This window comes from Ahaetulla prasina, chromosome 3 (genome assembly GCF_028640845.1).
Source record: "Ahaetulla prasina isolate Xishuangbanna chromosome 3, ASM2864084v1, whole genome shotgun sequence".
Classification (NCBI taxonomy): domain Eukaryota; kingdom Metazoa; phylum Chordata; class Lepidosauria; order Squamata; family Colubridae; genus Ahaetulla; species Ahaetulla prasina.
The window spans coordinates 218,968,203-219,040,291 of NC_080541.1; the positions used below are offsets into that span (position 1 = coordinate 218,968,203).

At 43.1% G+C, this 72,089-nt stretch overlaps 1 protein-coding gene across 1 annotated transcript; it reads right to left on the bottom strand.

Moving 5' to 3' along the window:
* Positions 1 to 4,422: 4,422 nt before the first annotated feature.
* Positions 4,423 to 54,159, bottom strand: GATA5 (GATA binding protein 5). Its single transcript, XM_058176712.1, has 7 exons — positions 53,650 to 54,159; positions 38,564 to 38,576; positions 23,971 to 24,140; positions 14,799 to 14,924; positions 10,772 to 10,854; positions 7,807 to 7,936; positions 4,423 to 4,575 (listed from the first exon to the last, which is right to left on the bottom strand). Exons 1-7 carry the CDS (start codon positions 54,157 to 54,159, stop codon positions 4,423 to 4,425), a joined length of 1,185 nt encoding a protein of 394 aa, XP_058032695.1.
* Positions 54,160 to 72,089: the final 17,930 nt, after the last annotated feature.

Here is a 72,089-nt window from a genome sequence, read left to right on the forward strand (position 1 = left end):
GAAACTAATCAAGGAGAGAAGCAACCTAGAACTAAGGAGAAATTTCCTGATAGTTAGATCAATTAACCAGTGGAACAACTTGCCTCCAGAAGTTGTGAATTCTCCAACACTGGAAGTTTTTAAGAAGAGATTGGACAACCATTTGTCTGGAATGGTATAGGGTTTCCTGCCTGAGCAGGGGGATGGACTAGAAGACCTCCAAGGTCCCTTCCAACTATTTTACTCTACCTCTACTCCATTCCATTCTATCCCCCAAGATGTTTGGAGAAGCTGGCACGTGCTCTTAACGTGTCTGGGAAGTGGCTCACCAGGCTAATGTAGCCTGTTATTAACACACAGCCACCTGCAATTACAATTACTGCAGGCTCGAGTCCCACCAGGCCCAAGGTTGACTCAGCCTTCCATCCTTTATAAGGTAGGTAAAATGAGGACCCAGAATGTTGGGGGGGCAATAAGTTGACTTTGTATATAGATATACAAATAGGGTGAGACTATTGCCTTACACAATGTAAGCCGCCCTGAGTCTTCGGAGAAGGGCGGGATATAAATTTAAAAAAAAAACACCAAAAAAAAACACGTGTCACCTACTTTCTGAGAAACTTGGTAAAACTTAATGCTTATTTAAATTCTGCCACTCAGGTGTAGTTGAAGGAGCAAACTGCCTATCCAAAAGAAGATGCTTGAACAGTATTGAGAGAAAAATTGGAAAACAAAACAAAACCCCACAGTATTTTCTTCTACTCCTAAGCATTGGATAACAAGTTTTTTTCTAACCATGACATCATCTGTGAGATCTTTGAACTTCCACAAGTACTCCTTGATTTACAACCATTTGTTTAGTGGCTGTTCAAAGTTACCACAGCCCTTGGAAAAAGTGACGTATGACCATTTTTCATACCTATGACAGCATCCCTATGGTCACGTGATCTAAATTCAGCCGCTTGGCAACGGTCTCCTATTTATGACGGTTGCAGTGTCCCGGGGGGTCACGTGATCGCCTTTTGTGACCTTCTGACAAGCAAAGCCCACGGGAAGGCCTGATTCACTTTACAACCTTATTACTAACTTAACGACTGCTGTGATTCGCTCAACAAGTGTGGCAAGAAAGGCCATAAAATGGGGTAAAACTCAACAAATTTAGCAACGGAAACGTTTGGCTCAATTGTGACCGTAAGTCGAGGATTAGCTGTGCTTCAGAATGAAATCTGACCATCTTATTAAGACGTGGCTTGCTTAACAGTGCTGAAGCGCTTATCGGTAGAGGGTTTCTCTTAGTGTTTGCCTTAAATTTGCTCCTTATGAAGGAGATCTATTAGTGGTGGCCCTGTTGATTCGACACAATGACACATTCGTGGTGGTCCTGTTGATTGACAGATTTCAGTCTTGGATGTGGGCTGCTGGGGGTTCGCAGGGGTTCAGGAGAACCTCTAGCTAAGATCCTGCGCAGTTTGGAGAACCCCCAAATCCCACTCTTGGCTGGCCTCACACACCCTGCCCCTCCCCTCCCAGGAGTCCCCAAGCGGCCCATTTTGGATGCAGGTAAGTGCAGGGCATGTGCGGAGGCTCAGTGAAAAAGGTCCAGAGAGCCTCCAGAGCCTGGGGAGACTGTTTTTGCCCTCCCAGAGACTCAAAGGAAAGCTTCCGGAGCACCCCACCACCACTGTGGTGCAGGAGGCAGAGTAGGCCACACCCACCATGGCCACGCCCACCCAGCAACCGGGGCAGAGAACCCCTTGCTAACATTTTTGAAGCCCACCCCTGGTCTGAAACCACAATACCTGTCTCCTCTAAATCTTCTCTTCTCCAGACTCAATAAATAGACCTCTTTCAATGCTTGTTTCCAAATTCTCTTTGTCTTTCTCAGCTTATAGTATCCCCAATTGGGCACAATTATTTTTAAACACAACCTGGCTGACAAAGCATAGCTGGGACCATTTATTTGTCAGGATTTCCCGATTTAAGATGCAATTTAAGAATCCATTACCACTAATCTCTACTGCAACCTCCTCACTTGAGGTTCTACCAGATGTCCCAATCAAATATATGCAGGGCAGTAGTGGGTTTCAAATCCTGGGGCTACCGGTTTGCTATTGGTAGCGCGCGGGTGCACTCGCTTGCTTTTCGAGCGTGTGGCACACACGCGCAGAATGTTTTTGATGATGTCTGGGCGGGTGGGTGGAGCCTCCTGCCACCGCCGCTCCGGGTTTGGGCAAACTGTGAGCAACTCACCACTGATGCAGAGGAGGGGTGACTACGGATAAAAACCATCTCAAGGTATTTCTCTAAGAAATCCTAGTGCTCATTTTCCAGGATTTTTTAACCCAAAACTAAGCCATTCGAATACTTAGATTAGCTTAATGTGTATATCAGCAAAGTACCTCTTAGGAAAAATAAGATTTGTGACATGACATGCTTAGTGAAATAATTCCTTATTTATTTATTTGGAGTGTAACTGCAGTTCTTCCCAGAATGTCTTCAAGCCTCTGGTGGCTCAACAGACTAAGTCTGTCTGTTATTAACACAGCTGCTTGCAATTACTGCAAGTTCAAGTCCCACCAGGCCCAAGGTTGACTCAGCCTTCCATCCTTATAAGGTAGGTAAAATGAGGACCCAGATTGTTGGGGGCAATAAAAGTTGACTTTGTATATAATATACAAATGGATGAAGACTATAGCTTAACACTGTGTAAGCTGCCCTGAGTCTTCGGAGAAGGGCGGGATATAAATTCAAATAAAACAACAACAACAACAACAACAAAAACACAACCCTTCAGGGATGGTTATGTTTAGAGAGTCAAAAGTTATAATTGTTTTATGAACACCGTAAACTTAAGAGCTAAACTTGCTCCCAGTTTCTACTGAATTTTACTACTGAAAATTAAGCCCAATTCCATTAGTGGTCAAAAAAGTACAATAGTAAATATCCTAACATCTCCCCACATTTATTTCCTGCCTTTGTTGTTGTTTATAAACAACACATGACAGTGAACAAACCTATTTCTCCTTCTTCCTCATGTTTTCCCCACAACGTTGTGAAGTAGGTTGAGCTGAGAGTGAGTGGCTGGGCCAAAGTCACCCGGCCAGCCTCCATGCTAAGAAAAGACTAGAACTCAATACCTCCTAGTGATTGCCCCAAAGTCACCCAGCTGACTTTCATACCTAAAATGGGACTAGAACTCACAGTCTCCTGGTGATTGGCCCAAAATCACCCAGCTAACTTTCATACCTTTGAAGATTGCTTCTATTAACTGGGGTTTTATTGCTGGGTTGCGTCTGACTAACAAGTTTCTTTAGTCGTCTCCATAGATTTTCAATTGAGTGAAGGTCTGGGCTATTCCCAGGCCATTCCAGCAGTGGAATAGGATTATCTTGAAACTCCCCAAAAAGGTGGTGTTATTAGACATAAAACCTCAAAAAATACACTTTTCCCAAAAGGTTTCCACAATTTTGGCCACTACTGTAGAATGATGGAATACCAAGACACTTCCCCTATCCAAATTTGCTCAGGGAAGAGCCATACTTGGGAACATCCATGTGCAATTTTTTTAAAAATGCCAGTTAATTCTGCACTCCTATCTGTACAACGTCTGTCTCACTGTCCTTGTCTAGTCACGAAAAACAACAACCAAAGTTGAATTAGCAGATCACTGGAAATCCCAGGCTGGATTGCTAAATTGAAAACCATCCACCTCGAAGGCAAGAACAGGTCAGGTTTTGAGTTCCCCAAAAATTATGTAAATTAACCTCAAACTCAAAATGAGAGGGGAAGGGGTGACGGCTTGAAACTTTTCAGGAACCTCCAAAACTCCACACATTTTCCCACCCTATTTTAATTCACGGCGCGGTGTGAGGGCGGCGGCTCCGTTTGGCTCTCTAATAAATGAAATGCCTTGATGTCAAGATGTCACCATCCTCTTTATTTAAGAATAAAATTGCACACAAGGAAGTCATTAAAAAAAAAAAGGAGAAGGAGGAGGAGGAGGAGGAGGAGAGGGGAAGGAAGAGACGAATCACCATGAACACAACATTGATTGTTATCGCTTTCGAATGGGTCTCGGGAGAAGAGAGAAAGAGGGACTCGTGGCTGAGGTCAGAGCTCCCCAAATCCCTTTTCTGGTTTTTTGTTTTTTTTTGATTGGCGAAAGAATATCAACTTTTTTAGAGAGTCAAAGAGCCCCCAAAAAAGAGAGAGTCAGCGGCAAAGGATGGCAGGCAGGGTGCCACTGGCAGCCTCGGTAGGTAGAGAAGGAAGGAAGGTAGGTAGGTAGGTAGGTATCTCCCAAGGAACAGAAAACCATATTGATTACAAGAAACCTTGCAGATCCAAAGGATTACAGTCCAGAAATCTTGTCAGCTGCCCAGTGATGTCCCGAAGGATGGTAAGAAGGGACTCCTTGGTTTTTCAAACGGAAGGCTGGTTTGCTTAGGCCAGGGCCAAGGCGCACCATGAGTCTTGACGGTGGGCAACGCTTAGACCTGATGGTTGGGACATGGCAGATGGAAAATTGTAGTCTTCTGGCTCATACTTGAACTGGGGATGAGGCTCTTCCATCCCGTTTTCAGAATGTCCGGGACCCTGCAGCAGTCAGCAATAATAATCAATGAGTTCATCACCACAAATAGGACATTCTTAAGAGACAATGGTTAGGTACTGTTCTGGCTATATTGCTACAGGGAGTCCTCGACTTATCGTCCTTGGTTTAGTGCCCGTTCGAAACAGTAAAAAACATGGGCTTACAACAGTGAAATGCAAAATTTTCCCCTACCAGTTCTGTGGGCGTGGCTTGGTGTTGGGGGGTCATGTGACTGGGTGGGTGTGGCCAAACTTTTTAAAGCATTTTTTAACTGCCTATTCGTCCGAACCGTTAGTAAAAAAATGCTTAAAAAAAAAAAAGGTTCCAACGATCAGGTGTGACAATCAGCTGTGCCATGCGATCGTCGGAACCTTTTTTTTTTTACTTTTTTAAAAACATTTTTTACTACTGGTCTGGGAGAACCGGCTCGAACCGGTAGCATTTCACCCCTGGTTTACAACCACCCTCGCAGTTACAACTGTTGTGTGCCCACAGTTACACGATCAAAATCCGGGTGCTTGCAGAGGGCATGCCTTTACAATGGTTGCAGCATGCTGGGGGTCCAGGGGTCCCCCATGTGTGACTTTCCTAGTCAATGGGGGAAACCAGATTCACTTAACGACCACCTCATTCACAACAATTGCAGGGATTCTCTTAACAACTGTGGCAAAAAAAAAAGTTGTACAATTGGACACAACTCAGTCCCCCTTGGTTACTTGCTTAGGCTTCTCAGTTTTGTAGCAATTTCCTTTTTTTAAAAAGGAAGTATATTTATCCAGATGTTTTTGTAACGTGTCTATTGAAAAAAAAAAATGACACAAACATTTGGTAGGAATCCAAGTACTCCCCAATTTACAACCATTCATTTATCCCAAAGGTGCTTTTTCAGGAGGCAACTGAACTTTCTTGTTTTTTCTTTGAAGACGTTTTGCTTCTCGTCCAGGAAGCTTCTTCAGCTCTGACTGGGTGGTGGGGAATGGAAGGATTTATATTCCTTGCAGACAGCAGGTCATTTGCATCCTTTTAGAAGATCGTATTTATTTATTTATTTATTAATCACATTTATATACCGCCCTATCTCCCGAAGGACTCAGGGCGGTTCACAGGCAAATAAAAAACATATAAATACAGATTAAAATAACAATTAAAAAACTTATTCTACAAGGCCGAATTATTAAAAACAATATAAATAATAAAACCCATTTAAAACCAATAAATTTAAAATCTAATCCAGTCCTGCGCAGATGAATAAGTGTGTTTTAAGCTCGTGACGGAAGGTTCGGAGGTCCGGAAGTTGATGAAGTCCTGGGGGTAGTTCGTTCCAGAGGGACGAACCTGGATGACTGGATGACTGAGAATCTCTACAGACTTTTTTAGCTGTACAATTTGGGATGAACACCCTTAGAATGGTGCTGGAGTAGGAATGTATTTCCAGAGGGGGGAAAAAATTGCAGACTACAGGAACCATTTGCACCACTCAGGTGACTCTGAGGACACAGATAAACCTCCAGATGCAAATGACCAGCTGCCTGCAAGAAGTATAAATTTATTTATTTATTTATTTAATTTATTTATTGAATTTATATTGCCACCTATTCGCTCATGGTGAATCAAGGCGGCTTACAGAATATAAAAAAAAAACACATTTAAAAAACAGTAAAACTCATAAAAAAATCAAATAAATTAATGGAATGGAATGGAATGGAATGGAATGGAATGGAATGGAATGGAATAGAATAGAATAGAATAGAATAGAATAGAATAGAATAGAATAGAATTGGATAAACCTCCAAGTAGCCTCAACAACTCATGAAAAGGATGCAAATGACCAGCTGCCTGCAAGGATTATAAATTTATTTATTTATTGAATTTATATTGCCGCCTATTCACTCATGGTGACTCAAGGCGGCTTATAGAATATAAAAAAACCACATTTAAAAAACAGTAAAACTCATAAAAAATCAAATAAATTAATGGAATGGAATGGAATGGAATGGAATAGAATAGAATGGAATGGAATGGAATGGAATGGAATGGAATGGAATGGAATGGAATGGAATGGAATGGAATGGAATGGAATGGAATAGAATAGAATAGAATAGAATAGAATAACAGAGTTGGACTAGAAGACCAACCCTCTGCCTAAGCAGCAAACCCTACACCAAAATCACCCCTGACCCCCACCTCCCGCCCCGGTGATAGCCAATCACACGAGCCATTTAATGGGTTCCATCCCGCTTTGGATTCCCCAGGCCCACGGGCAGAACCAGGTCTTCAGCGCCTTCCGAAAGAGAATTAGGGTGGGGGCCATTCTAATCTCTGGGGGAATGATGTTCCAGAGAGAGGGAGCCACCACGGAGAAGGCCCTTCTTCTGGGTCCCACCAGGTGTATCTTCCTCGGGGATGGGACCCACAGCATTCCCTGCCTCCCTGCTCTGATGGGTCAGGTAGATGTGACCGGCAAGAGACAGTGCCTCAGATAACCTGGTCCCTCCTTCAATAAATCTTTCCATTCCCCACTTATCCTATGAAGAAGTTTCTTGGATGAGAATCGAAACGTCTTCGGAAGACAAAAACAAGTCAGTCCAGCTGCCTCCTGAAAAAGCACCTTTGGGACAACCATGACCTGGACGACGGACAATCTTGACAAAATCAATTCATTTAGTGATTGTTTAAGATATACGGCACTGAAAATAGGGACTCACAATCATCGTAGTCACAGGATCAGGATTTGTGCGCTTGGCAACAGGCATATGTTTACAGTGGTTGCAGAGACCTGGGTTCACATGACCACTATTTGCGACCATTCCAGCTGGCTTCCGAAAAGTCAGTGTGTGTATGTGTGTGAGAGGGGGAGTCTGATTCACTTAATGACTGCGTGACTCCCTTAACAACCAAGGTGATTCACTTAATTCTCTGCGGCAAAAAAAGGCCGTCACTAGGGGAAAGTCAGATTCACTTAATGACTGCATGACTCTCTTAGTGACTGTGGTGATGTGCTTGATATCTCTGTGGCAAAAAAGGGCGCCAGTGGGGGTGGGGTAGTCAGATTCACCTAATGGCTGCATGACTTACTTAACGACCAGGGTGATTTACTTTCTGTGACAACAAAAAAGGTCGTAAGATGGGGCATTAACAGCTGCCTCGCTTAGCTATGGAAGTTCCAGCCCCAAACGTGATTGTAAGTCGAGGACTGAGTATATCAATGTGAGGTCGCTGCTGATTCTACTGACCTGGGAAGTTGACACTATTGCTTGTCCCGGATATTGCGGTGTAATGGCGGGTTCGGTTTTTAAAGTGGCGGTGCTCTCTGAGTTTGTAAGTGAGGAAGGAGAGTTGGTGGTGGAAGTTGTGGAACCTGAGAGTGATAGAAAAATATAGATTAGAATGTATCTATAATCATCTATCAGACAATCAATCAATCATTATCTATCTGTCTATTTATCTTATCATCATCTATCATCTATCTATCATCAATCATCATCAGCTATCGATCTTTCATTATCATCTATCTATATCATCATCATTATCATCCATATATACGTAAATACATATATACATATATACATAAATATGTACATATATATGTACATAAATACATACACACACACACACACACATATATGTCTTTGGTTGTTCGGGTTTTCTCCCGTGTAAAATTGAAAGTGTCTTGGCAATGTTTCGAGGAAGTCTCATTCGTCATCTTCAGGCTTCAGCTTCATGCTTCTGGGAGCAATGTGTGATCGCAGCTGTTTCTTCCTTTAACTGTTAAAAGGAAGAAACAGCTGCGATCACACATTGCTCCCAGAAGCACGAAGCTGAAGCCTGAAGATGACGAATGAGACTTCCTCGAAACGTCGCCAAGACACTTCCAATTTTACACAGGAGAAAACCCGAACAACCAAAGACCTACATACAAACACCCATGTCATCATCTACTATCATCAGCTATCTATCTTTCATTATCATCTATCTATATATCATATCTATCTATCTGTCTGTCTGTCTATCTGTCTATCTAATCTATCTAGTCTATCTTATCTATCTACCTTCTATCGTCAATCTATCATCAATCAATCATCATCATCATATCTATCATCATCATCTATGTATCTATGTATCTATCATCATCATATCTATCTATGATGCAGATCCAGCAATTACCATTCACAATCCTTTTGTACTGTCATTCATTAGTATTTCCATCTACTTCAAAAGTTTTCACTGCCCTATACTATACAAATAGTCCTTGACTTACAACCATTCGTTTAGTGACTGTTTGAAGTTATAACAGCACTGAACAAAGTGACTCAGTTTTCACACTTAAGGCCATTGCAGCATCCCTGGGGTCCCGTGATCAGAATTTTGACGCATGGTTAACTGGTCCATATTTATGACGGTTGTAATGTCCCGGGGTCACGTGATCCCCTTTTGTGACCTCCTGACGAGCAAAGTCAATGGGAAAGCCAGATTCACTGAACAACTTTAGTTATTAATTTAACAACTGCAGTGATTCACTTAACAACGGTTGCAAGAAAGGTCATAAATTGGAGCAAAACTAATGTAATAAGTGTCTCGTTTAGCAACAGAAATTTTGGGCTTGCTTGTGGTCATAAGTCGAAGACTACCTGAAGGCCCAATGCCATTCGATCTGGTTGCCTCCAGGTTAGGATTCTAACCTAACTTTCCATTAGCTGATTCTAATGCAGTTCCTGATCCATTTCTATTTTTTAGAAACAATTTCTTAGCTGTCCCGATTACCAAAGGAGCTCTCCGCAGGGTCACGACAAGAAGCATTAAATCCAATAGCAAGAGGGAAATTATCCTCAAGAGCATGCCAGCGACAACAATACGGCCAAAACCCCAGAGTTTTAAATCACTCTTATGGCACCGAGAAGACACTGTTAGCATTGTAGGGAGAAGCCCAAACGTTTTCAAAAATAAAAAAAAAGAAAAGAAAAAGAAATCTCGAATAACTTAATGTGAATTAGTACACTCAGTGGCCATGAAATACCAGGAATGTTTGTGAACTGCTGGATAAGAATTTCAAAATTGATGGGAGTTGAGCTGAAAATACGGGAAGAAGAGGGCAGAGGTAATAGAAATCTCCAAAACTGTCTGCCCTATATAACATTTTGTTGGGATTTTCTTATGCATTTATTTACAGTCTTGCTGCCAAAGCCCTCAAGAAGGTTTACAGTTCAAAATGACTAAAATCAATCTTTAACCATCATTCTTTGTTAGATCAGGGAAAATCTAGAGCAGGGGAGCGATCCATCTTGAATTGTAGAGCTTTAGGCTAAGAATTTGGATAGGGCAAGAGGTTGAGAATAAAACACAACTCCCTGTTGTCCAGAGCTGCAAAAACGACACGATCGCTTGCCTACACATAGTTTGTTGAAATAACTACTAGCTGGGCACATCTATAAAACCAGGAGGCAAACTAAAATCTGCAAGCCACAATGGATGCATTCACACAATACACTAAACCTGCATTTCCCAAGGGGATGCTTGTTATATGGACTGGGAAGGCATAGTATTCCAACATGTCTTGATGCTTCTAAGCTAGCGATGGCTAGGCTAAGCTAAAATCAACCAAACTATATTATCCGTTAGAATATCAGATATTATCCTACGCAAATTCAGCCAAAGAATAACTGTCTTCTTCCTTTCTGCTCTCTATCTGGAGAATTTAATAGCAATAGCACTTAGATTTATATACCGCTTCACGGTGCTTTACAGCCCTCTCTAAGCAGTTTACAGAGTCAGCAACTCCAACAATTTGGCTACTCATTTTACCGACCTTGGAAGGATGAAAGGCTGAGTCAACCTTGAGCCGATCAGAATCGAACTCCTGGCAGTGAGCAATGAATTAGCCTGCAATACCACATTCTAACCACTGTGCCATCACATACAAACTACAAGCCTTTTGGGACTTCAAGATGCCTTCTACTGCGGTGGACCCCAATCGGTTCCGTGGTGAGGTTTTTCCCCTGGACCCTGGAGGGATGGATGGGTTTGCATACTGCTTGCATCACACTATGCTTGTTTGCGTGGCCCAGTTTTTGGCATGCCGCAGCCCAGGGCCCATCCACAGATCAGGGGTTGGAGACCTCTGACCTGGATGACTGAAAATCTCCATAAACATTTATCTATGCACTAACGAACAGAATAATAATGAAATACTTACTATTTGCTGAGGATTTGCTTTTATTGACATTTTTAGGTTTCCGTTTTCTGGTCTGGATGCTTTCCTTTTTCATTGCCAGAGGTCTTGGCACCTTGATATTTAAAAAAAAAAGAAAAAAGAAAAAAAGAGCACAAACCGTCAATACTGGTTTAGGCCTGCATTTCTGCTCTTGGTGCCTACCATACATTCTTGCCCGCATGTGGACGTGATACTTGCACACAAATATGCATGACGTCCTTGTCCTTCACTGCAAACTGTTTTCCTCAATGGCTGTCCTTGGCTAGTAAAAGGAGCGAGGCACAATATTCGGAACACTTTCTGAATGATATATTATCTTTCCTACCAGGCTTCATCCTCTTCAGCAGGGGTGTCAAACTCAATTTTATTGAGGGCTACATCAAGGATGTGTTTGACCTCGGGGACGAGCATGATGTCACTCGTGTCAGGAGGGGCACCTGTGGTGGTCCGAGCGTTCTGCCAGCGAGAACAGACTCCCGAGCTCCATTTTTGGTTGCGGTGGCCTCCTGCAACCCCTCTGCCGGCAAAAACGGAGCTTGGAAGGGCTGCGCGCAGCCCTCGTGAGTTGTTTTTGCTGGCAGGTGCACAGAGGAATGATTGAGTCTGTCATCTGCACCTCTATAACTGTCTGGTTTGGTTCTGCAACCCAGCAGGACAGACGCAGACTTCAGGGGTTCATTAGAAGCGCAGAAAAAAACAATGGCTACCAACCTGCCTTCCATTGAGGACCTGTATAATGCAGGAGTCAAAAAGAGGGCTGTGAAAATATCTACAGACCCCTCACATCCTGGACATAAATTGTTTCAACTTCTACCCTCAAAACGACTCTATAGAGCACTGCACACCAGAACGACTAGACACAAGAACAGTTTTTTCCCCGAACGCCATCACTCTGCTAAACAAATAATTCCCTCAACACTGTCAAACTATTACTAAATCTGCACTACTTATTAATCTTCTCATCGTTCCCATCACCAATCTCTTTCCACTGTAACTTTGTTGCTTGTATCCTTACGGTTTATATTGATGTTGGAGTTGAAGTCCACAAGTCTTAAAGGGACCAAGGTTGGAGACCCCTGCCTTGGAGAATACATCGACCCCCTCCAATCTACGACAGCCTCTCAAATATTGGAACACTGCTATCCTATCACCCTTAAGTTCTTTATTTTCATTGAACTAGACCAGTGATGGCGAACCTTGTAGGCGCCGAATGCCCAAACTGTGCGTGCGTGAATGCCCAAACCGAAAGATGTGCATGTGCATCTGACTTTTGGAGGGAACTTTTGGAGGGAAAATTCTCGTTAATGACTGGCCGGTGCCTCAGCCAGAATAGTGAGAGCTTCTCCTCTGGTTTATTTGCTGGGGTTCACACCATACAATAAAGAGCTGTTGTTACAGGAAACCTGTCTCCTGTCTCCTCAATCGCCCAATCTAACACATGCATACGCAGCAGAGACCCCAAAGAACAGCTGGTCGACGGGAAGCAGGGCATCCTAACACCGGCAGCGCGGCAAGATCTTTCTCTTTCATGAGCTTCTGTTTCGTGGTTTGCAGGGAAACAGAAGCTCATGAAAGAAACGCCACTGTTGTGTCTTGCCCGCCCTCAGAGCAGCCGGGGCCTTCTTACCTGCTCCCGAACACTGAGGAATGTATGCCTCCCGGCCCAAGTCCTGGCTCCACGCCCACACAAACTGCAGAGGAAGGAGTATTTCCCGGCCCCAGCCCTGACTCCATGCCCAGGCAAACGGAGCAGCTAGACCCCTCCCCCTCCTCCACAGCATGTGAGCCTGAGGAGGGTTTATTCCCAACAGCTGCTGATTGGAGTGACCCTCGCATCAGAAGATTGGAGAGGCGGAGGCAACGGAAGGAAGGGAGGGGCAGGCCTTAATGAGTGCTGAGTCATGGAGCCACACCCCATGGCCTATATAAAGGATCTGCTTTCTGGCAGTCTCTGAGTCAGGCAAAGTCGAACTTATCTTGCTGAAGTCACTTTCTGGTCTCCTGCCTGCTCTGAGGACTTTGCTAGGACTTTGGGCAGAGCTGCAGAGGCAAGCCTGATTCGGATTTCCCTGACCCGGCTGTCAGCGGAGGAGTGGGACACGACAGCCACGGAGATCTGACCTGGGGTGACGATGCGCGTGCCAACAGAGAGGGCTCTGCGTGCCACCTGTGGCTTGCATGCCATAGGTTCGCCATCATGGAACTAGACATATCCAATCCCTGCAATCTTTCTTCATACGTTTTAGCCTTCAGTCCTCTAATCACCCTTGTTGCTCTTCTTTGCACTCTTTCTGGAATCTCAGCGTCTTTTTTTGTATCGCGGTGACCAAAATTGGATGCAGTGATCCAAATGTGGTCCCAGTAAAGCAGTAAATACTTCACGCAGTCTTGATATTAATATTCTTCTGTTATTGCAGCCTAGGACTGCATTAGCTTTAATAATAATAACAGAGTTGGAAGGGATCTTGGAGGTCTTCTAGTCCAACCCCCTGCTTAGGCAGGAAACCCTACACCACTTCAGACAAATGGTTATCTAATCTCTTCTTAAAAACTTCCAGTGTTGGAGCATTTACAACTTCTAGAGGCAACTTGTTCCACTGATAAATTGTTCTCACTGTCAGGAACTTTCTCCTTAGTTCTAAGTTGCTTCTCTCGTTGATTAGTTTCCACCCATTGCTTCTTGTCCTGCCCTCAGGTGCTTTGGAGAATAGCTTTTGACAGGACTGCACCATCTGATGACTACTGAGTGTAGTTATCAGATGGTGACTACACTCAGAGCTCTTGCCTCACAATCAGGAGGCTGTGAGTTCGATCCTAGGGAGAGGCAGATATTTCTCACTCTGGGCTCAATGAGAATATTATCTACTGAATATAATTCCTCATTGGCGACCGGAAGAGCATCCAGCCAGTAATCACTCAGCTCTATTCAATTGCCCAGACTCCACCCCACAAGAGATTATAAGGTCATTAAAAGAAGATGATGATGGTGACTACAAGCTTAAAAGATGCTTGCTCCTTGGGAGGAAAGTTATGGAAAACCTAAAAAGCAGAGACATCATCTTGCCAACAAAGATCTATATAGTCAAAGCTATTATTTCCCCAAAGTACCATATTTTTCAGAGTATAAAACGCATCCTTTTTCCCCCAAGAAAGAGGGTGAAAATCTGGGCGCATCTTATACTCTGAATGTAGCCCCTACCAAGCCTCTCAAATGGAGGCTTCAGAGGCTGAAAGAAGCTTCAGAAAGGAACCTCCCAAACAGAGCTTCAGAAAAAAAGCCCCCAAACAGAGCTTCAGAGAAAAAGCCCCCAAACAGAGCTTCAGGAAAAAAGCCCCCACCCAAACAGAGCTTCAGAGAAAAAGCCCCCAAACAGAGCTTCAGAAAAAAAGCCCCCAAACAGAGCTTCAGAGAAAAAGCCCCCAAACAGAACTTCAGAAAAAAAGCCCCCAAACAGAGCTTCAGGAAAAAAGCCCCCAAACAGAGCTTCAGGAAAAAAGCCCCCAAACAGAACTTCAGAAAAGAACCTCCCAAACAGAGCTTCAGAGACTTTTTTTCTGAAGCTGTTTCAGAGGCTTCCAGAGGCAGAAAAAAGTTTTTCTGAAACAGAGTTTCAGAAGTTTCAGAGGCAGAAAAAAAAGCAAGGCACAGAGCTCACAACCAAGGAACCTGTTGCTAAAATTCACCTCTGGGAACAACGGATTGGGGGTATTCCAGGAGGCCAATCCACCTGCCAATCATTTTTTCTTATTTTCCTCCCCAAAAACTAAGGTGTGTCTTATACTCTGGTGCGTCTTATACTCTAAAAAATACGGTAATAGGAAGATAGATCATAAGGAAGACTGAGGACAGAGGAGCCCGACCTACTGTGGTCCATGGGGGTTGTAAAGAGTCAGACGTGACTTAGCAACTGAACAACAACATCCGAGCAACTATTTCTGAAGGATAATTACCAACGACAATCAATACATCAAGGTATTCAAACGTAAGAAATACATCAAGCTATGCTCTCATCTTACCCCGTGGAGTTTCATGTATAATCCACATGCGTTGCACACCGGTTCCCCTTCTGCGTTCCGTCTCCAGAGGGTTGTGTTGGTTGTGTGACAGTTAGTGCAGCAAAGACCAGCTCGACGAGTTGAAGACTGCCAAGTAAAAGAGAAAGAAATAGTCTTAAGAACAGAAGCACAATTTTTGGAAGGAAAGGGGAGCTGGGGGCGGGGGGGAAGTATTATGAAGCATCAATTCAGAGGCGATCAAAATTAAAACCATTTCCCAAAACATGAAAAGCCTTAATTCCACATTAAAGACAACACAATTCATTGGAAGCAATAACCGTCTGCTGAGATCATGTCTTTTTTGCAGTGTGCATGGTGGTTTTTTGTTTTTAAAGGGTTATGACATATTCTGGTAATATCCCTTTAAATCCTCTTCCCCGAATTTAAGTGGACTTTTGCCAGGGGGAAATCTTTGACAAAGCACCAGAGGAGAAGCTGAGCAAAAGATTTAACACTGTGTGTTTTCTTTCTCTTTCTCTGTTTTCCCTTTTCTCTCTCTTTATATTTCTATATTTCTAAATCAGAGCATTTCTTACAGTCCAATACTCCCCTCATCCATCTGTCTGTCTGTCCCTGTCTCTCTCTCTCTCTCTCTCCATTATTATCTATCTATCCATCTATCTATCCATCCATCCATAATTATCTATCTAATCTATCTATCATCTATCTTTCTATCTATCCATCCATCCATCCATCCATCTATCCATCCATCTATCCCTCTAACCATCTTATCCATCTTCTATCTATCAATCTTCTATCCATCTCTCTCTCTCTATCCATCCATCTATCCATCTATCCATCCATCCATCCATCCATCCATCTATCTATCCATCCATCTATCTATCCATCCATTTATCTATCCATCCATCCATCTATCTATCTTAAGCCAAAGAAAGCTATGTAACCATTTAGATATTCACGGTATTGTGAAGCCATGGCTTAAAGAAGACCAAGCATGACTTCACAATACAGAACCCATGAATACCTAAATGGAAGTCTGTGACTTCCAGAAAACTGTGGGTCCATGCAACTGCTGGCTAAATGCCCTCCCACCCCCAGTCATTCTGAGATTGTGTACATATTCCAAAGAGCAAGGAAGTGCTGTGATCACAAAAAAAGGACAATGGCATGGATGTGCCCAATACGCCTCCCTGGATCACTTAGCAGCTGTTTTGAAAAGCAGAACAGACTTCTATAGAAATTGTTGTTTTTAATCCCTTGAACTGCCTAACAAACAGGTCAAATACATTCTAGTTCCTCCTCTGAGATCAAGAACATTACTGCCATTTCAAGGGATCATGGGGTTAACTGTCTTCATTCCATTTTGTAACTTTTTCCTCTAATTTTCTTTCTTTTTCTTCTTTAAGGAGTGTCTATGGAAAAGTATGTAGATCAAAAAAGGCAAGATGGCAACCAGGGTTGGGTAATCCAAACCCCACCTGTTTTTTCTTCTTTTTATGTGCTTTGATGTGTACCACCCCCCCCCCAAAAACCGGGTTTTGCACAATTCAAAAGTTGTGGCTGCTTTCAGAATTGTTTGAACCAGTGACTCATTAAAGCAGCTGTATTTTTTCTGCCTTGTGGTGCTAAATGAACCATGTGAGTTAACCAACTTTTTTTTCCCATGATAAACTCCAAGGCGGAGAAATACATACGTGATAAATCGAAGGACAAAATTTAAAAACTTAGCTCATATGTTTTCCCAGGATCAAAGCATTGGTAGAAACACTCTTGGCTCTTTTGCTTTTAAGGTGGTTAGAATTCTTTTAAAAAGAGAAGGCTCTTAAACTGCACAAACAAATTTGCATTCAGATCATTCCTCTGCTCCAAAGGGTAGGAAACAGATCCTTATTACACGTAGTGCTAAGCTTGCAACGAATAGAATAGAATAGAATAGAATAGAATAGAATAGAATAGAATAGAATAACAAAGTTGGAAGGGACCTTGAAGATCTTCAAGTTCAACCCCCTTCTTAGGCAGGAAACCCTACACCATTTCAGACAAATGGTTGTCCAATCTCTTCTTAAAAACTTCCACTGTTGGAGCATTCACAACTTCTGGTGGCAAGTTGTTCCACTGATCAATTGTTCTCACTGTCAAGAAATTCCTCTTTAGTTCTAGGTTGCTTCTATCATGTCACCCCTAGTACTTCTTTTCATTAAAACTAAACATACCCAATTCCAACAACCGTTCTTTATATGTTTTAGCCTCCAGTCCCCGAATCATCTTTGTTGCTGTTCTTTGCACTCTGAATGAATTTCCTGCATTCATATAGCGAGTGTTTGATGTTACCAAGGACATATTATCAGTCCCCACATTGATCACATGATCAAAATTTGGGTTCTTGGCAACTGGCATTTAAATACAACCCTAAGCTAGGAGGGGCAACTGTGAACTTCTAAACGTAGGTAAATGAGAGAGAAGACAAAAGGAAATAGAAACCCAGATGACACCAGTGTAAATAGAAAAGGGGGTTTGGGGGAGGGGAAGAAAGAATGTTATATAAATGTACAATTATGATGATAGATGTGTAATGGGTAAAATTGAAAAGAAACTGAAAAGAAAGCATATATTAATAGAAAATTGGGGCTGCTCGGATACTACGAGGGGAAATATTGGACAACAAAGGAGAAAGAAAGGAGAGAGGAGGAGAGAGTAAGTTAGGAGAGGAGAAGGAGAGAGAGGAATGGAAGAAAGGGAAAAGGAGAGGAAGAAAGGATAGGGGGCAAGAGGAGAAAAGGTGAGAAGGGGGAAAGAGGGGAGGAGTGGGGGAAAGGAAGGGGAAGTAGGGAGGAGGAAGGAGAGGAGGAAAAAAGAAAGTAGAAGAGGAGAAGAGAAGAGAAGGTAAGGAAGAGAAAGAAAGGAGGAGAAGGTGGTTTGTTGTAAAATGAGAGAAAAGAAAGGGTAGAAGAGCAACCCCAAATGTAATTAAAAATTAGTTTTTCTTTTTTTTTCTTTAGAAAATATATGTATATGTGTGATTAACCATGAATAAGAGGATGTACATTTACAATGTGTTTATAAGAAATAAAATAAAAAACTATTTAAAAAGAAAATAAACGTTTCTACAACGTGACCGCAACACCCATCAACCCTCGCTCTTGGTCACCCCTAAACGGTCTAGGACAATTCACCACAGTCAACTTGCCATGGCCAAAGGAAGGGACAGAATAAAATGTGTATGACAAAAATTGAAATATTTTATAAATAATTCAATTGAATTCTTATAAATTGTCCTGTGGCAAGTTGTTGTCCAGCGAGTTGGTTGTGGTGAATTGTCCGGCAGCGAGTTGGCCGTGGTGAGTTGGCCACAGTGGGTTGCCTCATTCCGACCCCAACAAGAGGATATTGGGAATTGTAGTTCAGCAACAGTTGGAAGGCTCCAGTTTCTCTCCCATTCTTTGCTAGCCTGACCTTTTCTTGACATGTTAACGGAGGGACAGTTTTTGGGTGGTGAAGGAGGATCTCCAGAACACAAAACTTCTCCAAATGGCTGCTCGCAAAACTAGATCACAGGCTCACTTCAGTTCTCACTTCAGGTGCTTCAAGAATACTTCGCAACCTTCGCGAGACAAAGTTTCTGCCTGTGAGGATCATAATCCAGCTGCTTTGGAAATTATGTACGCGCCGGAGAATTTCATATCTGTTTACTTTTACTATTAAAAACTTGGGACTACGCATGATGGATGAAGTGAAAGAAGCAGGAACTCGAATGCCCAGCTCGGCAAACTTCATAAGCGCTGATCAGCATTAGTGTAAAATGGATGGCGTGACAAGGCAGAGGAGACGTTTCAACATTTAGGTTTTGCAAAAACAGTTGTTAAAAGTAGAAAGTGCAGCCATACTGGAAGCTGCCTTTTTTTCTGAGTCTCTTTCTTGGCCTTCCAAAAGATTTGTGGTTAACTTCTTCTATCCCAGGGGTGTCAAACTCAAGGCCCAGGGGCTGGATCCGGCCCACGGGGTGCTTAGATCTGGCCCAGGGGGTTGTCCTAGAAGGGCCGCAGGGCTTCTGCCAGCAAAAACGGAGCTCAGGAGGGCTGCGTGCGGCCCTCCCGAGCTCCATTTTCACTGGCAGAGGGTTTGCAGGAGGCCATCACAGCCGAAAACGGGAGATCGGGAGCCCGTTTTTGCTGGCCGAGCTCTTGAACCACCACAGGCGCCCCCAACATGAGGGACGTCAAACTGGCCACACCATCCTGGCCCTCCCTCAAGGTCAAACACAACCCTGATGCTGCCCTCAATGAAATTTGAGTTTGACATCCTATGTTCTACCCCAGGTTCAAGGAACGATAAAGAGGCTTCTGACCTTCTTAAAAGGATCAGAATATTCCCCAGTGGCCTTTTGGTGGTTTTAAATGCACCTCACCCAATGCACAACATGTTGCCCTTAGCCGGTAGAGATAGTTCGTCTACCGACCGTTCAAAGTTATATTGGCACTGAAAAAAATGGCTAATGACTGTTTCTCACACTGATGGCCATTGCAGGATCCCCATGGGGACAACAATCAAAATTTGGGTGCTTGGCAACTGGCATGTAAATATGACCCTAGGAGTCTAGGAGAACTTCTGTGAACTTCTAAATGTTTCTACAACGTGACTGCAACACCCATCAACCCTCGGCCTTGGTCACCCCAACAGGGGCTATGCAGCCAACTCGCCACAGCCAACTTGCCACGGCCAACTCATCATCGCTTATGATCAATGCAGCATCCCCATGGTCGCACAGGGCCTCTGTGGCTCAGGCTGCTAATGCAGTCTGTTATTAACGGCAGCTGCCTGCAATTACTGCAGGTTCTAGTCCCACCAGGCCCAAGGTTGACTCAGCCTTCCATCCTTTATAAGGTAGGTAAAATGAGGACCCAGATTGTTGGGGGCAATAAGTTGACTTTTTATATAATTATACAAATAGGATGAAGACTATTGCTAACATAATGTAAGCCACCTTGAGTCTTCGGAGAAGGGCGGGATATAAATGCAAATAATAATAATAATAATAATGATCCAAATTTAACCACTTGGCAACTGATTCATATTTATGACAGCTGCAGTGTCTTGGGGTCACGAGATCCCCTTTCCGTCAAGCAGAGTCTATGGGGGTTCACTTAACAACCGTGTCACTAATGTAACAACCGCAGCAATTCACTTATTAGCTGTGGCCCATCTAGCCCTCAAATGGGGCAGAATTGACTTAAGAACCATCTCGTTCGGCAGTAAAATTCTGGACTCCATTGCGGCCGTAAGTCGAGGATTACCTGCGTGTTACACAGCCCTTCAAGGAAGAAGGCTCTTCTTCTAAAGCACACTTGAGTAACACGTCCCTTTTGTTTTGACATTTGGCAACACCAGTGAAATGAAAGAAGAAGAAAAAAAATCTTGTTTGGATAATGAAAAAGGGGAGGAGGGAAGCCCCCAAATCATTCCCATCATTTTCAGAACCGAGAGTGAATTTCTCCTCCCTTTTACTCCAACCGCCTTTGCAAAAAGGGTTGACCTTGCTCGAAGTTGCTGATTTCAATGCTGGCCCAATGCCGGTTTGTTTATACAAAAATCAGGCCAAGTCCTTAAGCAGAAAGCTAATCCGCGAACTACCTAAGCCCCAAATGCAGTTGATAAGCTCTCCTCTGCATAGTGAGTTTCACTCACTCTCTAAAGCCAGTGGACTTTTCTGGTGAAGACTTGCTCCAGAGTTGTTGTTGTTGTTGTTGTTGTTGTTGTCCCGTCCCCCCCCCGCCCCACAGTTCCTTTGGCGGTTTATTGCAAGAAAAGAAGAAAGGAAAATAAACCCAGAGAACAGAGATCCAAGCAGCGGATTCAAAACAAGAACATCCTAATCCCAAATAGGAACAGAAACGCAGCTCGCAGCTTGTGTTGTAAGGTTTTTCTTGATGAAATAAAATCCATTGCTTGCACAGCTCTGATGCGAAGTTCAGGGAGGAAACAGTGCTGAGATTTCTCCTTATTTAAAAAGGGGGTTTATCTGCTCAGCGTTTATCTACTAAAGCCCAGCTGCGGGGAGGCACATATCAGGTTTTATCCTCTAGCTCCGTACAATTCCTCCTCCCCTACTTCTACTACAAAACATACTTTCTCCCTCCTCCTCCTCCTCCTCCTGCTTTCAGTTCTTCGCACTTCAAAAGGCCAAAGAGGACATTATCAAGACTCTGGAAAGTTCAGTGTTTTTAAATTTCAGCTGTGGGGTTTCAAGGACGAGGGGATATTTTGGAAGCCCATGGTATGAGCTATTCTCCAAACAACTGAAAGGAAAAAATAAAAAAGAGGCTACGATCTTGAATGTTTGGTGAATAACCCTGGAAGATGTACACACGTACATACACACACACACACACACACACACACACACAGAGAGAGAGAGAGAGAGAGAGAGAGAGAGAGTCTGCTAGAATGAAGTGTGAAGCTCTGAATGGCAGATACACAGACTGTTTGCAACTTTGTCTTGGCCCTTGGTTCAGTGGTGAAATCCAATTTTTTTTACTACCAGTTCTGTGGGCGTGACTTGGTGGGCATGGCAGGGGAAGGATACTGCAAAATCTCCATTCCCTCCCTACTCCTGGGGAAAGGATATTGCAAAATCTCCGTTCCCACCCCTCTCTGGGGCCAGTCAGAGGTGGTATTTGCTGGTTCTCCGAACATCTCAAAATTTCTGCTACCGGTTCTCCAGAACCTGTCAGAACCTGCTGGATTTTACCCCTGCCTTGGTTCCCCCCCCCCGACCGAACTAGGGGTCAAGTGTGCTTTCTGAAAATGTGAAATCTGAAAAAAAATGACAACCAAGAAGCTGGCTTGTTGGTTTGATGGCCCCACTTTTGCAGAGCAAGAACAATTATTTGGGGGTACAAATGTTATAAAAGCATTTGGAATTCTCCTTCCTTTGATGCAGTGAATGTGAGACCTGTATATAGATATAGGTCCTTGGAATTATAACCATTCACTAACTGTTCAAAGTTATAACAACACTGGAAAAAGTGACCAGTTATCACACTTATGACCGTTGCAGCGTCCCCATGGTCACGTGATCAAAATTCAGAGGCTTGGCAAGTGGCCTGTATTTATGACGGTCGCAATGTCCTGGGGTCATGTCATCATCTTTTGTGACCTTCTGATAAACAACAACAATGGAGAATCCGGATTCACTTAACAACCTCAATGATTCATTGAACAACTGTGGCCATAGGGCAAAACTCATTTAACAGCTGTCTTGCTTAGCAAGGGAAATTTTAGCCTCCATCGTGGTTGCAAGTCCGAGGACTACCTGTATTTAAATACTAGTGGTTTCCCAATTGGCAAATTGAAGGTGAGTGGATTTTCAACTCCTAGAATTCTCAGCAATGTGACCATGCAGGCTGGGGAAATCTGGAAGTTGAAGTCCACGTCTTCTAGGTTCTATCATATCGCAAGATCTCAAATGGACAGCTAACATCAAAAACATCATTAAAAAAGGACAACAAAGAATGTTCTTTCTGCGCCAACTCAGTAAGCTCAAACTGCCCAAGGAGCTGCTGATCCAATTCTACAGAGGAATTATTGAGTCTGTCATTTGCACCTCTATAACTGACTGGTTCAGTTCTGCAACCCAACAAGAAAAACACAGACTTCAGAGGATAATTAGAACTGCAGAAAAAATAATTGCTACCAACCTGCCTTCCATTGAGGACCTGTATACTGCACGAATCAGGAAGAGGGCCGTGAAAATATTTGCAGATCCCTCGCATCCTGGACATAAACTGTTTCAACTCCTACCCTCAAAACGACGCTATAGAGCACTGCACACCAGAACAACTAGACACAAGAACAGTTTTTTTCCCGAACGCCATCACTCTGCTAAACAAATAATTCTATCAACACTGTCAGACTATTTACTGAATCTGCACTACTATTAATCGTTTCATAGTTCCCATCACCAATCTCTTTCCACTTATGACTGTATGACTTGACCATCAATTGTGTTGTAAATGTTGTACCTTGATGAACGTATCTTTTCTTTTATGTACACTGAGAGCATATGCACCAAGACAAATTCCTTGTGTGTCCAATCACACTTGGCCAATAAAAATTCTATTCTATTCTATTCTATTCTATTCTATTCTATTCTATTCTATTCTATTCTATTCTATTCTATTCTATTCTATTCTATTCTTAAGGGTTGAGGCCAAGGTTGAGAACCTCTGCTCTAAAGGCAACGTTAGATGCTTTTCATCTGATTGGGCAGGATCACCTGTCCCCTTACTATTTCAGAGTTCCGAGAACTCCAAGCCTGGAAGTCCCGTTTTTGCCTCACAGCCTGACATTGTCATGGCAGTGGAACACATGCTAAAAGATATCCCAAAGGTGCTTTTTTTTTCAAGAGGCAACTGGACTTTCTGGTTTTTCTTTGAAAAGACTTTTCACTTCTCATCCAAGAAGCTTCTTCAGCTCTGACTGGATGGTGGGAAATGGAAGGATTTAAAACCCCCATGTAGGCAGCTGGTCATTTGGATTCTTTTAGAGAGTCCTTGAGGCGACTTGGAGGTTTATCTGTGTCCTCAGGGTCACCTGAGTAGTACAAACAGATGTGGGGCCTTCTTGGAACTCCTTCCATCCCCCACCAGCCAGTTAGAGCTGAAGAAGCTTCTTGGATGAGAAGTGAAACGTCTTCAAAAAAAAATCGGAAAGTCCAGTTCCCTCTTGGAAAAGCACCTTTGGGACAACCATGACCTGGATGACTGAGAATCTCCACAAGACATGTTAGAGATACTATCACAATAGAATAGAATAGAATAGAATAGAATAGAATAGAAGAGAAGAGAAGAGAAGAGAAGAGAAGAGAAGAGAAGAGAAGAGAAGAGAAGAGAAGAGAAGAGAAGAGAAGAGAATTTTTTATTGGCCAAGTGTGATTGGACACACAAGGAATTTGTCTTGGTGCATATGCTCTCAGTGTGCATAAAAGAAAAGATACCTTCATCAAGATACAACACTTACAAAATGATAGTCATAGGGTACAAATTTAACACTTAATGATACAACACTTAATGATAGTCATAGGCTACAAATAAGCAATCAGGAAACAATCAAAAAGTCTGGAGCGTCCTTTAAACATTACTAGAAAAGCAACATCTCAACATGAGTCAAGTCTTACCAGTCGTTTCTGTGGCTTGATGAGAGGTCTGTTGATCCCGTTCATTTTGTGATAGAGGCCACAGGCATTGCACAGATAATGCCCTGTGCCATCTTTCCTCCATAACGGGGTGGACATGGCCCCACAGTTCACACACTCTCGGCCGTCCCCGGGAAATTCCTCCAAGAAATCTGAAAAGAGGCAGGCAGGGGGGAGAGAATGGTAAGAATTGAACTTTGGGTAGCATCATGTCAGCCCTTTCAGGAACACCCATCTAGGAAACCAAGATTAGAATAGAATAGAATTTTTTAATTGGCCAAGTGTGATTGGACACACAAGAAATTTGTCTTGGCACATATGCTCTCAGTATACATAAAACAAAAGATACCTCCATCAAAGTACAACACAATTATGAATGCAGTTAGAATGCTGACCGTGAGAACAATGGATCAATGGAACCACTTGCCTCCAGAAGTTGTAAATGCTCCAACACTGGAAGTTTTTAAGAAGAGAATGGATAACCATTTGTCTGAAGTGGTGTAGGGTTTCCTGCCTGAGCAGGGGGTTGGACTAGAAGATCTCCAAGGCCCCTTCCAACTCCGTTCTGCTCTGCCCTACCTCTATATTGTAAGGGTCAGCAAGAGAGGGGCGAAAGTCACTTAACCCCCAACTTGCTTAGCAATAGAAATTTTGGTCAAGTCAAAGACTAGTAAAGGTAAAGTTTCCCTCACACATACATGCTAGTTGTTGCCGACTCTAGTGGGTGGTGCTCATCTCCGTTTCAAAGCCGAAGAGCCAGCGCTGTCCGAAGACGTCTCCGTGGTCATGTGGCTGGCATGACTCAACGCCAAAGGCGCACGGAACGCTGTTATCTTCCCACCAAAGATGGTCCCTATTTTTTCTACTTGCACTTTTACGTGCTTTCGAAACTGCTAGGTTGGCAGAAGCTGGGACAAGTAACGGGAGCTCATCCCGTTACACGACAGCACTAGGGATTCGAACCGCTGAGCTGCCGACCTTTCGATCGACAAGCTCAACGTCCTAGTCCCTGAGCCACCGCGTCTATCTGGATCTAAATATACCAGTATTTCCCAACTTTGGCAAATGGAAGTTGAGTAGCCTTCAACTCCCAAAATTCTCAGCTATGTTTACTGTGGAATTCTGGGAACTGAAGTCCAGTCCCCTTCAATCTGCCAAGGTTGGGAAACATGGAAGTGTACTGATCACTAGGAATCAAATTTTGCCCTAAATTGTGACTGTTAAGTCAAGGATTACAGGTAACAGGAATATTAAGAAACGAGATCAACCTTTCTGTTGCATACGAAAAGAAAGCAGAGGCGAAAAGACGGCTGGTTATTAGAACATCTGCTCCCCACTGGAAGACTCTGCAGATGTGAAGATTTCTCCTCCCACCCTTTCTCTGTAAGAACTATACCAGCTGGAAAATTTTGAGAGCTGAACTCGTCCATCTAAAAGGAACACAAGTTCACCACAGGGCCTCTGGTGGCTCAGACTGCTAAGACAGTCTGTTATTAACAGCAGCTGCTTGCAATTACTGCAGGTTCAAGCCCCACCAAGCCCAAGGTTGACTCAGCCTTCCATCCTTTATAAGGTAGGTAAAATGAGGATCCAGACTGTTGGGGGGCAATAAGTTGACTTTGTATATAATATACAAATGGATGAAGACTATTGCTAACATAGTGTAAGGCGCCCTGAGTCTTCGGAGAAGGGCGGGATATAAATGCAAATAAAAATAATAATAATAAATAAGTAATAATAAAAAAGTTAAAAATATTGAAGATGCCTACCGGCCGTCCTGACAAAAATATTTAAAACTTGTACAGGTAGCCTTCGACTTAGGACAGTAACTGAGCCAGGCAATAGCACTTAGACTTATATAGCGCTTCACAGTGCTTTTCGGCCCCTCTCTAAGCAGTTTACAGAGTCAGCATATTTGCCCCTAACAATCTGGGTTCCTCGGAAGGATGGAAGGCTGAGTCAAACCTTGAGCCTGGTGGGATTTGAACTGCCAGATTGCAGGCAACCCTGGCAGTCAGCAGAAGGAGACTGCAGTACTGCACTCTAACCACTGCGCCACCGCGGCAATTACAGTTGTAAGTCATGGCGGTCATAAAGTGAAATCAGCATGCGACCAGACCCATTTTTACAACTTTTTTTAACGGCAATCAATAAGTTTATCGCAGCAGTCGTTAAGCGAACCCATTCTTCACTATGGGGCTGCTTTTTGTTGTAAACCAGAAGTAAAATGATAGCAAAACCATCATAAATCGCAGTCACATGACCCCGGGGCACTCCGAAAGGCAATAGATGCAGACGAGTGACAAAAATGAGATCAACGTGACTAGAGGGGCAGCCGTCGGAACGTTAAATTGTAAGTAGCTTTTCAGGGGTCTGTCATAACTTCAAACACTTGCTGAGTGACCGGTTGTAAGTCGAGAACTACCTGTATTTTCTTTTGTTATGACTAAAAATCAGTTGATGTCAACAGCCTGACTCTAGGACACTGCAACCCGTCATAAATGTGAGTCAGTTGCCAAGCATCCAAATGTAAATCATTAAGGATCTGAGGCAACCAAATGGATCTGAGGAGAAATACTATTTGATTAGCTGTCGAAACCTCGCTTTTAAAAGTGCTGCTAAACTGGAAGATTTTGGCAGGGAAGAACCCAGTAGAAAGCAAAAAAGGAAAAAATATTTTTTTTATCTGAAGGAGGGAGGATTTTTTGGTCACTGGCAAAGAAAGAAGACAAATAGGACTGACAGTACAGACTGAAATGTTTTTCTTCTTTGCACGCGAGAGTTAGGTTCTCGCTTTCGAACACGGAGACACAAAGCAAAAAGTTAATGATTACGAACTCTCCTTTGCAAATTCAGTCCTTGCAGGGCCTAAATTCTACATGCACACTTTACACACTCACTAAGGGCGCAGAAGAAAAGTTCGGAGGACAATAAAGGACAGCCTGAACTGCTTCCTTCCGAAGAGTCTGTGCTTGTGTTTTTTGTACCGAATTGGGTTATATGTGGACTACTTAAAAAAATTCTCCATCCGATTTGAGGGCAGAAGGAAAAGTGGGAATGATTTCTCCAAGCGAAGGAGGAAATATCCCACTTCTGTTCTCAGTATGCTACAGTAAATGTCGCTACTAAAAAAGTCCCTGTGGAGAAAAAAATATTTTGGGGATTGAATGGAAAACAGGGAGAGCCAGTGAGTTTGCACACCGCTAGATATATATATATATATATTTAAGGATTTTCATCTTTGACCAGAAGTGGGGGAATCATGGCCCCTTTATGACTTGTGGACTTCAACTCCGAGAGTTCTTAATTCTAATTCTGGGAGTCCCCAAGTCATAAAAGAGCTATTGTTCAACCACCTCTGATCTAGACTAAATGCTTCTCAATCTTGACCATTTGAAGATGTGTGGACTTCAACTCCCAGAATTCTCCAGTCAGCCACTGGAGAATTCTGGGAGTTGAATTCCACACATCTTCAAATGGTCAAGCTTCAGAAATATTGCTCTATAATAATCATGGCTAACCTTTTTGCCATCATGTGCCAGGAGGGGGGCGAGGAGGGGGTCGTGTGTGCACATATCTACACCCATAATTCTATGTACCCCGCCCCCGCATATGCACACGTGATGGCCTAATAGGCCCATTTTCCACTCTCATCTGGCTCCAGAGCCTCTCTATGAGTCTGGGGAGGGCGAAAATGGCCTTCCCCATTCCTCCGGAGGCCCTCCGGATGCCAGAAATGGCCGATTTGCCAACTTCCAGTTGGACAGGAAGTGATTTTTTTGCTGTCCCCAGCCTCCAGAGACTCCTAGAGAGGCTCTGGAGCCAGGTGAGAGAAAAACGGGCCTTCCCCGCCACCTACCAGGCCTTCCGGAGGCAGGAAACAGCCTGTTTCCCTACTTCTGGTGCGTCTAGAGGGCCCAAAAATCAGCTGGCTGGCGCACGCATGCGCTCTGGAGCTAAGCTCGCATGCCCACTGATATGGCTACATGTGCCATCAGGGCTCTATAATATGTATGGGCCACCTGTAATGAAATAAGGTCATAAAAGGGGGCACAACTCATTTTAACAACTCTTGTCGCTTAGAAACAGAAACCTGAATTGTGGTCGTAGGTCAAGGACCACCCACGTATAATGCAACATATGCCCAAGATGTTCCCAATATAAATAATTGACAGAACAGTTCGCTTAGTGACTGTTCAAAGTTACAACGGCACTGAAAAAAGTGACACGAGCATTTTTCACACAACCATTGTAGCATCCCCACGGTCACGTGACTTACATTCGGATGCTCGACAACTGACTCACATTTATGACAGTTGCAGTGTCCTGGGGTTTTGTGATCCCCTTTTGTGACCTTCTGAGAATGAAATCCACTGGGGTGGGGAAACCAGATTCACTTAACAGCCCTGTCACTAATTGAACTACTGCAGTGATTCACTTAACAACTGTGGCAAGAACAAGAACAAGTAAAATGGGTCAAAATTCACTTAACAACCTTGTTACTAATTGAACTACTGCAGTGATTCACTTAACAACTGTGGCAAGAACAAGAACAAGTAAAATGGGTCAAAATTCACTTAACAACCTTGTTACTAATTGAACTACTGCAGTGATTCACTTAACAACTGTGGCAAGAACAAGAAAAAGTAAAATGGATCAAAATTCACTTAACAACCTTATTACTAATTGAACTACTGCAGTGATTCACTTAACAACTGTGGCAAGAACAAGAACAAGTAAAATGGATCAAAATTCACTTACCAACAGAAATCATGGATTCAGTTCCAGTCATAAGTCGAGGACTACCTGTATTAATTTAAGATTAATAATGATTATTTAAGATCCCATTATTAATCTTCAATAAGTGTATTCTTAAAGAATACTGTAACCCACAAACACAACCTGTTTTCTAGAAGTTGCACTTTTTAAGATTGTTACCCATGTAGGAAAGTCATAACATGAGGACTAGAAGAATGTATAATCTGTTTATCCAACTGACCTCAGTGCCTTTTAGACTGCATAGCAACCCAGGCCCACCCTCCTGGCATAGATTCTGCTTTCTTGAAAGCAATTCCTCTCTTGACAAACTCATTTAACCAATTAGATTAGATTTAGATTTATTAGATTTTTAAACCGCCCTTCTCCCGAAGGACTCAGGGCGGTTCACAGCCATAATAAAACAATAATTATGTACACAATAAAACAATAATTAAAAAACTTATTGAATATCAGGCCAACATTAAAACCACTTAAAACCACAAAAACCCCATAAAATTTACATCAAAATATTAAAAGCTACTAAAAATTTCTATGCCAGTCCTGCACGAATAAATAGGTAAGTCTTCAACTTGCGGCGGAAGGTCCAAAGGTCAGGCAGTTGACGGAGTCCTGGGGGAAGTTCGTTCCATAGGGTAGGAGCCCCCACAGAGAAGGCCCTTCCCCTGGAGGCCGCCAGCCGCCATTGCTTGGCTGACGGCACCCTGAGGAGTCCCTCTCTGTGAGAGCGCACGGGTCGGTGGGAGGCAATCGGTAGCAGTAGGCGGTCCCGTAAGTAACCCGGCCCTAAGCCATGGAGCGCTTTAAAGGTAGTAACCAAAACCTTGAAGTGCACCCGAAAGACCACAGGTAGCCAGTGCAGTCTGCGCAGGAGTGGTGTTACATGGGAGCCACGGACGGCTCCCTCTGTCACCCGCGCAGCTGCATTCTGAACCAACTGGAGTCTCCGGGTGCTCTTTAAGGGGAGCCCCATGTAGAGAGCATTGCAGTAATCCAAGCAAGAATGTTTCATTTAGCCACATAAATTTTGGGCTCAGTTGTGGTCGTAACTTGAAGATTATCTGTACGTCATGAATTTGAATAGCAATTTTCCCATGGGCTGTCTTAGCCTCCTTAAGTTGGGAAATACGTTCAAATGAAAACGTACTAGCTGAATGAAAAAATTGTCCTGTTGAAAGACCAGGTATAAAATCATGTCATCTACACCAGGGATCCCTAGCCTTCCCCTCGCATCTTCCCCGTCAGTGGACGGGCACCTGTCCATGGGATGCCAGAAACCAGTCTGTGCAAACAAATGAAGTCCCATCCGTGAGATGCAAGCAGCACTCAAAAACCACATCCAGGTCATATTTAGCCGGTCCGGACCGGTTCAAGCAAACCGGTAGCAGAAATCTGCCCTATGTCTTGTTACTTCTCTCCTTTTGACCCAACTTGGATGATTTCAAATAGCCAGAGCAATGTTCAACCTCAGCAAACCGGTAGCAGAAATCACGGGAGAGCCCATCCACCTGCTCCAGCTCTATGCCGTCCTATTTAGGCATGTTTTTTTGAGGCCGGGCCCATGCACGGAAGGTGTGCGCGTGAGCAAAAGTGCATGCGCGGAAGATTGGGTGCATGCGCAAAGCGAACATCTACGTGGCGAACCGGTGGTAACAAAATATGAAACCCACCACTGACCACGTATTCAGCAAGGAGATTTATCAATCCTTGATTGGTAAGTCTATCTTATATTAGTAATTGGCTATGGGCCCAGGACACGGAGAGTGGGTGTGAATATACAGTAATATATTCAGACAGCCGTGTTTTTGTTATTTATTGTCCCAAGTGAAGATGGCTAATTGAACTCATCAAAGAATACAATGAAACATTTCACAAAAAGACAGAGGTTGTTTATCAAGCTGGACTGTTGCAATAGAAATACAGAAAAAGCTATGAAAATATACCAAAATCTGGCACCATCAGAAGTGGATGACATTTCAGATATACACTCAAAACTCTTTACTGCTTTCTAGTTCTCAGGGAGCAATAGAGACTAGTCTTCAGGATATCAAAAACAAACTTTCTCTTAGTGGTTTACTATCTGACAGCTGGAACCAAGATGGTACAAAAGATAGAAACCCAGAAAGGTTGCAAGTCCTACTGACTTCCATAACAGATATTTTTTTTTTTCATAAAAAGTTTTATTTTTACGATCATATCAAATAATTCATCCAATGTACAGTTATATACAATTAGTCGGGCTTGCCCAGTCACCACCCCCCTTTTTAACACTCTTCCCTCTTCTACCTCTTTTACTTTCCAACCTTCCTCTCCTTCTCTTATCTACATCCGCTCCTCCCTCCACCCTACACCTTCCTTCTCCCTCTACTATCCCTCTTCCTTCCTCTTCTCCTCTTTCCTACCTCCTACTCTCTCTTTTCTCCCCCCTCACCATTCTAAAATGGTAACTATGCAGACCCGATCCTACATTAATTATATTTCTTCAATAATCCCTGTACATTAACCATCACTCCATCTCTACCAAACCCCCAATTCCCTCCCCTTACCCCCACCCCCATCCCGACTTCCCAGAACAAAATGCAGGGTATCAAAACTAACAATCATAATCCAAAATAATTCCTAAATTATAATCTCTAGTCACACCACACTTAGTCACACTCTCAATTCCCCTCTCCTTCAAAAATATATCTAATACAAAATATTTCCTAAATGTACTCATATGCTATTCAATATTTTTTTTTTATCTGGTACTTATTTTAAATATAATCAATCCACATTTTCCATTCTAGAATATATTTTTCTAGTGTATAGTCTTTCAAGTAAGCGGAGATTTTTGTCATCTCTGCCAGATTTGATACTTTGAGTGTCCATTCTTATAACAGATATTTATTAAGGGCCTCTGGTGGCTCAGCAGACTAAGTCTGTCTGTTATTAACACAGCTGCTTGCAATTACTGCAGGTTCTAGTCCCACCAGGCCCAAGGTTGACTCAGCCTTCCATCCTTTATAAGGTAGGTAAAATGAGGACCCAGATTGTTGGGGGGGCAATAAGTTGACTTTGTATATAATTATACAAATAGGATGAAGACTATTGCTAACATAGTGTAAGCCGCCCTGAGTCTTCGGAGAAGGGCGGGATATAAATGCAAATAAATAAATAAATAAATAATCAATTCAAAAAAGATTTCTGCGGAAAATCTCCACAGTATCAGTTCCCACCGATCTACACCATACCCGAAGCAGCAAAGGGCAGGATTTTTCCTATCTCGAAATGTGGATGGAAGGATAGAGAGTTCAGTTTCACCAAACATCCAGATCTGGAACCACGCGAGCCGAGAAAAACCATAGCCTGGTATCAAATTACTTGCTACTTTATTAGCCTGAAAAATCTGAGTCACATTGACCCAAGGAGAGATAACCTGAGAATATTACTCCAAGCGCTTCAGCAGCCACTAGTAACATAGGAATATTCACATTATATTTCACCTGCGTTCACACAGCATTTCATAAAATCTTATCCTCAAACTAGACGCAGTTACAGGTAGCCCTTGACTTATGACCATTTGGTTTAGTGACCGTTTGAATGGCACTGAAAAAATGTGATTTACAAAAGCCAGATTTGCTGTACGATGGCGTGATTCACTTAGCGACTGCAGGGGTTCGCTTAATAATTGTGGCAAAGAAGGTGGTGAAATATCTATTCATTCATTTAATGACTGCCTTGCTTAGCTACAAAATGCTTAGTTCCCAACTGTGTTTGAAAATGAAGGCTCGCCTACATAGGTAGTCCTCGACTTACTGCAGTTCGTTTAGTGACCGCCCAAAGTTACAACGGCACTGAAAAAAGCGACTTATGAGCCTTTTGCAGACTTATGACCATTGCAGCATTCCCCAGGGCCACACGATCAAAATTCAGATGTTTGGCAATTGGTTCATATTTTAAGATTGCAGGAATTGGGTATGACTAGTCTATTGAAAAGAAAGACTAGGGGAGACATGACAGCAGTGTTCCAATATCTCAGGGGCTGCCCCAAAGAAGAGGGGGTCAAACTCCAGAAGTTCCGAATGTTCCAACACTGGAAGTTTTTAAGAAGAGACTGAACATTTGTCTGAAATAATATAGGGTCTCATGCCTGAGCAGCGGGTTGGACTAGAAGACCTCCAAGGTCCCTTCCAACTCTTGTTATTTTAGGTTCTATATGCTATGTGGGAATGGCAAGCAGAAAAGTTGTGATGAACAGATTGCCTCCTCTAGTCATGTGATCACATTATGGACATTTTAATAAGTTTTTTAACTGATGTTTTATTTTTTATTTATATGTATATTTTTATTTGGCTGTGAACCGCCATGAGTCCCTAGGGAGATAGGGCGGTATAAAAATACGGAAAAAAAAAAATTAAGCAACTGGCTCTCATTTATGGTCATGCTGTCCCATGACCACAGTTTAAAACTTACTTAAACACATAAAATGTACAATTTAAAGCAGAAAACATCCCATTACAAACAATGGATTCACTTAATGACTGCTGTGGTCGCTTTTATGTCTGCCATGGTCCCTTAACAATCCCTGCCAAAAAAAGGTTGCAAAATTGGACATGAGCACTTGATGGCCCACTGAGCAAATGACAGGATTTACAACTGTATTTCCAACACAATTTGACCACAGTTAAGTATTTTATTGTATTTAAAGTTGTTGCCTTTTGACTTAAAAGAATTCTGAAAAGTTTCCCCAACCCAGCTGATATTGTGAACAGAAACCCTTGCGATGATTTAATTATGAAGAATTCTTTTTTTTCCAGTTTGGGTCGATTTCTAGAAATAATAATTGTTCTTGACTCTACATTTCCAGAATAATCAGGATTTCAAGCAAGCCATTATCCAGGTCCCATAAAATCATAAATACCTATTTGTCACAGACAGGCAGTGGCCAGAGAAGACAAACTTCCTTTAAACAACCACAAAGCTCTAAAAACAAACAAAGCTTCACCCATTATATATACTCTTCCTCAATGATTCCTGCATCTACCTGAAGAAAATAAAGGATTCTTACTGGGTTTTATTTTGTGGGTTTTTAAAGTTGTAAGCTACGTGGAGTGACCTCTGTGTGAATTGGGCAGCCGTATAAATTTATATATTAAATAAAAATAAACAAGTGCCGATAAAGGAGAATATTTGTAGCTCGGGGCTGAAATGGGTGGACTTTGGGACTCTCTGAGCTTGGTTGTTTTTTTGCAGATGTTTCATTACCCAAATATTGATGCTGTTACCTAGTTTAGAATAGAATAACAGAGTTGGAAGGGATCTTGGAGGTCTTCTAGTCCAACCCCCTGCTTAGGCAGGAAACCCTACACCGCTTCAGACAAATGGTTATCCAACCTCTTCTTAAAAACTTCCAGTGTTGGAGCATTCACAACTTCTGGAGGCAAGTTGTTCCACTGATTAATTGTTCTAACTGTCAGGAAATTTCTCCTTTTAAGTTGCTTCTCTCCTTGATTAGTTTCCACCCATTGCTTCTTGTCCTGCCCTCAGGTGCTTTGACTCTTTCTTCTTTGTGGCAGCTCCTGAGATTTTGGGACACTGCTATCATGTCTCCCCTAGTTCTTCTTTTCATTAAACTAGACATACTAGACATACTCATAAAATGTTGTACCTTGATGAACGTATCTTTTCTTTTATGTACACTGAGAGCATATGCACCAAGACAAATTCCTTGTGTGTCCAATCACATTTGGCCAATAAAAAATTCTATTAGAATTAGAATTAGAATTAGAATAGAATTTATTGGCCAAGTGTGATTGGACACACAAGGAATTTGTCTTGGTGCATATGCTCCCAATGTACACAAAAGAAAAGATACCTTCAACAAGGTACAACATTATTCTATTCTAGACAGAGTTTGGTTAATGAAACCATCTGCAAGAAAACAGCCAAGCTCAGAGATCACCAAAAACACCTCAAATAAATAAACATTTACTCTTATATTCTGTTACCTTCCACTTTTAGGAGGCACATTAGCCTACTTTTTTCTCCTTTCTGATTTCAACACATTAACCTATTCTTTCAAGCATTCCCCTTGGTTAACTCCTCTTCCTTTTCTTCTAACCTCCACAATAATTATCTTGTCTACGCAAAGGCAGAAACGAATGGCCGTTGACTTCTCCGGAGGCACGGAGGGTGCCTTACTAAAACTTCACACACTCACGCACACACACTCCAAGCAACACCCCGCCTCCCCCCTTTTTTGAATGCAGTTTGCAAGGGCCGGGTGACACGCAGCCCCGGCTTGGTTGTAAAAATAAATGATCGAGATGATGTTATTGTAAGATGATAAAAGGGGAGGAGGGAGAGGGAGGATGAGGAGACTTCCCTGATTTCAATCAAACCATGTTGCTTGTTGACTGCTGGCGACAAGCAGACTGGACCAGGCCTGCTGGAATGTCTTGGCTGACGGAGAAAGTCCGCATAGACTGAACTCTGCGTATCAATCACTCCGACAGCTTAGACCTGACAAATGACAGACTCTCTACAGAAGTCTCTCTCTCTCTCTCTCTCTCTCATTTTCCCTTTCTCATTCTCCCTCTCTCCCTCATTCTCTCCCTCATTCTCTCTCATTCTCCCTCTCATTCTCTCATTCTCCCTCTCTCTCTCTCTCTCTTTCTCTCTCCCTCTCTCATTCTCTCTCTGTCTCTCTCTCTCTCATTCTCTCTCATTTTCCCTCTCTCATTCTCCGTCTCTCATTCTCCCTCTCTCATTCTCATTCTCCCTCTCTCTCTCATTCTCTCTCTCTTTCTTCTTTGTGGCAGCTCCTGAGATTTTGGGACACTGCTATCATGTCTCCCCTAGTTCTTCTTTTCATTAAACTAGACATACTAGACATACTCATAAAATGTTGTACCTTGATGAACGTATCTTTTCTTTTATGTACACTGAGAGCATATGCACCAAGACAAATTCCTTGTGTGTCCAATCACATTTGGCCAATAAAAAATTCTATTAGAATTAGAATTAGAATTAGAATAGAATTTATTGGCCAAGTGTGATTGGACACAAGGAATTTGTCTTGGTGCATATGCTAATGTACACAAAAGAAAAGATACCTTCAACAAGGTACAACATTATTCTATTCTAGACAGAGTTTGGTTAATGAAACCATCTGCAAGAAAACAGCCAAGCTCAGAGATCACCAAAAACACCTCAAATAAATAAACATTTACTCTTATATTCTGTTACCTTCCACTTTTAGGAGGCACATTAGCCTACTTTTTTCTCCTTTCTGATTTCAACACATTAACCTATTCTTTCAAGCATTCCCCTTGGTTAACTCCTCTTCCTTTTCTTCTAACCTCCACAATAATTATCTTGTCTACGCAAAGGCAGAAACGAATGGCCGTTGACTTCTCCGGAGGCACGGAGGGTGCCTTACTAAAACTTCACACACTCACGCACACACACTCCAAGCAACACCCCGCCTCCCCCCTTTTTTGAATGCAGTTTGCAAGGGCCGGGTGACACGCAGCCCCGGCTTGGTTGTAAAAATAAATGATCGAGATGATGTTATTGTAAGATGATAAAAGGGGAGGAGGGAGAGGGAGGATGAGGAGACTTCCCTGATTTCAATCAAACCATGTTGCTTGTTGACTGCTGGCGACAAGCAGACTGGACCAGGCCTGCTGGAATGTCTTGGCTGACGGAGAAAGTCCGCATAGACTGAACTCTGCGTATCAATCACTCCGACAGCTTAGACCTGACAAATGACAGACTCTCTACAGAAGTCTCTCTCTCTCTCTCTCTCTCATTTTCCCTTTCTCATTCTCCCTCTCTCCCTCATTCTCTCCCTCATTCTCTCTCATTCTCCCTCTCATTCTCTCATTCTCCCTCTCTCTCTCTCTCTCTTTCTCTCTCTCTCATTCTCTGTCTCTCTCTCTCTCATTCTCTCTCATTTTCCCTCTCTCATTCTCCGTCTCTCATTCTCCCTCTCTCATTCTCATTCTCCCTCTCTCTCTCATTCTCTCTCTCTCTTTCTTTCTCTCTCTCTCTCTCATTCTCTCTCATTCTCCGTCTCTCATTCTCCCTCTCTCATTCTCATTCTCCCTCTCTCTCTCATTCTCTCTCTCTCTTTCTTTCTCTCTCTCTCTCTCATTCTCTCTCATTTTCCCTCTCTCATTCTCCGTCTCTCATTCTCCCTCTCTCATTCTCATTCTCCCTCTCTCTCTCATTCTCCCTCTCTCATTCGCTTTCTCTCTCTTTCTCTCTTTCTCTCTCTTTCAGTCTCTCTCTCTCTCTCATTCGCTCTCTCTCATTCTCTCTTTCTCTCTTTCTCTCTCTCTCATTCTCTCGTTCTCATTCTCTCTCTCTGTTAACATGTGTGTGTGTGTGTAGAATGGAGAAGGGTGAGAAGTCACCTTTCTCTATCCACTTTACAGCTTTATACCTCTACCAAATCCTGACTTAAAGGCAAGGACAAAGAAGAGAGGTTCAACTTGTCTATGGAGATTCTCAGTTATCAAGGTCCTGGTTGTCCCAAAGGTGCTTTTTTCCAAGAGGCACTTGGACTTTCTGGGTTTTTTTTCTTTTTCTTCGAAGACATTTTGCTTCTCATCCAAAAAGCTTGAAGAAGCTTCTCATCCATGAGCTGAAGAAGCTTCTTGGATGAGAAGCAAAACGTCTTCAAAGAAAAAAGAAATCCCCCAGAAAGTCCAACTGCCTCTTGAAAAAAGCACCTTTGGGACAGTGGGGCCAACTTACTTTCCAAAGCACCAGAAGGCAAGGCAAGAAACAATGGGTGGAAACTGATCAAGGAGAGAAGCAACCTGGAACTAAGGAGAAATTTCCTTGACAGTGAGGACAATTAACCAGTGGAACAACTTGCCTCCAGAAGGTGTGGGTGCTTCATCACTGGAGGTTTTTAAGAGGGGATTTGACAGCCACTTGACTGAAATGGGTATCTCCTGTTTGAGCAGGGAGTTGCACTAGAAGATCTCCAAGATCCCTTCCAGCTCTATTCTAGTCTAGTCATCCTTATTCTCTACTAGAATATGCTGTAGGCCCATGATGGCGAACCTATGGCATGCGTGCCACAGGTGGCACATGGAGCCATATCTGTAGGCACGCGAGCGTTGCCCTAGCTTAGCTCCAGTGCACAGGCGGCCAGCTGATTATCGGGCCTTCCGGACCCACCGGAAGTTGGGAAACAAGCCATTTCTGGCCTATAGAGGGCCTCCGGTGGGGGACCATTTTTGCCCCTCCCCAGGCTCCAAGAAAGCCTCTGGAGCCTGAGGAGGGTGAAAAATAGACCTACCATGCCCACCGGTAACCTTTTCGCCGTCGCACGCACGCAGTCGGGGGGAGCGCCGGGGGGCATTGAATTATGGGTGTGGGCACGCATGTGCACCAACCCCCCCCCACACACGCGACCTCCCGCTTTTGGCACAGGACGGCAAAATGGTTAGCCATCACTGCTCTAGGCAAGGGTTTGAATCAACGCCATGTTGATTCATCCAGAAAATTCATTTGGAATTGAGAGAAGAGAAATGGATGGATGTCCCAGGATTAACAGAGTTGGGCCAACAACCGAAGCAGGGATGACCATCACGTGCTTCCAGGTGGCCTGAGAGGGCATGAGACATCTTAATGTCATTATTCCACGAAAACCTTCCCCCAAATAGCAAGTGGAAGCTGTCAATTTGTCATCAAAGCTGTGGGCTATAGCTCAACTCCTCACAGCCCTGATGGGAATGAAGACAGAACAGCCCAGAGAAGCCTTGTAGCTCCGTTCTGATCAAAAGCTGAGAAAATTTACCTCCCAGGAAAGTCTGGTTGGGCCTAAGCAAGTCATGGGTTCAAATAATTAATTCCAGAGTGATTTAAGCTGCCAAAACTCAGATTTTCCAACCAGTTTTTCCAAATTGTTTCAGAAAGCTTTACTTCAAATCCCGGTGGGCTTATTTATTCACACGCATGAGAGCCCTTTTCTCAAATCAATTCCAAACGTGTACAGGGAGTTCTCGACTTACAACCATTCATTTAGTGACCGTTTAGTGAAGTTACAATGGCAAATGTCTCACTTAACAACAGAATATTTTGGGCTCAATTCTGGTCGTAAGTCGAGGATTACCTTTATGGATTTTCTTGAATCAAAACTTCAAATCTCCCGGAAAATCCAGATAAGGGGCAACATGTAAGCGGCCCAGAAATTTTGACTGTATTCTGTGACACCACAGTTTTGTATGGTACAATGTGGTACAGGCAAGGGCAAAGGAAGGAAGATAGCAGTGTTCCCAATATTTAAGGGGCTGCCACAAAGAAGAGGGGATCAACTTACTCTCCAAAGCACCTGAAGGCAGAACAAGAAGCAATGGGTGGAAACTAATCAAGGAGAGAAGCAACCTGGAATTAAGGAGAAATGTCCTGACAGTGAGAACAATTAACCAGTGGAACAGCTCACCTGGAGAAGTTATGGGTGCTCCATCACTGGAGGTTTTTAAGAAGAGATTTGCCTGAAATGGTATGGGGGGTTTCCTGCCTGAACAGGGGGTTGGACTAGAACAGGGGTCTCCAACCTTGGTCCCTTTAAGACTTGTGGACTTCAACTCCCAGAGTCCCTCAGCCAGCTTTGCTGGCTGAGGAACTCTGGGAGTTGAAGTCCACAAGTCTTAAAGGGACCAAGGTTGGAGACCCCTGGACTAGAAGGCCTCCAGCTCTGTTATTCTGAACGATGAAAAGATGGTATAAGGGGAGGGGGGGTCGTAATTCTGTCAGGGTTGAATCCTACTCTTAAAATCGGAAAAAGCTGCTGTTGTTGCACACGGGACTTTGTGGCTGTGTATTTGTGGAACACAGAAGGCAATTTCTTCTACTACGTGTCCTGCCAAATAAACCCAAGGTTATACCAAGGACGAGCCCTACAGCAACACCAGGAAGGTGGTGGCAACCCAAAAGGGGAGCAGATGGAAGAGAAGCAGGAACTTTTGGAAAACCAATCCATCACTGCCACCCCCGACAGCAGCAACATGTTTTTTTGCAAAACAGCTTTGTGCCAAGGAAAACACAAGCCTTGTGCCATTTTTAGAGTTTAGTGAAGGATGATTTCTGTTGGAAGGGGTTAAGTGCTGGCCCTGAATACTCCATTTGACCCCGGCTTGCCCTGTAAATGTTGTAGATTGAGGAGGGGGCAGAAAATCCAAGGCATTCTGCTCAATTTCAATTACTGACCTATCATAAGGAATGCCAGTTTGTTCTAGCGTTTTAAGACACCAAGGCAGAAGCCAGGAGGCTATGAGTTATAGCACTGCCTTAGGCATGAAAGCCGGCTTGGGGTGGGGGTGGGGGTGGGTTTGGACCAATCACCAGGAGGACTTGAGTTCTAATCCTGTTTTCAACATAAAAGTTGACCGGGTGACTTTTGGGTCAGTCCCTCTCTCTCTCTCTCTCAGCCCTAGTCACCTCACAGGGTGGTTGTTGTGGGGAAGATAGGAGGAATATTAGGTCTGTTCACAGCTTTAACTTAGGTGAAGGAAGGAAGGAAGGAAGGAAGGAAGGAAGGAAGAAAGAAAGAAAGAAAGAAAGAAAGAAAGAAAGAAAGAAAGAAAGAAAGAGGGAGGGAGGGAGGGGGGAAGGGGAAGAGGGAGCAGCAGACTAGACTAGACTAGACTAGATTAGACTAGACTAAGGAATAGAACAGAACAAAAGAGAGCAAGGACTAGACTAGACTAGACTAGACTAGACTAGACTAGACTAGACTAGACTAGACTAGACTAGACTAAGGAATAGAACAGAACAAGGAATAGAACAGAACAAGGAATAGAACAGAACAGAAGAGAGCAAGGACTAGACTAGACTAGACTAGACTAGACTAGACTAGACTAGACTAGACTAGACTAGACTAGACTAGACTAGACTAGACTAGACTAGACTAGATTAAGGAACAGAACAGAACAAGGAATAGAATAGAGTAGAGAATATAGTAGAGAATAGAATAGAATAGAATAGAATAGAATAGAATAGAATAGAATAGAATAGAATAGAATAGAATAGAATAGAATAGAACAGAGTTGGAAGGAACCTTGGAGATCTTCTAGTCCAACCCCCGGTTTAGGCAGGAAACCCTGTACCATTTAAGGCAAATGGTGGCCCAATCTTTTCTTTAAAACTTCCAGTGTTGGAGCACCCACAGCTTCAGGAGACAAGTCGTTCCACTGCTTAATTATTCTGTCAGGAAATTTCTTGGTTCTAGATCAATTATGTTTGGAAATAAATGTCCCTATTGTTCACCAAGCTACATTTCCCCGCTCTGTTCGGTATATTGTGAGTAAAACGCGTATAAATATATAATCCTCGATTTACAATCTTTCATTTAATAACCGTTCAAAGTTACAACGGCACTAAAAAAAAGTGACTTGTGACAATTTTTTCACGCTTACCATTGCAGCATCCCCATGGTCACATGATCAGAAATAACAATAAAAATTAGTTTTTTAAAAAAATTCAGACGCTCAGCAACTGGCTCCTATTTACGACGGCCGCAGTGTCCCAGGGTCATGTGATCCCCTTTTGCAACCTCCTGACAATCAAAGTGATTCACTTAACAACTGAGATAAGAAAGGTCCTAAAATGGGACAAAATTCACTTTTAACAACTGCCTCGCTTAGCAACAGGACTTTTGGGCTAAATTGCCATCGTAAGTTGAAGACTACCACTATGGATGTTTTTTTTCAATAGGATTCCTTCCATTCCGAGTTTCACCATCCAGGTTATATTTTATCTAGGAGACCGCATCTTTAACAGTGGCTTCTTTTCTGTCTAAACTATTAACTAGCATCAATTTTTTTTTCCCCCTGGTTAAAACAACATCCTTGCTATGACCCGAAGGTTATTGAGTCAATTTAACCCAGGAGAGAGGTTAGATTAATTTTAATTAAAATGGTTCGTTTTCATGTGACCCTTGATTCTGCTTAAACTGAGAAAGTGAATAATTGCCATTCACTTCCAGCTGATGCTGGGGGGGAAAAAGAAGTCGGATTTAAAGACAAGACGCCAAGATATTGAAAAAACAAAACAAACCCAAAATTCTCTTGATTTGTCATCCAATAATTATTCCGAGCAGAGCAAATCTGGAAACTTATTTCATTGATTTTTTTTTTCTCTTTTGCCTAAAATATTTTTATTGCTATTGTTATTCTGGATAGTGTGCCTTAAAGCAGGAGTCACCAACCTTGGCCACTTTAAGACTTGTGGACTTCAACTCTCAGAGTTCCTCAGCCAGCAAAGCTGGCTGCGGAATTCTGGGAGTTGAAGTCCACAAGTCTTAAAGTGGCCAAGGTTGGAGACCCCTGCCATAAAGGTAGAAAACATTGGAAGAAGAATTGACCAGATCTTGAACAGTAAAGACAGATACAGTGGTGGGTTGCTCCCGGTTCAGTCCGGTTCTTGTGAACCGGTAGTAATGGTGGTGGGAGGCTCCGCCCACCCACCCCGACATCATCACTGACGATCTGCACATGTGCAGAAACTTCTGCACGTGTGCATGCGCTCCCATTGCAAACTGGTAGTAAAGATAAGTGAAACCCACCCCTGGACAGACAGTCCTCGAATTACAACTGTTTAGTGAACATGTGAAGCAACCACAGCACTGAAAAAAAGTTGACTTTTCGCCATATTTCGCACCATTGCAGCATCTCCATAGTCACGCGATCAAAATTTGGCGACAGACTCATTTTTATGACGGTTGCAGTGTCCCGAGATCATGTGATTCCCTTTTGTGATGTTCTGACAAGCAAAGCCACAAGATTCACTCAGCAATCATGTTACTAGGAACTGCAGCGATTCACTTAACAACGGTGGCAAGAAAGGGCGTGAAATGGGGCTAAACTCACTGAAAAACTATCTCGCTTAGCAGAACCTGGGGGTCGATTGTGGTCATAACTCGAGGACTACCTGGATCTTAATTCTGCCAACGCCCTGCGAATGCCAGAAGATTTAATCTTCTTTCAGCCTGGTTCAAGCCATAAAGAGAAGCATTTTAACTATAATAGAAGTTAATAGAAGTTATTTAACATCATCCTACACATAAAACAGTTTCCTTCCAGGCCTTGGTAATCACGCCTTTGATTAAACATTTTGCACGGTAATCCCAAAGGTTTTTATCTTTACAGTTAAGAACATCTGCTGAAGATGGTACCACAGAAGACAAAATACATAAAAATGTCTAGGGAGGAAAAAAACCCAACCAACCCAAATAAATCCAAACTAAATCTTGACCTCCTCTCAGTCTAGCTAGAAGTAAAAAGGGCCTCCACTCAAGTTTACACGGATATAATCCTGTTATTTTCTTAGCCAAGGGATAGAAATTGTTTTGTCATTGTCCTTTGAGATCACCCTTCTCCTTCAATTTCACAGTCTACAGTCTATGTTGTCACCCATCCAAGTACTAACCAGGGCTGATCCTGCTTAGCTTCTAAAGAGAGAAGCTAATATTTGCTCAAAGGTAAACTTTGAATAAGGAAGAGGAGAAAGAATTAGTTCACTATTCACACAATTCATTATTATCTTGTATCTAGTGTAATTCAAGCATGCCCATTATTCACCAGCTGTTTATCTGGATGCTTTTCTTCTTAATGAAATTATTTCTTCTTATCTCAACTCTATTGGCTGTTTACATCTAAATCTGCTCCAACCCTAAACTTTGAAACTGTTTTTTCTCATTTAAATGTCCTGAATCCAGCTAAATAATGTTGGAAGATTTGAAAAAAAAAATAGCAAAAGAATATATATGAAAGAAACCAATTATGCACTCATCAGAAAAAAGAATATGCAGGGTTACAAGATAATTATTGTGCAGCTTTTAAGTGATACACTTCATAGTTAAAGCTATTTAAACCACCCAATTCAAGGAATGTAATTTTAGAGAAAACTATTATCTTTATTTTAAATTATTTAAATTTTTTTTAAAAAAGAGGCTTGTTAAATTCAATGTCATTTTCATTTTGGATTTTCATTTTAAGGCATAGATTAAAACACTGGTGGAAGTAATCGTGTAAATTTTTAGCATACTGCAATACAACACTTCCAAATATGCAATATTTGATTTTGGCTGAAAACTGGAAATAAATGATATATATAATGGGGGGATTCATGACACATAAATTGTTTTTTTGCACATTTGAATAAAATAAAGTAAAGTAAAAGAAAATAAACACTATTTTTATCCTGTAAAGATGTAACTTCATTAGTATGCCACAAAAATCGTTAAAGGAAGGTGGGCTACACTTGGGCTAATAAAAACTCCCACCAAAGAGTATATAGATTTCGTTTGAAGAATTAAGAGTGGGAGTGGGTGGGAAAAAATAACCTGATGCATTTTTCATAGAATTAATTTCCATTTAAGGGAATTTGAGATTTCAGCTTCCAATTCCCTGGGCATCAGACTGCAAATTCTTTGCCAATTGCACTGTTCTACACAATCGTTATTAAGACGCCCGTGTTATTTAAGACAGAACCTTAATGCAATTTTTTTTTTATTTCGTTCGATTTAAGCGAAAAGAGGCATCGCAAATCCGGATTCCGAACCAATCCCGCAGACAGGGAAGAAAGTAAAACAAACAAACAAAAAACGAAACAACACCAAAAACAATATTTTCGAAAAATTTTCTTGTTTCGGAGCTTTTAAAAAAAATTGAAGAGGGGAAAAAAAACACCACCCGGGGGGAAATATTAAATCGTTTTTTAAAAAACGGTTTTTTAAGATTTGAAATAGGGACCCCGAAATCTCCACGTTTTTGAAAACTCCCCTGCGTCAAACAGGACTTCCAACACTGAGGGGGAAAAAAAGTCTACGAAATAAAATATTTTTTTTTTCTCTTTTTCTCTTTCTTTTTCTCCTCCTTCAAACGGGCAAATGGCAAAATTGTGGGGGAACGGTCTTGAATTCGACGGCGCGTTTCGGATTAAAAAAAAAAGAGAACAAGGCAGCGAAGAGGCACGAATAAGGCGGAAAATCAGAGGTGCCCCAGACGCCAACAAAACCCGACAAAACTGTGACCTCGAAACTCTTCAAAAGGGGGCTTGCAAAACCAAACAACAACAAATCAACAAACCACGCACGACGAGCCGCATCAAAGGGGTGGGCTTCACACACACACACACCCAAATTAACTTAAAGCCTTCCTTTTATTAGCCCCCCCCCCTCCTGCCCGTTTCGGAGGTTCCTCATCGGAGAAAACTCCTTGCGTGCTTTCTCCGGTCGTGTGAACCGAAAGCCCAAGCGCCTTCCCGTGTTTGTGTGGATTTTTCAGGCTCGCAAGCGGATGGATGCCACGGAGGGCAAGGCTTGTGGGGGGGGGGGGGGACGAGGGCGGTGGTGGAGGTGCGGAAGATAGTCCACGAGATTTTCCTGTAAGTGATTTAGGAACTTTGGTTGGCTTCGAAAAGTCATTTTCTCCCTCTATAAATTACTTTTTTAAAAAAAAACCGCGAGCGGCTATAAATCTGCTTCCCTTCGTTGAAACGCCAACCACGTCACTCCTGAAGTCAGCATAAAGACAGATAGTCGGCGAAGTTTAAGGGGTTGAAAGGAAAACTCTCATAGCTCCTTCTCCAGCCACGGTCGCTGTTTTAAACTTTTGTAAGTTTAAAAAAACGGAGAAAAGTAATACCGAAACGGCTAAATCCACCACCACCCCTCTCCGGCAGTATTGCCACCAGTTTCCCTGCTCCGTTCAATGGGGAAAAAAGTCTAGGGAATTTTATTTGGAATAAATATAAGGCTAAGAATAGGCTGGCAGAAGGAGGAAACTTACAAGGGCTCGGCCCTTATAAGTTATTTTTTCCTGTACCCGTTTTAATTTTGCTTCTCACACACACAAACACACAGTTCTTTAAATGCACAGCCCTCAACAAGCCATAGTCCTTCCCCAACTATACAGGCTTTTGTATTTTCATATTTTTTTTAAAAAAACAAAAAACAAATTTGGCTTCAACTAAAATTGAGAACCATCAAGATATCCAAACCTTTGGAAGAAGCATTTTCAATGTACAAGCTTTAAAAAAATTGAAGAGGGGAAAAAAAACACCACCCGGGGGGAAATATTAAATCGTTTTTTAAAAAACGGTTTTTTAAGATTTGAAATAGGGACCCCGAAATCTCCACGTTTTTGAAAACTCCCCTGCGTCAAACAGGACTTCCAACACTGAGGGGGAAAAAAAGTCTACGAAATAAAATATTTTTTTTTTCTCTTTTTCTCTTTCTTTTTCTCCTCCTTCAAACGGGCAAATGGCAAAATTGTGGGGGAACGGTCTTGAATTCGACGGCGCGTTTCGGATTAAAAAAAAAAGAGAACAAGGCAGCGAAGAGGCACGAATAAGGCGGAAAATCAGAGGTGCCCCAGACGCCAACAAAACCCGACAAAACTGTGACCTCGAAACTCTTCAAAAGGGGGCTTGCAAAACCAAACAACAACAAATCAACAAACCACGCACGACGAGCCGCATCAAAGGGGTGGGCTTCACACACACACACACCCAAATTAACTTAAAGCCTTCCTTTTATTAGCCCCCCCCCCTCCTGCCCGTTTCGGAGGTTCCTCATCGGAGAAAACTCCTTGCGTGCTTTCTCCGGTCGTGTGAACCGAAAGCCCAAGCGCCTTCCCGTGTTTGTGTGGATTTTTCAGGCTCGCAAGCGGATGGATGCCACGGAGGGCAAGGCTTGTGGGGGGGGGGGGGACGAGGGCGGTGGTGGAGGTGCGGAAGATAGTCCACGAGATTTTCCTGTAAGTGATTTAGGAACTTTGGTTGGCTTCGAAAAGTCATTTTCTCCCTCTATAAATTACTTTTTTAAAAAAAAACCGCGAGCGGCTATAAATCTGCTTCCCTTCGTTGAAACGCCAACCACGTCACTCCTGAAGTCAGCATAAAGACAGATAGTCGGCGAAGTTTAAGGGGTTGAAAGGAAAACTCTCATAGCTCCTTCTCCAGCCACGGTCGCTGTTTTAAACTTTTGTAAGTTTAAAAAAACGGAGAAAAGTAATACCGAAACGGCTAAATCCACCACCACCCCTCTCCGGCAGTATTGCCACCAGTTTCCCTGCTCCGTTCAATGGGGAAAAAAGTCTAGGGAATTTTATTTGGAATAAATATAAGGCTAAGAATAGGCTGGCAGAAGGAGGAAACTTACAAGGGCTCGGCCCTTATAAGTTATTTTTTCCTGTACCCGTTTTAATTTTGCTTCTCACACACACAAACACACAGTTCTTTAAATGCACAGCCCTCAACAAGCCATAGTCCTTCCCCAACTATACAGGCTTTTGTATTTTCATATTTTTTTTAAAAAAACAAAAAACAAATTTGGCTTCAACTAAAATTGAGAACCATCAAGATATCCAAACCTTTGGAAGAAGCATTTTCAATGTACAAGCTTTAAAAAAAATGCTCCAACACTGACATCAGAATAGGAGTTTAAGTCCTACTCTTCCATTTAAGTCCTACTCTTTGCCTCTTCATTCAGCTTTCTCTCCCATGAATTTTCCTATGGGTTGAAATTATTTCCATTTTTTCCAAAGGAATTGAAGTTGAACTAGTCGCCCTTATCTTATAGCCAAAGGATGAAAAATTAACACTTGGTGGGAAGATTTACAAGCTTAGAGAAGTGTTTCTGGATTTCCAACTCTCAGAATTCCCCAGCCAGCATGACTGGTTGGGGAATTCTGGGAGTTGAAGTCCACACATCTTCAAGGTTGAAAAAAACACTGCCTTAGAGTAAGGTGCTAGTCCTTTGATGGCAAATGAAAGAAAGAAGAGGGACGGAAAGGGAATTAAGTTCTATTTGGATATGTCTAGTTTAATAAAAAGACGGACTAGGAGTAACATGATATCAATCTTCCAATATCTCAGGAGCTGCCACAAAGAAGAGGGAGTCAAGCTATTCTCCAAAGCACTTGAAAACAGGACAAGAAACAACAGATGGAAACTAATCAAGGAGAGAAGCAACTTAGAATTAAAGAGAAATTTCCTGGAAGTTAGAACAATTAATCAGTGGAAGAACTTGCCTCCAAAAGCTGTGGATGCTCCAACACTGGAAGTTTTTAAAGAGATTGGACAACCATTTGTCTGGAATGGCATAGGGTTTCCTGCCTGAGCAGGTGGTTAGACTAGCAGACCTCCAAGGTCCCTTCCAACTCTTTGTTATTCTTTAACTTCTCAGGAGTGAAACCTTTCCCCAAGGCCTACATTTGGCTGGTCTGAATGTTATCTAAAGAACTTATTTCCCCACTTGGGCTGGCTTTTTTTTTTTTTTTTTGACAGGCCCTGCAATGAGGGGAAGGTGCGGGGAGATCCAGAGGCATATTATGCTGATGAGGTATGCGTGCTGATGTGTGCACACACCATGCCCAGGTCAAATCTCAAAGTCACAAACTCCAAAGTACACTTGGCAACAGGTCAGGCACGTTCAAGTCAATGCATGTTAGGTTCAATTCTAGCTGGGTGGCACCAGTTTTATTTTTCAGCATCTGCCTGACATGATCCGGGAACTAATGAGACAAAACTTAGATCCTTCTTTAAAACCCTGCAAATACAGTTCACCATTCTACATTTCTCAGCCTCGCCAAGGGCATTTCCTATAGAAACTAATTAATGGGTACTTGGTCTTCCTTTGGAATTCACCATTAAGAGCTCATCAAAACTACTTTCCTGTAATGACTCTGTGTGAAGAAGTTTCCATCCCACACTTAAAACCTTTTAGCTTTTTGTGTCTATCTTTGGCCATACCATCATAGTAAGCTGTGACTTCTGTTAAATTGGGGTGTGTTGCCGGATTGCTTAATAATGTACAGGAATGATAAAAAGAGATATAATTATAAAGCAGAAAAGAATTTGAAATGAAGATGTATGTAAATAGAAATTTGGGGCTGCTCAAATGCCATCTTAGTCTGAATTGAAAATGGAAACAACAAGAGAGTGAAAAAGGAGAGAGAAGTAGAGAGAGGGAAGGAGGGGAAGTAGGTAGGTAAGGAAAGAGAAGGAAAGAAGAGAGGAAAAAGGAAGGGGAAAGAAGAGTGGGAGAGAGGGTTAGAAAGGGAGGAAAGAAGAGAGAAGTGGGGAAAGAGGAGAGGACATATAAAAGGGAAGGGAGAGGAGGAATGAGGAAAGTAGAAAGAGATAGAAGGAGGACGAGAAGGGGAGAGGAAAGGTTGTGGTAAAATAAAGGAGAGGAAATGGTAAAAGAGCAAGCCTGAACAATTAACAAATGAAAGTAAAAAGATAAGATGAATGAATAATGATTAATGATGGGTAAGAGACTGTACATTTAAATATGTTGATGAAAAATAAGAAACTTGGGGTGTGTTACTTTGTAAAATCTCTTTGTAAGTCCTTGAAAAGATACTAACCTACTCCCATACCTGTAATGCAGAGAAATATACTACATGGAAATGTCTATGAAGATTCTCAATCATTCAAGTCAGTTATCACAAAAGTGCCTTTTCTTCTTCTTTACAAAAGGCAACTGAACTTTCTTGTTGTTTTCTCTGAAAATGTTTGGCTTCTCATCCAAGAAGCTTCCTCAGTTCTGCTTCTTGGATGAAAAGCGAAACATTGCCAAAGTGGGGAAAAAACAACAACCAAGAGAGGCCAGTTGCGTTTTTCAAAAGCACCTTTGGGACAACCATAACCTGGATGATTTGAGAATCTCCACGGATATTTAAGGAGGTTCTTGCTGGATTTGAGAAGGGTCTCCACCAAACTGGAGAAGCTTCTTGGATGAGAAGCAAAACTCTTTCAAAGAGGAAAAAGAAACACAAAAACTTCCAGTTGTCTTTTGGAAAAAACACCTCTGGGACACTCAAGTCATTTAGAAAAAAAATCAGAAAAAAAAAAACCTAACGGACATAGAATCAAACGTAACTGATCCATACTTAAGCAGTGAGAAATAAGGGGAGATATATGGACAACCAGATTCCCACGTTTGCTAAATAATGTTGTGTGTTTGTGTGGACTCAAGTCATGCTTGTCTGCTAAACATCTCACTGCTTAGCACAATCTACAAATGAGACTTGCAAGTATCTTTTTCCACCTAAGCTCTTTTTTTAAGGCAAATGTTTTGTTAACATTCAAGGTCATTCAGTCATTATTGTATAGTGACTTTCACATTAAGAATAACAGAATTTAACTGCTAAAACTCCATCCCACCAATCATGTTAGAACACACCAGAACTGTTCTTTACAGTTTCTAGTTGCTCATTGTTATAGAAATTATTATTTTTTTAATTCTTCAAGCAGCATTTGGTAAAAGATCCTAGAACAGGGGTCTACAAACTTTGCTCTTTTAAGACTTGTGGACTTCAACTCGCAGAGTTCCTTAGCCAACTTTGCTGGCTGGGGAACTCTGGGAGTTGAAGTCCACAAGTCTTAAAAGAGCAAAGTTTGCAGACCCCTTTCCTAGAACATAAGGTTCTGGCAACTATAATGATTTATTAAATGTATTGGAAGCCCATTTTATCAAAGTAACTAGACTCCCCACCTTCTAACTAACATGTTATAACTCATCCCCTTGTAATGCCACTGGTTCACACAGATTTGACACCATTACTGAATAAAGCACAAAACTGGGAAATACACCTTTGTTAAATTAACTTAAGTGCCTGAGAAGACTCCATAGTATAAATCAAATGTCAAAACCCTCTCATCCAAATGCTTTTGGCAAGTAATCAATAAACCCTTGACTCGGAGACGACTTCCGGTATCCAGCGGCAACGGACGTCTGGAAGGCTTCTCCTGCCTCCAGCGCCCGAATCCGGCCGCCGCCGAGGCCCTCAGGGGCCAGGTGTTCCGAAAAGGACACCTGCCGCACGGACGGCTCGCCAGGGGTCTCCCAGCCGACATACAGGACTGTGGGGACCGATGCTGGCGCGTCCTAGGCTCGGCGGGGTTCGGAGGCCACAGGCCGCGGCCATTATTTTGGTCGTCGCCTGGGCCGCTGTGCCCAGTGACACCGGGGCATTGGATCTATAACTGCAGCAGCCTGGTGGTGAACAGGGCACGGAGAAGAATTGAGGAGGAGAAGGGAAGGGAATATCGGTAAACGTGAGTGGAGTGCTCCGGAGTGCGGGGGGGTTTTCTCTCCCCTGCGGTTGGAAGGAGCACGAGTTATTCTGGAGAGAGGAGAACTTAAAATAAGAAGATTACCGGTTTTGTGGAGCTCTGGAGAGAAGAGGTGATGGAGAAATTTAGGAGGGAAGGTTTGAGGCCCCCCCTCCTTCTGGGGAACAGTGGTGGCGTCCAGCTTCCGCCTTCACTATGAGAATTTTGATGACATCACTTCCCTTCGGCTTCCTGGTTGACTAACTGTACTCTGGACTCGTTGCTCCTGTGAGTGCCCCCTGGTGGATCCGGAGGAAATTACAAGGATACTGTGCCTGCCTGAGGATTTTGTATTTTTTTCCTTAATGGCAAAGGTCAGAGACCAACTGCTGGAGAGATGGAGAGAATTTTGGAAAAGTTATCTAATATGGACAAGAAATTGGATGAAATAAGAGCAGAAATTGTGACTATCCAAAAGGATTTAAAGGATACTCAACAAGTTTCAGCAGAAAACAAGCAGAAAGTGGAAGGTTTGGAGGGTGAGATCACGGGCAGTGCAGAAAAGAGAGGAGACGACAGGCAATGCTGTGCTTGGACTACAGATGGATAAAATGTCTTATTTCCTTAGGTTTCAAAATTTGGAAGAAGTGGACCAAGAAGACTTGAGAGATGTTGTGACTAAATTGTTGGGAGAATTTCTTGGGAGAGGTGTTGATTTCATGAATTGGGATGTGGATCGAGTTTATAGAGTTAATTAGCAATATGCACGCATGCAGTTCCCAGAGAGGTTCATGTCAAATTTGTGAGAAGAGGCGAGAGATGAAATTCTTAGAAAACATAGGAGTGGGGCACTGATTTACAGGGGCAGGAGATAGCCATTCTGAGGCAGATTCCCAGACAGGTACGTGAAAAAGAAAGAAATATTATTTTTGTCAAGCAAATTGTACCAGAAGGAGTGGGCTTCAGATGGCTGATGCCAGAGGATTGATGATTTTCCGGGAGGGCATTACGAAAAAATCAGTACAATTGCGGAGGCTACGGCCTATGTGGAGGAACACAAAGCCTTCCTGGAATCAGATGACCCAGGAATTGAAGAAGGGGAGGTTATAGATCATGGGGCTGAAGCGGCTGCCGCTGTTGCGGCCCTGGAGTTGGGTCAGGCTGAACCCAGAGTTCTGAGATCCAAAACTAGGAAGTGATAAAGATATTTGGGATTGTGTTGGTTTTCCTTATTCTCTTTTGTACGATATTCTGTTTATTCTTGACTCTTCTTTATTACGTATTTAAAATTTGCAAACTTAGCTACTTCGTGTCACCTGCTTGCCTTATGGCTGTTGTATGTGTTAAAAAATTTGAGTAAAATTCTTATTTTAGATAAGAAAAATGAAAATTTACCATACCTGATATGTATTTGTATAAACCTTTTTTGACTAATAAAAACTTTTTGAATAAAAAAAAAAATAAACCCTTGACTCCAGTAACAAGGAATTCAATCAAAAGGAAGTTGGAAGATATCTTGGAGGTCTTTCAATCCAACCCCGTGCTCAAACAACAGCAGGAGACCCTACATCACTTAGCCATCAATAGATTTGTTCTCTATAAGAGCAATGCAGTGGTACCCAGTTGTTTCCACAAGCTTTCTTGTTTTTTCAAGGAAACCTTTAGGAAAATCATGATAATCTTACCCCAATGTGGATTTCCACATGCAACACAGATGTTGCTCCTAAATGAAATCTTCCCTTTTCTCAGCACAGAATTACTTATCCAACATTTTCAGCTCTTGGTTGAATTTCATTTACCCTCCTCACTGCCCACCCACCCCCGTGAATCCTGACTATGGCATGCATGAATCAAACTTCTCTGCCTTTTTTTTTTTTTGGTGACTGTTCCCAAGCTCTGCATTTTACAAAAAAAGGCTACCGGAAGTGAGGACATGAAACCTTTACGTCACACCAGTCTTTAGGCCTAAATCACCGGTGGCAAATCATTTACAAGACTGGCATTGCTACAATTGGGGATAGGAGCGCCAGTTTGGTCTAGTGCAGGGGTCGGCAACCTTAAACACCTTAGCCACAAAGGTCCTAACCAGAAGCCTCCGTTCAATTCTGGAGCCGACCGGAAGTCCGGTTCCGCCATCATAGTCACCTCCTAGCACGGCGTCCTTTTTCCTCTGCTGACCGGAAGTCCGGTTGCCCCACCATAGAGTCTCCTCCTACCAAGGCGTTCTTTTTCCTCTACCTGTCCTAACCAAAAGCCCTATCAATTGTGGTGTCGACCAGCAACAGGGAGCCACAGCAGAGGGATGAAAAAGCCACAAGTGGCTCCAGAGCTGCAGGTTGCTCTGGTCTACTGGTCTAGTAGTTAACACACCACCAGGCTAGAAAGCAGAAGATCATGAGTTTGAGTCCCATCTTAACCATGAAAGCCAGCTGGGTGATTTGGGCCAAACACCAGGTGACTGTGAATTCTAGCCTCACCTTAGGCATGAAAGCAGCCGGATGACTTTTAGGCCAATCACAAGGTGACTGTGAATTCTAGTCTCACCTTAGGCATGAAAGCAGCCGGGTGACTTTTAGGCCAATCACAAGGTGACTGTGAATTCTAGTCTCACCTTAGGCATGAAAGCAGCCGGGTGACTTTTAGGCCAATCACCAGGTGACTGTGAATTCTAGTCTCACCTTAGGCCTGAAAATAGGAGGAAGGTGTGTCGACTATATTCCCTGCTTTGACCTCTTTGTAAAAAAATAAAAATAAAGGCGGGTTCAATCAATACATCAATAAATGCCACATACCGAACGATCTCCGGCCCGGCAAGACCCCTTGTCGCGTCTGGAGGCTGTGGAAGACGCCGCTCTCAAAATGGTTGGCAGGCCAAGATGGCGTCATCTCCGCTGGGTTCACATAAGCGCCAGGATACGGGCTGGAGTAGGATCCATTGACTGAACGCATCAGAGTGTTCCCATACTGATCCCGGCCTCCGGCGCCCAGCAACAGCGGGCTTTGGTAGCCTCCGTCTCGACCGGCCGTGCTGCCCCCGGGTGGGCTGTGGGTGTAGGAGAAACTGGAAGGTGGGTGAGGGCTGCTAGTGTTGAAGTGAGTCGCCTCAGCAGTGGCCGGTTGACCCCATCCGGGGTGGCTGCCCAGAGGATGGCCTTGGTGGGTGGGATCACAGCTTTGGAGGTGGTAAGGGAGGCCCTGGAGCACAGAGGAAACGCGACTGGTGGGGACGTAAACAGCCGGGCTTGTTGGGGTATGCAGGAAATTGCTGGCATCATGGGGATAGGCTGACTGGCCAGGATTTGGAGCAAGGGCCAAGCTCTGATACATTTTATATCCTTCACAACGCAGTTCACTTGGTCAAAAAGCAGCAGCGGTAGGGGTCGCGGGGATCACTCCGTCAAGGCAAGTGAGCAACTGGGATGGAAAGGACCGGAAGAGGAATAATACAAAACGTTTGGCTTAAAACTTCTGGAGCTGGTTACAATCGAAGGAGTTTTCAAGCACCTGAAAAAGGGAAAAAAGAAAGAAAGAAAAAAAAATCAAGATCGCAGTTCGACCCCTCAACCTACTTAGCTTCTTGGAGATCCTTGCTCTACGACATGACCTGAGTTTAACTCACAGAATCATCTGTTACAACGTCCTTCCTGTTGAAGACTACTTCAGCTTCAATTGCAACAATACATGAGCACACAATAGATTTAAGCTTAATGCGATCCGCTCCAAACTTGATTGCAGAAAATATGACTTCAGTAACAGAGTTGTTAATGCTTGGAATACACTACCTGACTCTGTGGTCTCTTCCCAAAATCCCCAAAGCTTTAACCAAAAACTATCTACTATTGACTTCACCCCATTCCTAAGGTTGACTCAGCCTTCCATCCTTTATAAGGTAGGTAAAATGAGGACTCAGATTGTTGGGGACAATAAAGTTGACTTTGTATATAATATAGAAATGGATGAAGATTATTGCTTAACACAGTGTGTTAAGTAGGGCGGGATATAAATTCAAATTTTTAAAAAAAAGAGGTCTGTAAGGGGCGTGCATAAGAGCACCTACCGTTCCTGTCCTAATGTTCCCTTTTGATTGTATCCAATTTCATATAGTTATCACATACTTATGATTATATTTATGCTTATATATGATATAGTTATTTCATGCTTATGCTTATATATATACTGTTGTGACAAATAAATAAATAAAATAAAAATAAATACGTAGACCTGGAAAGCGGATTAGAAAGGAGCTCATGAGATCTTAAAAGTTTAGAAGGGTAAGCTTTCAGAAACCTAAAGGAATTGGTTGGTTGGCAAAGTGTCCCCCACGGGATAATTTTCTCGCGATACACTCCTGACATCTGCATCTCATCCTTTCTTTATGGAAGTCCACAAGTCTTGAAAGTTACCAAGATTAGAGACCCCCCTGCTTTATGGAGACCAGGGCAATAAAAGGATGGATGTCTTGGCTGGACGTTACTTGTTTAAAAGGTAATCTTCTCTATGATAAGTCAGTTCCTGGTCGTCTTCTCAGGGAGATCCCACACTTCCAACATGAAAAATTACCATTTTTTGAAATCTTCCCAGCCTAGCTTACAACATGGACTTTCTGAATATTCTATATATATATTAATGAGGTCTAACTTACTGGCTTTTAACACAATAAGATAGTTGGAAGGGACCTTGGAGGTCTTCTAGTCCAGCCCTCTTTCAGGCAGGAAAAAACTATACCAAATAATTAGGGGGCTGGAGACTTTAAAACAGGGGTCTCCAACCTTGGTCCCTTTAAGACTTGTGGACTTCAACTCCCAGAGTCCCTCAGCCAGCAAAGCAAAGCTGGCTGAGAAATTCTGGGAGTTGAAGTCCACAAGTCTTCAAGTTGCCAGGTTTGGAGACCCCTGATCTAAATCCTTCCATGGAGAGGCCCTTCTTTGCTAATCAGTAGCTTTTGTGTAAGTAAAGTACCTTATGACAGTAAGACGGGATCACCTTTTGAAGGCAAAGAAAGAGGTTGTCCCTGCTAAAGAGAGCTTGGAAATGAATTCTTCACCTGAAAGTGAGTAGCCAAAATACTCCAAGAGGAATTACTTTCAAGAAAGCAAAAATCTAAGCCAGGAGGGTGGACCTAGGTTGCTATGCAATCTATAAAGGCATTGAGGTCAATTGGATAAACTGCTGATTATACATTCTTCTAGTCCTCATGTTACTACTTTGCTACTTGGGTAGAACCTTAAAAAGTGCAACTTCTAGAAAACAGGTTGTTTGTTTGTGGGTTGCAGTATTCTTTAAGATGCTTACAATTGCAATATGGCGATCTTACTTAAGTCCATCCCCCCGCTTGAAGATTAAAAATGAGATCTTAAATAAGCTTAATCTTAAGTAATCGTTAGGTAAAGGTAAAGGTTCCCCTCGCACATACGTACTAGTCATTCCTGACTCTAGGGGGCGGTGCTCATCTCTGTTTCAAAGCCAAAGAGCCAGTGCTGTCCGAAGACGTCTCCATGGTCATGTGGCCAGCCTGACTCAACTCCAAAAGCACACAGAACGCTGTTACCTTCCCACCAAAGGTAGTCCCTATTTTTTCTACTTGCATTTTTACATGCTTTCGAACTGCTAGGTTGGCAGAAGCTGGTCCAAGTAATGGGAGCTCACCCTGTTACGCAGCACTAGGGATTCGAACTGCTGAACTGCCGACCTTTCGATCGACAAGCTCAGCATCTTACCCACTAAGCCACCGAGTCCCTTGTAAATAATCATTATTAATCTTTAATACAGGTAGTCCTCGACTTACAACCGCAAGAGTCCACAATTTCTGTTGCTGACTTGGTAAGTGACTTTTGTCCCATTTAATGACCTTTCAGTGAATCCCTGCAGCTGTTGAAGTTAGTAAAAAGGTCATTAAGTGAATCAGGCTCTCCCCCATTGACTTTGCTTGTCCAAAAGTCGCACAAAAAGAGGGTCCCACTATCCTGGAACATTGCAAAAATATGAGTCAGTTGCCAAGGGTCTGAATTTTGATCGTATGACTATGTAGATGCCGTGCGGGTCGTAAGTGTGGAAAAAACCCAATGCTGTTGTTTAAGTGAACGGCTACAAGTCAAAATGAACGGCTACAAATCAAAAACTGCCTGTAGTAGCTTAAAGCAGGGGTCTCCAACCTTGGCAACTTGAAGACTTGTGGACTTCAACTCCCAGAATTCAACTTGAAGACTTGTGGACTTCAACTACCAGAATTCCTCAGCCAGCAAGCTGGCTGAGGAATTCTGGGAACTGAAGTCCACAAGTCTTCAAGTTGCCAAGGTTGGAGAGCCCTGGCTTAAATGTTTATTTATTTATTTATTTATTTATTTTATTTGATTTTTATACCGCCCTTCTCCCGAAGGACTCAGGGCGGTGTACAGGCATAATAAAACCGACAATACAATATACAAGTTTAAAATACGATTTAAAAAACTTATTTAAATTAGCCCAGTAATTAAAATTTACCATATTAAAAAACCCCGTTTAAAATTAATAAAATTCAACATTAAAATCCCAGTTTAAGCCAGCCCCGCGCGGATAAAAAGATGAGTCTTGAGTTCGCGACGAAATGTCCGAAGGTCAGGTATTTGGCGTAAACCCGGGGGAAGCTCGTTCCAGAGTGTGGGAGCCCCCACAGAGAAGGCCCTTCCCCTGGGGGCCGCCAGCCGACATTGTTTGGCGGACGGCACCCTGAGAAGTCCCTCTCTATGGGAGCGTACGGGTCGGTGGGAGGCGTGTGGTAACAGCAGGCGGTCCCGTAAGTACCCAGGTCCTAAGCCATGGAGCGATTTAAAGGTCATAACCAGCACCTTAAAGTGCACCCGGAAGGCCACAGGCAGCCAGTGCAGTCTGCGCAGGAGCGGTGTTACATGGGAGCTACGTGTAGCTCCCTCTATAACCCGCGCAGCTGCATTCTGGACTAACTGAAGCCTCCGAGTGCACTTCAAGGGGAGCCCCATGTAGAGAGCATTACAGTAATCCAATGTTGTACCTTGATGAACGTATCTTTTCTTTTATGTACACTGAGAGCATATGCACCAAGACAAATTCCTTGTGTGTCCAATCACACTTGGCCAATAAAAAATTCTATTCTATTCTATTCTATTCTATTCTATTCTATTCTATTCTATTCTATTCTATTCTATTCTATTCTATTCTATCCCATCCCATCCCTGTTTTCTGGATATGCTGCAGATTACAAATTCCCTGCCAGCCCAGTGATTAGCTGAAGTCAAAGGTCATCGCATGAATCTGGATGCTAATTGGAAAAAGTTGCATTAAACACACGGGTAGAACCATATGCCTTGAATTTTACAACTAGAAATAACAGCCTTGGGAGTTGCAGTGAGGAGCACAGCGGAGGGAAAGGGGGAGGCTCTTAGCATCAAAATGTTGGAAGGGTGCCCTCGAGGCCATCCAGACCAACCCCTGCTCAGTAGAAACCCACATTTAAACATTCAGTCAGAGGGCTGTCCAGTCTAACCACCATCTTCCTTCAAAATTGGGTTCATACTTTCCAAGGTTCATATGTCCATGGCTATGATAAATATCCCCACCAAAGAAGCTATCATCCTCTCAAAACCAATCCTGATTAGAAGTTAACATCATCACTCCTAACAAAAACAATCCTGGTTAGGATTGTTTTTGTTAGGAGTGATGATGTCAGTCTTAACCCGGTTAATCTTGGTTAGGGGGGGACATAAACACAGAGGATGGCCCTGAAGGAAGATTGCCTTAACACAGAACAATAGAGTTGAAAGGGACCTTAAAAGGTCTTGTAGTCCAACCCCCTGCTTGCCTTAAGACTGGATAGAATCAGATGTACATCTAATGTCCGAATAGGGCAGGGAACTTTAAAAACTGCATTTCGATTCAATTGACAAGTGTACTGTATGAGAAATCACAAGAAGCTCATATATACCAATTGAGGGAAGCCTACAAAAGAGTTTACAAATACTGTGTTAAATCCAGTTCACAGATTCTCTTGCAGAGGATCAGATCAAAATAGACCTTTGGGCTTGCAATAGGTTGGTCTTTCATTTGCTTTATGCCAACCAGAGTCAACCAAGTTTTAGACCAATAATGGATCAACTGGGGCAGGGGGGGAATCCTAATCCCTCATATCGGACACCCTTTGAAATCCTTCCATTGCCCTCAAAACTAAAGTGAGCTATTAAAAACAAAGGCAAAAAGGTGACTTATGGAGCACAACCCACTCATTGTACAATGGATATGAACAGTAGTGGGATTCAAATAATTTAACAACCGGTTCTCTGCCCTAATGATTTCTTCCAAACACCATTTTACCAAACTGCTCAGAAAGTTAACAAGCGGTTCTCCCAAAGTGGTGCTGGCTGAATCCCACCACTGGATATGAAGTATAGCAACAAAATCCAGTATATGCATTTTTTCCCCCCGTTGACACCTACTCTCCAAGAAATGCTTAGAGAGGCTGTCTATCCCTAACCGTGAAATACTAAAAGCTGAAAATCAGAGATGCCCGTAGTAAAGAAAATCAAGATAGTGGATCTAACCATGACCAAGTGCCCTTCCTTTTTTCAAAAAAACATATGTTGTTGCTGCCTTATGAAGTGAGATGTTCATGAAATCACAAGTTGGAAGTTACTAAAGAAGTCAGAGTCTTCATTCTCTTGTTTAATGATGGGTTTACTACCGGTAGTAGAGCGTTTCTCAACCTTGGGCACTTTTTAAAGTTGTGTGGATTTCCAACTCCCAGAATTCCCCAACTTGCTATGCTATGCTATGCTATGCTGGCTGGGGAAATCTGGGCGTTGACGTCCACACAACTTAAAGTGGCTTAAGGTTGAGAAACACTGCATTACATACGGGGGCTTGTGACCAATGATCGTCCACTGTCCCATTTGAAGTCTCATGTGCCAGCCTTTTCCATAGTTTAGACCAGGGGTCTCCAACTTTGGTCCCTTTAAGACTTGTGGACTTCAACTCCCAGACTCTGGAGTTGAAGTCCACAAGTTGAAGTCCCAGACTCTGGGAGTTGAAGTCCACAAGTCTTAAAGGGACCAAGGTTGGAGACCCCTGGTTTAGACAGTAAAGAATTGTCTTCCTGATGTTTAGCCTGAACTTCAAATTTAAACCTACAGCTTCTGGTCTTGCCTTAGAGCAGGGGTCTCCAACCAGCAAAGCTGGCTGAGGAACTCTGGGAGTTGAAGTCCACAAGTCTTAAAGTTGCCAAGGTTGGAGACCCCTGCCTTAGGAGACAATAAAGAACAAGTCTATATCTTTTGGGAGATACCTGGATCGCTTTCTCACCTACCACTGCCAGGTCCTGTTTTCTTTCCTAGGATTTCACACTCTATAGACATCTGGCCACCGTATTTGAGCATTGGGCAGAAGGCTGGGCTAGATGATCCCTGAGGTGCCCTCCCCATTCTGTGAATCTAACGAGGACAGCACATTCACAGCCGCCCAATTAAAACAGGGCTTCCTAATCGCCTAGGTCTCTCATCTGATCCAGCCCAGCAATTTTATCCTCACTGAACAGAGCGCTAGTTATTATTTTGGTGTTTATTTATTAACTTGTTTATACGCAGCCTTCATCCAAACCTTGAGATGGCTCCTCCTAGCCTAAAAACAATGAAACACAGCTGTCCAGGGAATAGCAATAAACATTCCTTGGGGGGGGGGCATCAGCTGACCATCAAACCAGTGTTAAAGACCAGAAGTCCCTTGGCTCCTACTTTTGGGGAACCTTAGGCTCCCTCATATTATCACGAAAAAGAAGCTGAGAATTCTTTTGAAAGCTAATATGAAAGATGCCATCTCAGCCTCAAAAAAGAAGGAAGGAAAAAAAAGGAAGAAAAAAGGAAGGAAGGAAGAAGGGAAAGGAGGAAAGAAAGGAAGGAGGGAAAGGAGGAAGGAAAGAAAGAAAAAAGGAAAGGAAGGAAGGAAGGAAGGAAGAGAGAGAAAGGAATAGAGAAAGAAAGAGAGAAAAAAGGTCATGGATGAGGTGCCATTCCAGAATAAAGGCTCCTGTGAAGATACACAGCTCAAATACACAAAGTTTTAGGTGGTACTAGCAGGTCTGCTGAGAGTTAAAGGACAGGAATCAAGAGTTTTTGTTGATCAGGAGTTAAGTCCATGTCAGCCCCCCCTCTATCCATCGCTTCTTGGAGTCTCCTCAAATGCATGCTCACTGTGTGGCTGACCCTATCTCATCATCTCTTCCTCTTGCCTTCCTCCCCTTCTCCTTTTGCCTTCCATCTTCCCCAACATCAGGATCGTCTCCAATTCTTCTCTTTTGGTGACCAAACTATTTGAGCTGCACCCTTCACTATCTGTCCTTTCAAAGGACGGGTGTGTGTGTGTGATTTTTTTTCCCTTTAGGGTCAAGCAATTTTAGGAGGGGGGGGGAAGCTTCCTTAATCGAGATGGCCTTAAGGTTCCTTCCAATTCCCTTACCCCAATCAGGAACACAAAACTTTGCCAAGACCAAGCAACCATCTCTTCTTTAATCAACATCTGGATTTGTCCTTCTCATTCAACTCCAATGAGGTTTAAAAGGATCTGGAAGGCCAGATCCTGAAGATGAAACTCAAATACTTTGGCCACCTAATAAGAAGGCAGGACTCCCTGGAGAAGAGCCTAATGCTGAGAAAGATTGAGGGCAAAAGAAGAAGGTGACGACAGAGAACGAGGTGGCTGGATGGAGTCACTGAAGCATTAGGCGTGAGCTTAAATGGACTCTGGGAGATGGTAGAGGATAGGAAGGCCTGGTGGAACGTTGTCCATGGGGTCGTGATGGGTCGGACACAACTTCACAACTAAGAACAACAAATACTTTTTCTGCACTTCACAACTAACAGCAGCAACATGGTTCAATTCTTCAGGCCTTGTTGCACATGGAACCCTTTTGCTTAAGGTTTTGCAACATAGCTAATCTCAACTATGCAAAAAGAGGAAAAAAGGTGAAGACCAAAATGATCTCTTTCCATAATGCAGCCAAAGAAAACCACTCAGGTGTGACCCCAAGGTGCTTTTTCCAAACAGCTGGATCTCTCCCCCCCCCTTTGAAAACATTTCACTTCTCATCCAAGAAGCTTCTCCAGTTCATTCAGCTTCTTGGATGAACAAGAAGAATGTTTTCAAAGGAAAGAAAGTCCAGTTGTCTTTTGGAAAAAGCACCAACCATGACCTGGATGATTGAGGTGAGATGGAGATGGAATTGGGTGGGTTTTTTTTCCTTGGCTGCATGTTGGAAGCAGTTTATCCTTGTCCAGCCTACAAGCTGTACATGTGTACGTGCAATTCCTTGTGGTTCCTCATCACAGTACGAAACAAATCTGATTACGTTTAACATCTTCAAGAGAAGCCAATCTCCTGAATGGACGCTATGAAAATGCAATCAGAATGACTTTGAATGGAATTCTGTCAATTAAAGGGAGAAGTAGCCCTTCTTGAGAATCATAGATTAGTCTGCTTAATAATAACTATTGTTAGTTGCGAACATCATCGACCCAACCCTAACCCTAACCCATCGGGAACTAACAAGAGTTTAACTAACAACTAGAGGAGATCAACCCTGACTGCTCTTTAGAAGGCCAGATCCTGAAGATGAAACTGAAATACTTTGGCCACCTAATGAGAAGGAAGGTCTCACTGGAGAAGAGCCTAATGCTGGGAAAGATTGAGGGCAAAAAGAAAAAAGGGAAGACAGAGAACGAGGTGGCTGGATGGAGTCACTGAAGCAGTGGGTGTGAGTTTGGATGGACTCCAGAGGATGGTGGAGGACAGGGGGGCCTGGAAGAATGTTGTCCATGGGGTCGCGATGGGTCAGACATGACTTCACAACTAACAATAATAACTAATAATGCACTAATAATGGCCATTTCAACTAGTGCACATCAATGTATGTGTATCTAGTGCAGGTAAACCTAGATTTAAAATGGGTTATAAGCCACCCTAAGGTAATTTAACACTTACTTACCGTAGGAACAAGACCTCAGAAAGATTGACGTTGTATACTGCGCAGTTGCAGTGGTTTCTGGCTGCAAAGGATAAAATAAAAAAACTCATTTAAATAGAAACTTGAAGTTCACCAACCTTGCCTTATTCTAATATTGTTTACTTCCGCCCTTCCAATATGGGTCAGATTAAATTTTTTTGTGCACGCAAAAGACACTTGTTTTCATTGGGATGGAGAGTTCCCCAATTGGTGCCAAAATGACTGGATCTCACCTAAAAATCTCAGGATCGATCCCGGAAAAAAACAGCAACACCCCACAATCTCTTAAATCAACCTCAGAATCTCAATCCATCTTTAATCTCCCACTATTAAAATCATTTTAAAAAAAACCCAGCTCCGTGTCCACATTCGGCCTCTGGTAGAATAGATGAAAAAGGAGGAGACCCTGCAGGAAACAAGAGCAGCTGTGCTCCAGCAACAAGGTGACCCGTGTTTTAAATCTAATTATGGCTTGTTTCAATTCAAAGCCGCTTTCAAGGTGAAGGCTCTGGCCCACTCCCCCGCACCGAGCTCGTAGGAAATCAAGGAACACCGCCCCCCCGCCCCCCAAAAAAAGAGGAAGCAGTGAATCTGGAGTTTCTGGAACACCGGAGAGACACAAAAATGGGACCTCTTTAATCCGCGTCTAAAATCTTTGCTTGAGAACAGAGGCCAAAAGATGCGGGTGGGGGGCGAGCTTCTTTTGAGAAAAGTCGGCTTGGAAGACTGGTCTGGTCGTATTATATAGTTTTTAAGTTCTCGCAAAAAAACAACCACCCAGATCCAAGCTGCTTCCGCGGAAAGGAAGGGGAGAAATTAAAATCCAGCCGTAACTTCGAAGCTATTTTGAAACAAAATAAATCTATATTCCACAATGAACCCTGGTCATAATTATCCTTTCATGGATGGAAATCGGGACGCGGGTCTCTCTCTCTCTCTCTTTAATTTCTTTCCCTCAAACGAGGTTAGTTAGGTATTAAAAGTACAAAATGTTTTCTTTCGTTGGGAAAGGGGAGAAAAAAACCTCACACCCCATCGCGGGCAGCCCAACGAAGCGCACTTCCCCCCCCCCCCAGAGTTTTATATCGGAATATTGTTCCGAGGGAAAAAGAAAGGAGCATAAAAGTCGAGCCATATTTAAACCAGCGACTTTAAAAAAAATAAAAAATAACGCTCGGCTCGGATCTGTCGGGAGAAGAAAGGAAAAGAAAACGAGTAAATCGGCGATTTCAGGACCCTTCCTATCCTATTGTTTCTTTTCATTATATCCAATTAATATAGTTATTACATACTTATGCTCATATATATGCTTATATATTATAGCTATTTCATTTCATGTTAATGCCTATATATACTGATATGACAAAATTAAAAAAAAACAAAACCCTTTTTTGAAACGCACGCGTGCGTGGGGCGGGGGATGATAGCGGCAGAAAGAATGAACGAATGAAGCACAGACTCGCAAGCAAAGCAGAATTCGGTTTGGCAAAAACCGAACGTCTTGGAAAGCGACTAAAATAAATAAAACAAACCCCAACCGCTTGAATTCAATCCACCGAGGTCGGAACTCTTTTTATCTCCCCCCCAACAACCCAGAAGCAGCGCAGGCCTCAATCGGCTGCCGAGTTAAAACCGAAGGCTCGGAATTTTCTCCCCAAGTTAAATAAATAAATAAAATAAAAGCGCAACTCAAAAGCAGCCGGATTAGCAGGAAGTACAATTTCCCTTGATGTCCAGCGGAACTACTTTGTGTTTTTTTTTTTAAAAAAATCAAATTAATGGCTGCTTTGCTCAATTTCGGTTCCTGGGAAAATGTAACTAAATAAAAATCACGAACGGGAAAAAAAAATATTCCCAGGACATTTCTAGCCGTCTTAGAACCAACTTTTTTTTAAAAAAAAAAACTTGATTTCATTTAGGCTCCCGTACATAGCGATAGGAATTTTTATTTATTTATTTTTGGTGGGATGTAGGCAAAAAAAAACATTAATCATGGAAAAGAAGGCCCGGTCCGTGGTAATGTCTCCCGCAGGCGTTTGGCGACGTTGGGTTTTCTGAAAAGCATTTGCTCGTTGTTTGCGGCTTAAACGCTTTCCTCGGGAGTAAAAAAAAAAAAAAAAAAAGTCAAGGCGACGTGGACCGCCAGTGGAAGTGTCTTGTTTTCTTGTTCGGGTGCAAAGACACATAATTATAAAAAGACTGGAAAGGGTCAGGGTTGTTGGGTTTTTTTGCAAAAACTTTTCGAGAAGGAAGGGGAGGGGTGGGGGTGAGAAACTTCCCAGACTAAAAGCCAGAACAAAACTTTTCGATAAAAGTCAAGGGAAGAAACGAAAGACGAATAAATGAATAAATGAAACACTAGTTTCTCAATTCGTCCAAGGGAAACACTAGTTTAAGAAGACTGGGCCTTTAAAAGGAAGGGGTGTGTGTGTAAGAAGGGGGGAGTTAATCAGCAGAGTCGTAAATCACCCGCTCGCTTATCAATAATTGCAAAGCTGAGGTCTGTCTCTCTCTCTCTCTCCCCCCCCCGGTTTCTCTCTCTTTCTCGCTGCCCCCCCTTCCTCCTTTTCTCTGGCTTCTCCAAGTGCGACATTATCTGCTAAGATAAGCCCAGCCGAAGACGAGATAAGTCGGCTACAGAGGGAAGGAAGGTTTAACTAAGGGGGAAGGGAAGGGAGGGGAGGGTTAGAGTACAGTACTCACGTTATAACAGATCCGGAGGAAAAACTCGCATGACGTGAGTATAATAATCCTAGTTGCCACAAAGGAAGGAAGGAATGCAATCCGAAAGGTGGAGAAAAAAAAATTGAAATGAAATGAATATTTCAAAAAAAAAATGGGAGGGGGGGGACGAAGAAGAAAATCGGGCAGGGGCAGCCGGCGTTTCCCCCTCCCTTTCTCTCTCTCTCCCCGAAAAGGCTTTTGAAGGGATCTCCGGCCGGGCGGAGGCGGCGGCCGTCGGGGCTGTTATCTCAGCTGCGCCCAGCGAACGCGCCTCCAGCTCCGATCGCTCCTAATCTCGGCCTTCGAGTGATGCCTTCATCGGCGGCTCGGCCCCTTTACGGCTGGCAGTGGGGCAGCGTCACGTGAGCTTCCCCCCCCTCCCCCGGTGAGCCAGGCCGTCCAGGGGAGAGTTGGGGCGGGGGGAGCGATACCTGGCGAGGGAGGGGGCGAATTACACTTTCGTTTTCATTTGTAGGAATATAGACAGATCTATGTAGGAATATTATATACTATATACCTATATGGCAATCTGTCTCTTCTCCCTGCCTCCCCCCAAGAGTCAGGAATAGGTGAGTAAAAAGTTACTCTTCAGGACTGGTTTGCCAATCAGCACGCCCCCTCCCCTGTCCCCCCCCCCAGAGCATTTCCAGAGATTTCCCAAAGTTAAAGTTCGCGACGGGAACTTCAGCCTTCCTCTCTCTCTCTCTCTCTCTCTCTCTCTCTCTCTGTGTGTGTCTTCCTCCCACCCTCCCTTCCTTTCCCGGCTTTTCTTTCCTGCTTGTTGTTTTCAAAAGAAGGGGCTGGGGGGCGCATGAGCCGAAGGAGGCCATCCTCTTCGAAAGCTATTTTATTTTTTTTCGGGGGGGGGGGTGCGGCCGGTGGAACTCCCGGCGACTTTCCACCCCCGTCCGGATAAACGGTTTGGGATCAGGTTGTGGGGTCAGAGGAAAAAACTCTGTTTAAGCGCCGTCGGACGGTTTTTTTTTATCATGGCGGCCTTTTTACACGTCTACTCGGAAGTAAGTCGTTGTTTTCGGCGAAGTAAAAGATGGATCCTTTTCTTCCTCGCTACATCCTTCCTATTCGTTTTTCCTTCTTCCCCTTTTTCTCCCGGGGCCTTGTTTTGTTTTGATGTTTTTATATTTACACCCCCCGTCTCTTTTTTTTGTCTTGCGTGGCTTGTAACCGTTTCCATTTCTCTATTGGATAAGAATAAAGCTTATATTGAATAAAGAAGCGGAAACTACTACAAACCACGGCCAAGAAAAAAAAGATAAGAATAAGAGGATAAGATACACTCTTCATTCGTTTTTTTCCCCCTTTCCACTCCCCTCAAATCTCGCACCAATTTTTTTTTCTCGTGCAAAAGAAAAAGAAGATTGAAGCCGATTAACTAAATCAACTGGCGGGTATTTTTATTTTTATTTTTGAACAGATAACACCCCTCGTTTCCCAAAATACTCAAGACGCCTAATAATCCGTCCGTTTTGGGCCCTTCAGTTGGTCTACAATATTATAAGCAGTTTTGTCTTGGAGAAATCCACTTTTCTGAGCTAGATTTGAGTTTATTTCTGGAAGTTGAACCTGGAGATGTACACAAATGTGTCGAAGATGAAATCCGCCAACAAACGTTTCCAAATTGCTCCTTTCCACCATAGAGACGAGAGAGTTTTGTGTATTTTGATTTAAGGAGGAGATAGTTGGGGGGGGGGGAATGAAGGAATTCCCACCGATTTCTTAGGGAATATTCACAAGAATACTTACCTTAGCGCAAAACCGGCTCCCCCCGGCATTTAGTGCGGCGATCCTACCTAAAATTTACACCTTCTCGTGGATTGCGCTCCGACAACACCGTCCCATCTGATCTATTTGTCAGCCGCTACATTCACATACACAACCCAGCCCGTTTTGGTTCGTTTTGCGGGGTGGCGGGGCGCGGGCGATGCGTAGCGACCCCGCCCCCCGGAAAAAAATGGATTTCATTTGGTAACTCAGAATAAGTGCGTTACTAAAACGGATTTTGCTTTTAGGCGCCTTAGCAAAAGGTAGAAGAAAAAGGCGGAATTGAGCAGCAGAAGTTTCGGGCCTCTCTACGTAGGTTCGATTTTGCTTAACTTTCAGAATTTGGACCCTATAATCTCTTGAAAATAAGCAAGCCCAACCCAGCGGGTCAATTTCCAGAAACTGACCGAAGGTGCTTTAATTAAAGGCGGGCCTCTCTCCTTGGCAAGCAAACATACCAGGATCCACTAATATCGAAGCCGACGCAAGTTCGCTTTCAAAGAGCCCAATTTCGCGGCGGTGTTTTTGGGTTTGGTTTTTTTTTTTGTGTGTGTGTGTGTATATGTGAAGGGCTGCTTCGCGTTTCTCTTTCCAAGAGAGTTAAATTCTCTTTGAGACACAGGGGAAGCGCCTCAAAGGCCTTGAAAGGGGCCTAGGGAGCTACTCCGGGGGAAATGGGGTGAAAAACCAGGATTGTAATGCTTGAATGGCCAAAGGTTGTGGGGAAAAATTTAAAAAAAAAACCCAAAATCTTCTTTTCCTTTCTCCTTCCCCAAACTTACACCCATTATTGAGAATGATGGCTACTAACAAGGTTAAAACAAGAAAGCGCCGTACATTACCTTCCTCTGTAGCTACAATCGGGCCGAAGGCGACGTCCAAGATCTTCGCTGCTCTGAGGCACAAACCTAATGTCTGCTGGATGGTGGCTAAATCCCACGGATTTTGTTTCCACGCAGATGGGGGGGGGCGGGGGCTACTTCGGAAAGAATGGGCTTCGGCTTCGAATCGGATCGCTCGTCTTAACCCGGTTTAAGGAGGGGTGGGCAGTCTCGGCGAAGTTTGGGTGCTCCACCACAGGAGGTTTTTTTAAGATTGGACAAAAGCTATTTATCTGAAACGTTATTGGGTCTTGGGGTCGGGTGGGGGGGTTGGGCTGGATGACCTCCCAGGGTACCTTCCAAATCTGGTATTCTGTTAAAGAGGTAAAGCGGGGTCAAACGCTTCCACTTGTTCATCAACTCCCAGACATTGTACGAATTGAGTTTATGGTTTCATAAATACTACTGTAACTAATAGTACTGCTACTATAATAATTATATTACTATATACGAGAGTTATCTGGGGGTTTTTTTTCCCTTTGAAAACGTTTCACTTCTAACAGAAATGAAGATGCTTCTTGGTTGAGAAGCAAAATGTTTTCAAAGGAAAAAAAAACAAGAAAGGTTCAGTTGTTTTTTGGGACAAACCACCTTTGGGACAACCATGACCTGGATGATTGACAATCTCCAGATATAGACACAGATATAAATATATAGGTACAGATGTAGATATAGCTATATAGATACAGCTGTATGTGTATACTATATACTATTTGCATATATAGTGTACAGTAGTGGTCAAAATTGTGGAAACCTTTTGGGAAAAGTGTGTTTTTGAAGTTTGATGTCTAATAAAACCACCTTTTTTTTGGAGTTTCAAGATAATCCTATTCTACTGCTGGAATGGCTTGTGAATAGCCCAGACCTTAACCCAATTGAAAATTCTATGATGCTGACTAAAGAAACTTGTTAGTCAGAAGGGATCCAGCAATAAAACCCAGTTAATAGAAGCAATCCTTCAATCTTGGTTTCACATTATAACAGCTGTAGACTTAAAAGACTTGGTTCACTCCATGGGAAGACGTTGGAAGGCCATAATTCATGCTAAAGGTTACCCAAGTAAGTATTAACTGACATGGTGATAATTTTTGTATATCTCGTTTTTTCTATGGTGATCATTTTTGTATACCTCGGTTTTTCTATGTGTTTCACTTTTCTTTAGTCACTTTTCTTTATTCTTTATTATTATACTATTCTACAGTAATAGCAAATCCTTCATAAAAGTGATTGCATCGCATTCTTGATTATCTTTCCATTGATATATAATTTTATGGTACTACTAAAAAAAAGTGGTGTCATTTAGCTAGTTTTAGAAAATACACTTTTCCCAAAAAGGTTTCCACAATTTTGGCCACTACTGTACATTGTGTATATATAGACACGATATATAGCCAAATCTTAGTAATACTAATAACAGCCCATCGACCTCTTGGATAAGTCCATCAATCTTTGGATTGGGATATTGGAGTGTGTATGTGTCAATATTGATCACTTTGGAGAACCCTAATCTATAGGCAATGCTGCCCATTTATCCAGGTTCTCCACTAATTTCAACACAGTTAACTCTCCAGAACAGGCCAATAGAAATGCGTTCCGAATGGAGGCCAAATAAGAGATTCAACTAGAATCCAGTCTGGGAATTTAGACTTTAAACCTCTGTGGTCCCGTTGACCGAGCCAGATTGGGATCCTGCAGCATTATCCCGAGACACGTTATCTTCGTCTTCGTTCTTGAGAGATTCACTTAACCAAGATGGTCGTGTGAAGACCACAAACCCTCTGGCCCTCAATTAACCCGCGTCGGAGGTGAACTGGACTCCAGGGGTGGGGTGGGGTGGGGTGGGGGCGCGCGTGACACAAGGAACCGGATAGCCAGATTGCATTGCGAAAATTGACCGAAGGTTAACCCGACCTTTACCTGCCGCTAATCCTTCAGACATGCAAACGAGGATCTTTTTGCAAAAAGGCGTGGGAAAGGCAGAATTGGCAGCCCCGGGTCGCCCGGATCCTTCGCTTTAATTGGGATCCATTAACATTAACAGCTGCGGCGGGCGGCGACTTAAGGCCTTGAACCCGGCTTAACAGTTCAAAATAACAAAAGGCATTCTTTGTTTCCCCGAGGTAGTTTGCCAGTAGCCGAGATGCCTCGATTGGGCGGCCAATAAATTATAAAATAAATAGAACGATCATGGCCAAAGGGATTCCTCAGCCGCCCACTCTCCGCCTTAAGCGTGGATTACTACACAATAAAAGGAATGTCCATCATTAGTTAAATGCGTGCAGGTGGTTTCTTGGGCGCCGGGGCAAAGAATCAATTGCTTTTCCAAGCCAATCGCCCCTTCACTTCCTTCTCCCTCCCCCTTTTTAAAATAAATATTTAATATTACAAGTATTAATTAAAATTAATAATCGAATACACTTTGCCGGCCCGAAAAATAAAAGCGCCCCAGACGCTTAAATCCACCCGAGAGGAATGGGATGCAGATGTAGTGCTTCTAAAATCGCCCTTCCCCCATCAAGGTTATCTGTTCGAGCCTTCGCTTCCCAAGCAGAGATGCAACCAGTAGAATTTGGGATTCTGGCGGTTGAAGAGTTTCAGAGTTAACGGCTGGGGGAAGGGGCGATTCATTTTCCCCCCACCCCAGTGCCTCTAAATCAATGCCAGTCTTTGGTGGGGTGGGGGAAGGTAAGGAGGAATGGTTGATGTCATTCAAAATAACAGAGTTGGAAGAGGGACCCTGGAGGTCTTCTAGTCTAACCCCCTGTAACCTCCGTTAAAATAGAAGCCTAGGAGAAACCCCAGCTACTGATCCTCACCATTTCATAACTAGGGTTGTGTGTAGCGCAACCGGGTCACGTCGCGTAGGCCCCTTAGAAATATTCCGAGCGTTTCTTGCATGGGACCTCTTGAGGTCATCCAAAAGCAGCTTCTCCAAAAACCTTGGTCCAGGCTTCGTGGCAGCCGTCTTACCATTTCTCCGTGGAGAAGTAAATTGACTTGAAGAAAGAAAAAGAGAGAGAGAGAAAGGAAGGAAGGAAAGAAGGAAAGAAAGAGAGAGGGGGGGAAGGAAAGAAGGAAGGAAGGAAGGAAGGAAAGAAAGAAAGAAAGAAAGAAAGAAAGAAAGAAAGAAAGAAAGAAAGAGAGAGGGGGAGAGGAAGGAAGGAAGGAAAGAAAGAGAGAGGGGGGGAAGGAAAGAAGGAAGGAAGGAAGGAAGGAAAGAAAGAAAGAAAAAGAAAGAAAGAAAGAAAGAAAGAAGGAAGGAAGGAAGGAAGGAAGGAAGGAAGGAAGGAAGGAAGGAAGGAAGGAAGGAAGGAAGGAAGGAAGCTGTCGGTGTCGAGAACGGCCGAGGCAAATTTCATCTCCTCCCCCGCCCCCCAACCCAGGCAGACGAGTTAAAATACTGAAAAGCAAAGAAGGTTTTTTTCTTCTCGGAAACGAGACTCTGAAAAAAGGGAGACCCTCGGAGGAAAGCAAACTATTGCGCGAGAATTGGCCACACCGCGCTAGTTCCATTTTTCCCCAGCTGCTAAAAGTACCCAAATCCGCGCGCCCCGCTTCTGAAACCGAACGGTGAACGCCAAAGACTTTATTTTAAGGAAGGCACAGGCGGGGAAATCCTCTCCAAAGAAGCACAACGCCGCGGGAGAAACGGTTCCCAATTCGCCAAGCCGATTAATAACGATTATTTTGGTCTACTACTAGTAAATATAATTCAGCCAAAGTCGCGTTGGTTCATCCCCAGGTTTGCAAACTTTGAAAGCGCTTTCCCTTATGTTAGCATTACACCCAGGGAGAGAATAACCTATGAGGATCCTTGTGTATGAACGGATCCCCACAGTTTTCAGTTCAGACTCTGAAAAGAGAATAGAATT

Excerpts from the sequence above, each read along its gene's own strand:
- GATA5 (XM_058176712.1), bottom strand. The coding sequence starts at position 54,159 with ATGTATCAGAGCTTGGCCCTTGCTCCAAATCCTGGCCAGTCAGCCTAT. Across the intron at positions 14,925-23,970 it reads TCAAGCCACAGAAACGACTG|TCTTCAACTCGTCGAGCTGG; the intron begins GTAAGACTTGAC and ends TTTACTTGGCAG. Across the intron at positions 7,937-10,771 it reads GTCAATAAAAGCAAATCCTC|CTCAGGTTCCACAACTTCCA; the intron begins AGCAAATAGTAA and ends TTTTCTATCACT.